This window comes from Coregonus lavaretus, assembly GCF_964263955.1.
Source record: "Coregonus lavaretus genome assembly, chromosome: 28".
NCBI classification, from domain to species: domain Eukaryota; kingdom Metazoa; phylum Chordata; class Actinopteri; order Salmoniformes; family Salmonidae; genus Coregonus; species Coregonus lavaretus.
In genome coordinates, this window is record NC_140015.1 from 26,818,585 (window position 1) to 26,890,673 (window position 72,089).

Here is a 72,089-nt window from a genome sequence, read left to right on the forward strand (position 1 = left end):
ACAGAGTTACGAACTCACTCAGCCAGCCTCTATGACTGTCCAGCCAGGTCAACCACTGACCATCTCCTGTAAGGTATCTTATTCTGTATCTGACACTTGGACAGCTTGGATCTGTCAACCTGCAGGGAATGAATTGGATTCACTGCAGAACAAGTTCAGCCTCTCAGTAGACTCTAGCAGTAATACCGTGTTAAATACATGGTGCAAGTGTTGTTGATGCACTAACAGACCAGTACCGATGAAGGCTCTGCTAATTCATTTTATTACAGGAAAAAATATATAATGTCTATGTTGATTAAAAATACTTTACAGTTTGTAAAAATGAAAGTAAAGTGTCTTAAATATGTTTCATCCACCACAAGTATTAACTAATACTTTAATGTAGTGTTTCATATCCCCCCACTTTACATTCAAAAATATAACCAAGTTTTCAGATACCCCCCCCCCCCCCGCCTGTAGTATAAAACTGCCTTTAACATAACTAGCTGGTAGAACTGATATATTGTAACTATGTTGTGTATTTATTGTTGTTCATTTTCTTACGCAGGTGTACAGAGTTATGAACTCACTCAGCCAGCCTCTATGACTGTCCAGCCAGGTCAACCACTGACCATCTCCTGTAAGGTCTCATATTCTGTTACTAACACTTGGACAGTTTGGATCTGACAACCTGCAAGGAAAGCACTGGAGTGGATTGGAAATGTATATTCTGGAGACGCAGAATACAAAGATTCACTGAAGAACAAGTTCAGCCTCTCAGCAGACTCTAGCGGTAATACCATGGTTTTAAAGGGGCAGAACCTGCAGACTGAAGACACAGCTGTGTATTAACCCTCTGTGTATTAACCCTCACAGTGATACAAGCCAGCACCAGAGCTTTATAAAACCCATCCTCTTGGTAGATACTGTACAGAATATGGAAGCTGAATAGCAGATGTAATGCTCCTCAGTTCCACGCATTTTATTGAAAAATAAATGTTTTATCCATAAAAAAGTCAACAAGAATGACAAGCCCATCTCCTTTGTTAATACATCAGAGGAGTTATAGTGAATATACCAAATGCCATGAAATAACAGGGGACAACGTATGCTAAATTGTTATACAAAATATTGACTAGCCTTGCCACTAGGTTCTAGAACAAAACATGGGGTAGCATACCACAATTACTGAAATGATACAACATTTTGACAAGCTGTACAACTCATCCATTCATCTTCCCTGGCCAAAATATGGTGCCATGACACCACAGGTCATCACCGCCATGACTGGAAGTAATTATTTACACATACGAAAGGTACATATGTATGTATGTATGTATTGTATTGTATTATATTGTATGTGCATATATTATGAGTGCATTATGCATACATAATGCATCCAGTGATGTATCAGACACCTGTCTTTGTAGGACAGACAGTATGCAAAATAAACCCCCTCCCTCAGCTATATCAATGACCTGTTCTGACACAACCTTCATCACTGCAACCACCCTGTCTGTCAGTAATCAGACAGACACCGTCTATACAACAGAGAAACATGTTTCTTACATCCCTCCTCCTCCTGGCATTCCTACCATGTAAGTGGGGTGGATTTTAGTCTCTTTGAATACAGGACACAAAGCATTGTGTTAGTCAGTTGTTTTGCTATTGTGTTAGTCAGTTGTTTTCCCATTGTGTTAGTTAGTTGTTTTCCCATTGTGTTAGTCAGTTGTTTTGCCATTGTGTTAGTCAGTTGTTTTCCCATTGTGTTAGTTAGTTGTTTTCCCATTGTGTTAGTCAGTTGTTTTGCCATTGTGTTAGTCAGTTGTTTTACCATTGTGTTAGTCAGTTGTTTTACCATTGTGTTAGTCAGTTGTTTTACCATTGTGTTAGTCAGTTGTTTTGCTATTGAGACAGTTGTTGATGAATTCCTCTCATCTCTCTCTCTCTTCTCACTGCTCTTATTCAGATATACACAGCATTAGTTTGACCTCCTCCCCTGCTCAACTCAAAGCTCCTAGAGAGTCAGTGACACTATCTTGCCAAGTCTCTGGCTATGCCCTGACAGACTATGGTACATCTTGGATACGACATCAGCCAGGGAAAACACTGGAGTGGATTGGGATCATCTGGGGTAGTGGATCTATTGACTCTGGAGCCTCTTTTAAGAGCAGATTCACCATCTCCAGAAACAGTAGTAATGTACTGTACTTAGACATCACCAGTCTGCAGGCTGAGGACACAGCTGTGTATTATTGTGCTCGGGGGTCACGGTGATGCAAAACAGCACCAGAGCTGTACAAAAACTCACCCACCCCATAAACGGTTGGAATTATATGTGGGCAATCTTATCCTTTACATGAAATAAATCCTACTATGATCTGATGACTGTATGAACTAGATGTACTATCAGTCACTAGTCATAACATCGGTCTACTGTAGGATAAGAACAGATATATCGGTATAACGCAATACCCTCACTATTAAACATGTATTCCAATTTTAATTGGGATTGATTCAGTGGTTGTTTCAGAAGTATTCCCTTTATCATACTAAGGTTGATACTTTGCTATGTTTTCATTTATATAGCCCTTTTACAAAAAATCCCACTGTATCTAACATCATTACTAAACTTTAGACATAGGAGTTACCACGCCCGGTCTCAGGGATGGCTAATTCTGAAAATTCCTTTGGTCTCTACTGAGTTAGGTAAATCAGCTTTTAGTTTTTTGCACCTTATTTGTAGAACAATCTTCAAAATGTTCTTAAATGTGATGTTCTGGTGCCTCGAGGCCAATTCAGAGAGCTGATTGAGGACCATATTACTGATTAATGTTTTTTTTTTTATGACAGTGATTTCTTTCTGCTTGCATTTTCTATTTATATTTTGATGTGTGTATTTTTTGTAATTTATGTAATTCGGGGCTCAACTGTAAAAGACACCTTGGTCTCAGTATGACTCCCTGATGAAATAAAGGTTAAATAAAAACTAAAAACAATTGTACAGTTATTCTGAAACTGTCCTGACAACTCTTTATCAGAGTGAGTGTTGCAAATGGGAAATGTATTCTCCATCAATCTACCTGATAAAAAAGATATACCATAAATAGGAAAACAAACGTCAATATCTTATCATAACAGAACATCTCAAAGTGGCCTACCAGCTGATCAGTGGGTATTTATAAACCCTCCTTTGATTGGTCCTCTCAGTGAGGAGGAGCTCATGCAAAACTCACCAGTCCTCCACCAGTCTTTATTAATGTCTCTGTTGAAGACTGTTTCTAATGAGGACTGTCTCAACTACCTTTACAGAACTACACAGATCACCATGTTTCCTACCACAGGAATACTCTTACTGACAGTCTATCTGACAGGTGAGGATATGCAGCCTAATTATACGTTTATGAAGGAAATAAATGGACACATTAGCTTTTAGCTTCAACAATATCTATACTCTCTATTTCCACAGGTATTCACGGTCAAACACTGATTGAGTCTGGACCAGTGGTTAAAAAGCCTGGAGAATCCCAAACATTGACCTGTACAACCTCTGGGTTCACTTTCAGAAGCTATGAGATGGCTTGGATCAGACAGGCTCCTGGGAAAGGAGTGTGTTGCTTTTATTAGCAAAGCTAGTACTCCGATCTCTTACTCCCAATCAGTCCAGGGTAGATTCACCATCTCCAGAGATTACTCAAGTATCACGTAATATTTCAGTTCATAAGAATCATCCTTCTATGCTTCAATGCTGAGTTTTGATGTGTGTTTCTCATTCCAGGTGTCTACTGTGATATTGAACTCATCCAGTCTGGTCCAGTGGTTATAAAACCAGGAGAGTCTTTCAGCATCTCCTGCAAATTCTCTGGTTTTTATATATCCTCTTATTGTCCTGGATGGATACGACAAGCTGAAGGCAAAGCCTTGGAGCATGTTGGTTATACATGCAGTAGTAGTACTTCAGTCGTAGACTCACTAAAGAGCATGATCAGTTCTAGACATGACAGCTCCAGCAGTACAGTGGTTCTACAAGGGAACAACTTCCAGACTGAAGACACAGCTGTTTATTACTGTGTCCGTGAGACACAGTGATACAAACCATAACCAGAGCTGTACAAAAACCCATCCTCCAGGGATTCATTATATAATAGGGACTCATTAAATAGAACAGAAATGTTTCTCCTCATCAAATGTGTAAACGAATACAAGCCCACCACTGGCGGTGATGGAAATGTATTTCTTAGTTGTTTGCCAATTATACTCCTGATATGACTTGATGGTATTCTAATTTATGTCTATCAAACATTCAATTAACTAGCCGGTGGGGATTCCGGTGGGGTACCCCCACCCAGGTAGTGGCAGTGCTGGCAACACTGGCTGCAGTAACGCATGGGGAGGGGTCACACTCGGACAATCAGAGAGGGGGCTTATTATTGTGGCCCAAGTGGCACAAAATAATCAAAGGTCTGACTGCACAGAGATGCTTGGGAAAATGGTTACAACGGGGGACCAGAGTGTTTGTGTCTCAGGTGAAGAGGGTGGATCTGATCTCCATCACTTAGGACTTGATCTCAATCACCTAGGACTTGACATAGATTAAATAGATTAATAAAATCTCACATTGTTGTCCATTTTTGCTCAATCTTGCATGCTATCTCAAACAGCTGTAACTGTATATGCATTTGTAAATCAGGTCCTTTATTGAGTTGGGCTCTGGGATGTAACAACCATTGAGCATCTGATCTTATGGTTGATTGTGAAGGAAAGGGGTTGAATGTGTAAGAGTGTGTGTGTGTGTGTGTGTGTGTGTGTGTGTGTATGTGTGTGTGTCCCACATCTGTTGCAGGGAGGAAAATAAGTTAAGGGAATATAGAATGAACCACAATAATTGTTTGCTAAAATAATAGTTGCTTGTTAAAAATGTAATATAATAAAATGACAATTCGGGTTATAGGTTAAAATCCTACGCATGAACTGCCGACATTATTACGCATATTAATTGAAAATGATGGAAAATAAGATATGCAAGATATTTGAATAGATATATATTTTTTAAATAGCTGTATATATATTGAGGTGAGAGCATTGGAAATGCTTTTGGCGGTTGACATGCTTCTCTTTTGTGGGCGGCATAGTGTGCTGTTTTCGATGGATGGGTCCTGGTCTCTCGGAGGCATAGGAATCCGCGGGGATGGGGGTGGTATGCTGATTACTGGGATGATGGCCCAACTTGGGATGGGGAGGGGCTTAAGCGGGGCAATTAGTGGAGAACAATTGGAGGGTTACTTAGTAGCAATGCAAATATCATGGTACAGCTAAAGTGAGGGAAAACATTTTTGATCCCCTGCTGATTTTGTACGTTTGCTCACTGACAAAGACATGATCAGTCTATAATTTTAATGGTAGGTTTATTTGAACAGTGAGAGACAGAATAACAGCAACAAAAAATCCAGAAAAACGCATGTCAAAAATTTTATAAATTGATTTGCATTTTAATGAGGGAAATAAGTATTTGACCCCCTCTCAATCAGAAAGATTTCTGGCTCCCAGGTGTCTTTTATACAGGTAACGAACTGAGATTAGGAGCACAATCTTAAAGGGAGTGCTCCTAATCTCAGCTTGTTACCTGTATAAAAGACATCTGTCCACAGAAGCAATCAATCAATCAGATTCCAAACTCTCCACCATGGCCAAGACCAAAGAGCTCTCCAAGGATGTCAGGGACAAGATTGTAGACCTACACAAGGCTGGAATGGGCTACAAGACCATCGCCAAGCAGCTTGGTGAGAAGGTGACAACAGTTGGTGCGATTATTCGCAAATGGAAGAAACACAAAAGAACTGTCAATCTCCCTCGGCCTGGGGCTCCATGCAAGATCTCACCTTGTGGAGTTGGAATGATCATGAGAACGGTGAGGAATCAGCCGTGAACTACATGGGAGGATCTTGTCAATGTTCTCAAGGCAGCTGGGACCATAGTCACCAAGAAAACAATTGGTAACACACTACGCCGTGAAGGACTGAATCCTGCAGCGCCCGCAAGGTCCCCCTGCTCAAGAAAGCACATATACAGGGCCGTCTGAAGTTTGCCAATGAACATCTGAATAATTCAGAGGAGAACTGGGTGAAAGTGTTGTGGTCAGATGAGACCAAAATGGAGCTCTTTGGCATCAACTCAACTCGCCGTGTTTGGAGGAGGAGGAATACTGCCTATGACCCCAAGAACACCATCCCCACCGTCAAACATGGAGGTGGAAACATTATGCTTTGGGGGTGTTTTTCTGCTAAGGGGACAGGACAACTTCACCGCATCAACGGGACGATGGACAGGGCCATGTACCGTCAAATATTGGGTGAGAACCTCCTTCCCTCAGACAGAGCTTTGAAAATGGGTTGTGGATGGGTATTCCAGCATGACAATGACCCAAAACACACGGCCAAGGCAACAAATGAGTGGCTCAAGAAGAGCACATTAAGGTCCTGGAGTGACCTAGCCAGTCTCCAGACCTTAATCCCATAGAAAATCTGTGGAGGGAGCTGAAGGTATGAGTTGCCAAACGTCAGCCTCGAAACCTTAATGACTTGGAGAAGATCTGCAAAGAGGAATGGGACAAAATCCCTCCTGAGATGTGTGCAAACCTGGTGGCCAACTACAAGAAACGTCTGACCTCTGTGATTGCCAACAAGGGTTTTGCCACCAAGTACTAAGTCCTGTTTTGGAGAGGGGTCAAATACTTATTTCCCTCATTAAAATGCAAATCAATTTATAACATTTTTGACATGCATTTTTCTGGATTGTATTGTTGTTATTCTGTCTCTCACTGTTCAAATGAACCTACCATTAAAATTATAGACTGATCATGTCTTTGTCAGTGGGCAAATATACAAAATCAGTAGGGGATCAAATACTTTTTTCCCTCACTGTATATGGACACTCAATCACTATGGTATTTCTTATTGGTAAATTTACAAACATTTATAATGATACATGGATTTGAAACTTGTATCTCATTATGGTATGTGGTGAAATAAGTATAGCCAGTTATAATTGTAATGGCTTAGCAGATAATAACAAAAGAATAATAATATTTACATGGCTCAAAGAGAAGGAATATAATATCTATTGTTTACAGGAAACTCATTCAACAATTCTAGATGAAGTTGCGTGGAAAAAGGAATGGGGGGGCGAAATATACTTCTCCCATGGGCTAAGAAATTTAAAAGGGGTGATGATATTAATTAAAAGTAATTTCGATCCGAATGTGCAAATTGTCCAAACAGATACGCAGGGTAGATACAATACTCTATTATTATGGTGGGAGATTATAATACAGTTTTAAATAGCTCAATGGACCGTAAAGGAAATCACACTACGAACAATCACCCTCATGCTCTTAAGGAAATCATGAATGTCATGGATACATTAGAACTAGTAGATATATGGAGGCTTAAATATCCTGATCAAGCGAGATATACATGGTGGAGACTCAATCAAGCTAGTCATCTTGACTTCGTTCTTATGTCATTCTCGTTGGCACCAATAGTTTAAAAAGTGTTAATAGGGGACAGAATGCGCTCAGACCATCATATAATTGGCATATACATTACTCTTACTGAATTTCCACGTGGGCGAGGATATTGGAAATTTAATCAAAGCCTATTGGATGATAAATTGTTTTTATAACTGACTTTTTCCGACATAACATAGGTACAGCAAATCCCCTTATTGTATGGGACACCTTTAAATGTGCCTTTAGAGGCCATGCAATTCAGTACTCATCTCGAAAACAAAGCAATTTAGTTCAAAAGAGTCCATATTAACAAAGGAAATAGAAGGTCTAACAGAACAGATAGATAGCAATAAAAACTGTAACAGAGACTCAGAATAAATTAGAGGAAAAACAAAAAGAAATGGAGAAACTTATTCAAGAAAGATAAAGTGTAATATATTAAGAAAATAAAGCAAACTGGATGGAATATGGGGGAAAATGCACCAAATTATTTTTAAATCTTCAACATAGGAATGCTACCAAAAATAATTTACTGAAACTGGTTACAAATGACGGAGTCACCCATGATTCACCAAATGATATTTTGAAGGAGGAAACAAAGTACTTTAAGCATATGTTTTCGTTTCAGTCGCCTCCATCTCCTCTAACTGAAGCAAACTGTAGATATTTTTGTTCTATTGATAATGTAGAATTAATAGCCATACAGAAGGACTCATGTGAAGGTGAAATTACAGATGAGGAACTTCTGGATGCAATTAAAGACTTTAAGTCCAGGAAAACTCCAGGGTTGGATGGCATACCAGTCGAGGTATACCAAACATTTCTTGATGTACTCAAAGGACCGTTATTAGCATGTTTTAACCACTCCTATGTAAATGGTAGATTATCAGATATTCAAGAAGAAGGTCTGATTTAATTATTACTGAAACAGGATACAAGTGGAAAATATAAAGATCCAGTCCATTAAAAAAATTGGAGGCCCCTTACACTTCAGTGTTGTGATGCAAAAATTCTAGCAAAATGTATAGCGCATAGAATTAAAAAGGTATTGTCACACATTATTCATTCAAATCAGACAGGTTTTTTACATGGGCGATACATTGGAGATAATATAAGCCAAGTACTGGAAACAATAGAACACTATGAAACATCTGGGAAACCAGGCCTGCTATTCATAGCAGACTTTGAAAAGGCATTTGATAAAGTACGACTGGAGTTTATATATAAATGCCTGGAGCATTTCAATTTTGGACAATCTCTTATAAATTGGGTTAAAATCATGTATAGTAACCCTAGGTGCAAAATAGTCAATAATAGCTATTTCTCAGAAAGTTTAAAACTGTCAAGAGGAGTGAAACAAGGTTGTCCACTATCAGCGTATCTTTTTATTATGGCCATCGAGATGTTAGTTATTAAAATCAGATCAAACAATAATATCAAGGGATTAGAAATCCAGGGCTTAAAAACAAAGGTGTCATTGTACGGTGATGATTCATGTTTTCTTTTAAACCCACAACTTGAATCCCTCCACAGCCTCATAGAGGATCTAGATACATTTTCTAACCTCTCTGGATTACAACCAAATTATGATAAATGTACTATATTATTTATTGGATCACTAAAAAATACAATTTTTACATTACCATGTAGTTTACTAATAAAATGGTCTGATGGTGATGTGGATATACTAGGAATACATATCCCAAATGAAATAAATGATCTCACTCCAATACATTTTAATAGAATGTTAGCAAAAATAGATAAGATCTTGCTACCATGGAAAGGAAAATACCTGTCAATTTGTGGAAAAATCACCCTGATTAACTCTTTAGTATTATCCCAGTTTACCTATTTGCTTATGGTCTTGCCTACGCCTAGCGAACAGTTTTCTAAATTATATGAGAAAAAAATATTAAATTTTATTTGGAACAGTAGGCCAGACAAAATTAAACGGGCCTATTTTTATAATGAATATGAATTCGGAGGACAGAAATTAATAAATATTAAAGCATTAGACCTATCACTAAAAGCTTCAGTCATACAAAAGTTATACTTAAATCTGATCTGGTTCTCTAGCAAATTAGTAAGATTGTCTCACCCAATGTTCAAGGGACTTTCTCCCTTTATTCGATTACAACCTCACACTTTCAGTTATTTGAAAAGGAAATAATCTCCCAAATATCACTATTTCTAAAACAAGCCATAGAAAGTTTGGTTGCAATTTCAATTTAATCCTCCAGAAATGACAGAACAAATATTGTAACAAATATTGTGGTTAAACTCAAATATACTAATGGATAAAAAACATTTTTTTTTAAATAAAATGTTGAGAAAAGGTATAATCTTCGTAAATAATATTATCGGTAAGACTGGTGGAGTATTGTCGCACAAAATTACAGCCAAATAATTGCAGCATTACCGCAAAAATGGAAGAGGAAAGTGGAAGGTGGAAAAAGTAAGGAACTTGTCTGTCGGCCTTGCATTAAAGAACATAATTGGTTAAAGAAAATTGTGATGAATAAAAAAGTATACCAGTTTCATTTAAGGACCAAAAGATTGACAGCCGTCCCATATAGATTGCAAAATAGTTGGGAAGAGATTTTTGACGTACCGATTCTATGGCATAGTGTTTATGAACTGATACGCAAAACGACGCCTGATTCAAAAATTTAATTTTTTCAATTTAAATTATTATATAAAATTCTTGCCACCAATAGAATGTTATTTGTATGGGGGATAAAATCTTCCCAGCTCTGCATATTTTGCTGCGAAGAGACAGAATTTTAGATAATTTGTTCTGGTACTGTCCATTTGTAGCTTGTTTCTGGACACAGGTCCAGGAATGGCTTAAGGATTGCAATATTTACATGGAGCTAACCCTACAGATAGCATTACTGGGTGATCTGAAAAGTCAGAGTCAATCGATCAATAATATAATAATACTTTTAGCAAAAATGTTTATTTTCAATTTATAATCTGTAGAAAGAATGAGAATAGAAAGGTTCAGAACTTTGTAAAACATCACAGGACAGTTGAAAAATATATGGCAAATAGAAATCCAATATGGATGGTGTTAAGAGATAGATGGGAGGTGTTGAATGGAGCTGAAGGATGGGACTAATAACAACAACTAATAACAAGATAACTAATGTAAAGCATACTGTGTCCATAATAAGTATATACAGTGGGGAGAACAAGTATTTGATACACTGCCGATTTAGCAGGTTTTCCTACTTACAAAGCATGTAGAGGTCTGTAATTTTTATCATAGGTACACATCAACTCTGAGAAACGGAATCTAAAACAAAAATCCAGAAAATCACATTGTATATATATATATACAGTGGGGAAAAAAAGTATTTAGTCAGCCACCAATTGTGCAAGTTCTCCCACTTAATAGTGGTCCTCTGTAGCTCAGCTGGTAGAGCACGGCGCTTGTAACGCCAAGGTAGTGGGTTCGATCCCCGGGACCACCCATACACAAAAATGTATGCACGCACGACTGTAAGTCGCTTTGGATAAAAGCGTCTGCTAAATGGCATATTATTATTATTTTTAAAAAGACGAGAGAGGCCTGTAATTTTCATCATAGGTACACGTCAACTATGACAGACAAATTGAGGAATAAAAATCCAGAAAATCACATTGTAGGATTTTTAATGAATTTATTTGCAAATTATGGTGGAAAATAAGTATTTGGTCACCTACAAACAAGCAAGATTTCTGGCTCTCACAGACCTGTAACTTTTTCTTTAAGAGGCTCATCTGTCCTCCACTAATTACCTGTATTAATGGCACCTGTTTGAACTTGTTATCAGTATAAAAGACACCTGTCCACAACCCCAGACAGTCACACTCCAAACTCCACTATGGTCAAGACCAAAGAGCTGTCAAAAGACACCAGAAACAAAATTGTAGACCTGCACCAGGCTGGGAAGACTGAATCTGCAATAGGTAAGCAGCTTGGTTTGAAGAAATCAACTGTGGGAGCAACTGTGGGGTCAAAATGATCACAAGAACGGTGAGCAAAAATCCCAGAACCACACGGGGGACCTAGTGAATGACCTGCAGAGAGCTGGGACCAAAGTAACAAAGCCTACCATCAGTAACACACTATGCCGCCATGGACTCAAATCCTGCAGTGCCAGACGTGTCCCCCTGCTTAAGCCAGTACATGTCCAGGCCCGTCTGAAGTTTGCTAGAGTGCATTTGGATGATCCAGAAGAGGATTGGGAGAATGTCATATGGTCAGATGAAACCAAAATATAACTTTTTGGTAAAAACTCAACTCGTCGTGTTTGGAGGACAAAGAATGCTGAGTTGCATCCAAAGAACACCATACCTACTGTGAAGCATGGGGGTGGAAACATCATGCTTTGGGGCTGTTTTTCTGCAAAGGGACCAGGACGACTGATCCGTGTAAAGGAAAGAATGAATGGGGCCATGTATCGTGAGATTTTGAGTGAAAACCTCCTTCCATCAGCAAGGGCATTGAAGATGAAACGTGGCTGGGTCTTTCAGCATGACAATGATCCCAAACACACCGCCCGGGCAACGAAGGAGTGGCTTCGTAAGAAGCATTTCAAGGTCCTGGAGTGGCCTAGCCAGTCTCCAGATCTCAACCCCATAGAAAATCTATGGAGGGAGTTGAAAGTCTGTGTTTCCCAGTGACAGCCCCAAAACATCACTGCTCTAGAAGAGATCTGCATGGAGGAATGGGCCAAAATACCAGCAACAGTGTGTGTAAACCTTGTGAAGACTTACAGAAAACGTTTGACCTGTGTCATTGCCAACAAAGGGTATATAACAAAGTATTGAGAAACTTTTGTTATTGACCAAATACTTATTTTCCACCATAATTTGCAAATAAATTCATAAAAAATCCTACAATGTGATTTTCTGGATTTGTTTTCCTCATTTTGTCTGTCATAGTTGACGTGTACCTATGATGAAAATTACAGGCCTCTCTCATCTTTTTAAGTGGGAGAACTTGCACAATTGGTGGCTGACTAAATACTTTTTTTTCCCACTGTATATATATATATATATGTATATATATATATATATATATATATATATATTGAGAGAAAAAACATATGGGGGATTGGAAGTGATGCAGACATTTACATTGATGGAAGTTACAATCTATCTGTAATATTAAAGCTGATCTACCCCCTAAAAAAAAAAAACATTCAATGAACTCAATCATGATCCATTACTTTAATGTTTTAATCATTCATATGATAAAGGTGGCCAATACCGGACAAGAAGATCTAAGCTCTGTACTTTCAAAACTATACAAAGTATTATGATATAAATACGAATTTATGCAACAATATAAAGACTGGGGACAATTGACACTAATGGGTTATGATACAAAAAATATTGGCAGAGTGTAATGCTCACTGTATCACTGTCCTGCCTAATATTATCCTCCAATATAAGTCTGGCTTTTTACATGGACAACACATTACAGGATTTATAGCTCGCACAGATATTACATATTTTTTTCCCTACTGATATTGCCATTAATTTGATATATCCTCTCTTTATGCAAATGTCACCTAGCCCCTCTTCCTTTCTCTCCCTCTACCTACTCCTATATAAAACCTCTCTGTATCTGAGTTCTAGTACGTCCCTCTGAGTCCTGGAGAGTAGAGAAGAATAGCTCCCGTCAGTTCAGCATCAACACAAACCATGTTCCCTGCATCTCTGCTGCTGCTGCTGGCAGCTGCCTCCTGTGAGTTCCTGACTGCAGTCTGATCAATATAACCTGTATGGCTGTCATACTGATGTGACTCCTTGATTGATTGATCTGATCTGTCATTCCTCTCCCTCCTCAGGTGTCCACTGTCAGGTTGTACTCACACAGGCTGAACTGTCAGTCCACGGGACCCCGCAGGATCCCTCAAACTCACATGTGTCTGTAGTGGATTTACTCTAAGCAGCACTAATATGTACTGGATCCACCAAGCACCTGGAAAAGGACTTGAATGGATCATTTACTATCATTCTGACACGTACAAGAGGAATGCCCCTGTAGTACGGGGCCGATTCACTGCATCAAAAGACAGCACTAATTTCTATGCACATGAGCCAGTTGAAGTCAGAGGACTCTGCAGTGTATTACTGTGCTACAGACTCACTATGGTTAAACTAATAAGAATAGCCGTACAAAAAACATCTGGTAGAGAAAGGAAAGGTAATGAACAAACACACAAACACACAGATGGTATGACCAGTAGACCATGACAAGTGGATACATGAGGATCAATTCTAATGATGTATCAAATAATAACACAATGATGCACCTGTTAAATAGATGGTAGTGTTGTTGATGCACCAACAGGGGGCACTCTCTCCATATGATTAAAATAAATGTAACTGTAACATGTTTCTATTTTGTGTATTTAATGTTGTTCATTATTTCCTTTCCCAGGTCTACAGAGTTACGAACTCACTCAGCCAGCCTCTATGACTGTCCAGCCAGGTCAACCACAGACCATCTCCTGTAAGGTCTCTTATTCTGTATCTGACATTTGGACAGCTTGGATCTGTCAACCTGCAGGAAATGAATTGGATTCACTGCAGAACAAGTTCAGCCTCTCAGTAGACTCTAGCAGTAATACCGTGTTTTTAAAAGGGCAGAGACTGCAGACTGAAGACACAGCTGTGTATTAATGTGCCTACCCTCACAGTGATACAAACCAGGACCAGAGCATTATAAAACCTATCCTCTTGGTAGATACTGTACAGAATATGGAAGCTGAATAGCAGATGTAATGCTCCTCAGTTCCACTAATTTTATTGAAAATAAATGTTTTATCCATAAAATACTCAAACGAAAATGTCTGAAATTGTACAACATTATGACAAGCTATAAGAAACAGCCGTTCATCTTCCCTGGCCAAAAGATGGTGCCATGACACCACAGGTCATCACTGCCATGACTGGAAGTAATTATTTACAGATACAAAATGTATGCATGTACATTTTGTATTGTATGTTTGTGCATATAGTTGAAGTCGGAAGTTTACATACACTTAGGTTGGAGTCATTAAAACAAATTTTTCAACCACTCCACAAATTTCTTGTTAACAAACTATAGTTTTGGCAGGTCGGTTAGGACATCTACATTGTGCATGACACAAGTAATTTTTCCAACAATTGTTTACAGACAGATTATTTCACTTATAATTCACTGTATCACAATTCCAGTGGGTCAGAAGTTTACATACACTAAGTTGACTGTGCCTTTAAACAGCTTGGAAAATTCCAGAAAATGATGTCATGGCTTTAGAAGCTTATGATAGGCTAATTGACATCATTTGAGTCAATTGGAGGTGTACCTGTGGATGTATTTCAAGGCCAACCTTCAAACTCAGTGCCTCTTTGCTTGACATCATGGGAAAATCAAAATAAATCATCCAAGACCTCAGAAAACAAATTGTAGACCTCCACAAGTCTGGTTCATCCTTGGGAGCAATTTCCAAATGCCTGAAGGTACCACATTCATCTGTACAAACAATAGTATGCAAGTATAAACACCATTGGACCACGCAGCCGTCATACCGCTCAGGAAGGAGACGTGTTCTCTCTCCTAGAGATGAACGTACTTTGGTGCAAAAGTGCAAATCAATCTTTGAACAACAGCAAAGGACCTTGTGAAGATGCTGGAGGAAAGTACAAAGTATCTATTTCCACAGTAAAACGAGTCCTCTATCGACATAACCTGAAAGGCCGCTCAGCAAGGAAGAAGCCACTGCTCCAAAACCGCCATAAAAAAGCCAGACACGGTTTGCAACTGCACATGGGGACAAATATCGTACTTTTTGGAGAAATATCCTCTGGTCTGATGAAACAAAAATAGAACCGTTTGGCCATAATGACCATCGTTATGTTTGGAGGAAAAAGGGGGTCACTTGCAAGCCGAAGAACACCACCCCAACCGTGAAGCACTGGGGTGGCAGCATCATGCTGTGGGGGTGCTTTGCTTCAGGAGGGACTAGTGCACTTCACAAAATAGATTATGTGGACATATTGAAGCAACATCTCAAGACATCAGTCAGGAAGTTAAAGCTTGGTCGCAAATGGGTCTTCCAAATGGACAATGACCCCAAGCATACTTCCAAAGTTGTGGCAAAATGGCTTAAGGACAACAAAGTCAAGGTTTTGGAGTGGCCATCACAAAGCCTTGACCTCAATCCTATAGAAAATGTGTGGGCAGAACTGAAAAAGCGTGTGCGAGCAAGGAGGCCTACAAACCTGACTCGGTTACACCAGCTCTGTCAGGAGGAATGGGCCAAAATTCACCCAACTTATTGTGGGAAGCTTGTGGAAGGCTACCTGAAATGTTTGACCCAAGTTAAACAATTTAAAGGCAATGCTACCAAATACTAACTGAGTGTATGTAAACTACTGACCCACTGGGAATGTGAAATAATAAATCATTCTCTCTACTATTATTCTGACATTTCACATTCTTAAAATAAAGTGGTGATCCTAACTGACCTAAGACAGGGTATTTTTACTAGGATGAAATGTCAGGAATTGTGAAAAACTGAGTTTAAATGTATTTGGCTAAGGTGTATGTAAACTTCCGACTTCAACTGTATATTATGAGTACATTATGCATACATGGTGCATCCAGTGACGTATCAGACACCTGTCTTTGTAGGACAGACAGTATGCAAAATAAACCCCCTCCCTCTGCTATATCAATGACCTGTTCTGACACAACCTTCATCACTGCAACCACCCTCTCTGTCAGTAATCAGACAGACACTGCCAGAGATCCAACAGAGAAACATGTTTCTTACATCCCTCCTCATCCTGGCATTCCTGCCATGTAAGTGGGGGGGATTTTAGTCTCTTTCAATACAGGACAGAAAACATTGTGTTAGTCAGTTGTTTTGCTATTGCGATAGTCAGTTTATTCCCCATTGTGTTAGTCAGTTGTTTGCTATTCTGTTAGTCAGTTGTTTTCCCATTGTGTTAGTCAGTTGTTTTCCCACTGTGTTAGTCAGTTGTTTTCCCATTGTGATAGTCAGTTGTTCTGCTATTGTGACATTGTTTTTGAAGAATGCCTCTCATCTCTCTTTCTCTCTTTTCCCATCTCTTTCAGATGTACACAGCATTAGTTTGACCTCCTCCCCTGCTCAACACAAACCTCCTGGAGAGTCAGTGAAACTATCTTGCCAAGTCTCTGGCTATGCCCTGACAGACTATGGTACAGGTTGGATACAACAGCAGCCAGGGAAAACACTGGAGTGGATTGGGATCATCTGGGGTGGTGGATCCATCAACTCTGGAGCCTCTTTTAAGAGCAGATTCACTATCTCCAGAGACAGTAGTAATGTACTGTACTTAGACATCACCAGTCTGCAGGCTGAGGACACAGCTGTGTATTATTGTGCAAAAACTAGAGGCACAGTGCATCCGCTCAATGGAAGACTTGTACAAAAACATAATTTTAACACACAGATTACTGTAAGAACAAGACTATGATGGAATGACAGCTTTAAGCGCTAAATGTTCAAAGCACAGCCTGTGAAATTCAATATTCAACAAATACACAGCAAATTGGGCATAGATTTTTTCAGTTTAAATGTTGCACATTGTTGATTACTAAACTATTTTACTCTAAATGGCACAATCCATGGTCATAAATGCAACACTCACATAGTTAATTTAGCACTGATGAATACACCATTTTTTGTTGATAAGGGTAAAATATTAGGATTTCAAAGACATAGTCCAATAGCTGTTTTTCTAAACATACTATAGTCCCATCCCATAAGTGAATCGTCAAAAGTCATTATGGTTCACAGAGGGTTTTCTGAAATTCCTATCCCTACCATACTGTACCTGCCTTCTTATGCAAATTACACATAGCTTTCTAACTTTTTAAATCTTTCATCTCACTCCCTCTACTTTATATAAAACAGGCTCTCTGTGTGAATTATAACTCTCTCTCTGAGTCGTGGAGAGTAAAGAAGGGCAACTTCCACCAGTTCAGCTTCAACACAAACCATGTTCCATGATTCTCTGATGCTGCTGTTGGCAGCTGTCTCCTGTCTCTCAGGATTTGGCTGTGTAACAGACGTATAACATATTTAAAGGAATATATTATGTAATTCATGCCTCTATTGCTTTAAAATAGCAGTACTTTGAGATTGTTGTATATGATACAATGATGTTTCTTAACAGGTGTACACTGGGGTCTTGAGCTTACCCAGCCAAGTTCAATGGTTATAAATTCTGGAGAGTCTTTGGTAATCACCTGTAAGGTCACTGGGTATTCTCTGACTGATAGCACCAACCTCTATGGAGTATCATGGGTCCAACTTGAAGGCATTATACCAGAATGGGTTGGGAATGTAGTGTCTAAACAGTTTAGGACTTTGTTGATGTTTGCAAATGGTGTGTTAGAGGAAGTCTGTTAGGTGGCCTCCTGGGATTGGTTTATGGGAAAACACCCATATTATGTTACATAGGGCATAGGATATAAATACTATGGTTTGGGACAAAGGAGGGGAGAACAACATATTAAGAGATTGGGACATTGTTCTCCAGATGTCTGCAGAAGTCTGTAAATTGGCGCTGAAATCTTCACTATAATAAAACTATTATAATCGAGGACAGTGTCCGCAGATTCCTTGTTCTCACAGCATAATTAGCATCATTATTTAGTTACCACAGAATGGCGATGAGGACCTTTGGGACGTGTTGCGTCTCTCCAGCGTTCCATTCATGAGCTACGAAGTGACTCCCGCTCAAGACGCCGGCACATAAGGTGAGATTTCTCACAATTTTGTGCGCTGGTCGGTTCGTTTGCTTATGTGGGTGTGTGCGCTGGGGAGATGTACCGTTTGAAAGACTTATGTGTGCATTTTGCTGTTATTTGCTGTGGGATAAGAGTCCGTTCTAAATTTCTAAATTTGTTTTTTGATCTGGAAGCAACGCAAACAGGGGGGAGTGTCTATAGGTATTGATAATACTGGACACAGGGATATTTTGCTTGAGGAAAATTGAAAAATAATAGAATGAAGGAATAACGCCAAGGAAACATTTATACAAATTAGGACGTCGCGGATCTATGGCAAGCCCTCAAACGAGGCGATCATTAGGATGGGCCGAAAATCCTGAAAACTCACTAGGTTGTTTTTAGGTCAGTTCCGGGGACTGGAGATTGTGGTAGATACATTCGGTTGCAAGTTACCGCTCAACTTATAGTTGACAAGGTATATGTTCGATGTAACCGCTCATTGAATATCTGCAAACCCGAGGTAGCATAAATGTAGGAACAATGAAAAAACGGCGCGATGGTGGTAGCATGCTGCCTTTGAGGTCCGTAGGAACGGATATAAGCCTCTTAAACTGTGTGTGTGTGTGTATGTGGGGGAGAAAAAATTATAAAATTAAGACGTCTCTGTTGTGTTTAAACTGTGTGTTGACTCATGTTAGGATAAGATTTATGTTAGAGATATATACATATATATGTTTTGGTTGAGAAAAGGGGTTTTTGTTTTTGTAAGGAAATATGTAAGTTAAGGTTAAAATCTTATGAGTCTCCGTTGGTGAGAACGTTAATAATTGTTAACTATATATCAGCCACCTGTAAGGACGTTAAGGTAAAAAATCTTATGAGTCTCTATAAAAAGAGAACGTTTACTAACTATTAGAAAATCATGAGCCTACAGGGAGGAGTTTTTAAGAGTGTATAGAGATGTTTTGTAATTGATAAGAAAATAACTATACATCTGCAGATTAGGATAAGTGAAGTTAAGAAACTTCAAAGTAGGATTTGTGTTCTATGTTTTGTGTTGGTTTGTGAGTTCTGTTAAGTGTTACTGTTTGTCTGTTGGGGGAAATAACGGAGGGACAGCTGGTCTGTCTACTTTCTGTTGGTTAGCTTGGAGAGAGCTGTTTGGGAGCTCTTCTCACTCTGAAATCGCACTGGTGAATGGACTACGCATGCGTGGGATTTTATGAGTTTAGAGTTACGTAGAGCAAATATGCCACTCCCCTGCCTGCATTGAGCTGCTGGGAGACGCAGACTCAGAGCAGACAGAGAAGAAGGGGGAGACTTACAAACTAATAAAGTATTCTGTTTGTTAAATCAGCTGTTGCTTAACGATGAAACTATTTGATTGAGATCTATTGAATTGATAAATGAGAGATATGTTGACGGATTAAAAACAAAAAATAATTAAATAAATAAATAAAATGAAAGGTTATTGAGCTATCTATAATATTCCTGAGTTAAGCTGTCTGCTTATTTATTAGCGCGAATGTGAACAGAGGAGTATTGCATGGTTGAAATAACCCAGTGAGTGCATGAAATACTACATTCTTGTCTGTTCCTTTGTTCTTCTGTGATATGAGAGACGATAAGGAGGAGACAGAGAGAGAGAGAGAGGAGGTGCTGACAAGTACATCACGCGACATTGTGGGCTGCAACAGATCAAGTCAAATTAAGGCCAGTACTGTTCTATTCACAAAACGTACCTTCCCATACAGGATATTTTGTGTGCCTAGCATATTTCATGTTGTGACAATTTGACAGGGACTTGGCAACATACTGATCAATTGATGTAATTTATGTAATTGCATATTGGAGTTTTTTGTGCATGAGTTGGTTTGATTAGAGTTGTGTTGGAAATCAAGCACTGACATTATTCTGTAAAATTAAGGTAATTGGGTGCTTATTAAGCTATTGGTTTGTGAGTGCTGTAGTGTTGCTGGAGTAGAGGTCTTTCTTTTTTGGATTGCTCTGAAGTTGACTACTTCCTTTACTTTTCCTGATCGGATGTGGTAAGATTGCCACTAATTAATAATTTGGTAAAATAAATAAATTGATAAAAATAAATATATTGATTAATTGATTAATTAATTAATTGGTTAATTCATTTGGGGGAAGAAAAAAGGGAGGGAACCATTAGCTACATAGTCTAAAATAATAAAATAATTCACAATAAAGGAATATAGAAGAGTTGTTACAATGGGGAAAAAGGACATCAAAACTATGAAAGTAATTACTCCTGTTGATGTAGTAGAAAAGAGTAATCCTCTAGTTAATGGTATTGCAAGGTTATCTGGAAAAGGGAATTAACGTTGGCCTGACATTGAACAACCATGGCCAGTGGAAGGGACTCCTAACCCAGACGTCATCAACATAATGAAAGTGCTTGAATAATAGAGAGAGGACAAGCAGAAACAACCATAAAGATGAATCCAAACTCCAAAAGTAAGAAGAAAACGAGATGTCTGGAAACTAAGGGTGGAGTGAGGTTCAGGAGGATGGAACTTGAAGATGATGATAATGATGATCAGAGTGATTCAGAAGAGATCATGGGTGGATATGAACCTGTGATCAGACGGAGGTTGGCCAGAGCGGAAAGAAGGGGTGATGGAAGTTGAAGGAAGAAGAAAGATACAAGAGATTCGATCTCTGATGAAAGTGAAGATGGAGAAAGCGATGAAGATTTGGAGATTAAAGGTGCTTTATGTTCAAGAGGATTTTATTCTACAATGATTAGCACAGAAGAAATAGAAAGAGATATAGATCATATAGCCCATCAAGTGGATCTGTACAGGAAAAAGGAACACAACCAGAAAGAATAGGACCAAGAAACTCTCAGAAAACTCAATCAAATACAACTGGGGGAGAATAAGAAGGAGAAGAAATAAGCTTTGGTTATGAAGAATCAGTGTGCACCAAATCAACAATCACTGCCACAACTTCAATCGGACCAGTTCCAACCGCAATTGTACCAGTCACCAATAGCGGTACCAGTTGTTTCATATCCACAGCCAGTCTCTGGACAGACACAGAATTGGAGAGGAAGAGGACGAGAAGGCTTAGAAAGAGGAAGAGGAGGAAGATTTAAGCCATACTTCCAACAATCTTCAGAAGTGTGTTATAATTGTGGACAGGTTGGTCACTTTGCCCGTGAGTGCAATGGGCCAGGAGGGAACATCAGAGGGAATTTCAGAGGAAGATACAGGGGCAAGTCAAGATCATCTGGAGGACCGGTGAACCCCTATAGGGGCCCGGAGCAAGGATTCTAGGGGTGCCCAGAAGATCCGAAAGGGGGGTGTGAGCTGGTAGCATCAGGACCGGAAAAAGATCCAACAATTGAGGTGAAAATAAACAACCGACCATTGGAAGTGATGGTGGATAGCAGAACTGCTTTTATCTGTGTTCAGCCTGAAGAGGTTACACATCTCACTATGTCCAATCAACTAATTAGGACAAAGGGATTTGAGGGAGTGAAACAGTTGATTCCTCTTACGGAACCAATGGAGCTCTGCTATAAAAATATACACCTATTGCATTGTTGGGAAGAGATGCTTTGTGTAAGTTGAACTGTACAATAAAATGTACACCAGACGGCTGTCTGGTTGAAGTGCCAAAGGAAAAGGTTTACCAATTGTTGATGATGACAGAGATGGATTCGTCTACAGTATTCTGGATTGGAAATCTCAGTGAAGATTTTTTGAAGCAGGCTAAGATATGGGAGAAATTTATTGGGGGAAAATATGCCATATGCGAGGCTTTGGGAATATCCATTTCATTGTACGCTCATGTATTTCAAGAATGCTGCCCAATCGAACTCAGGGGAATGGTTGAGTCATCAACCAAAGAAAGTTCAACTCAGCTCATGTTGCATAATTTTAGGACCACAAGGAGCAGCTATGAAGATAAACACAGACGATTATCTGGATAAGGAATTTGAGATTGAGAAGAGTGTGCCACATGTGACCTTGTTGGTTTCTGAAGGCTATGAGCAGAAGCAAATAGGAGAAATGATGACAGAAGCAGAGCAAGCTTGCTTGCTGATTTGGAGGAGTGAAGATCAGCGATTTCTCAAAATAATGATTTTGGCTCAAGGACAAGGAGAGCCACAAGCTGTACGGATGACACATGAATCTATTTGCAGTGTGAAGATGGATTAAGACCCTATGAAAAAGGAGATGTTGCAACAAGTTTAAGAATGTTTGTGGTTTCAAAGTAGTATCGATATTGGACTTGTGAAATCAGCCCAATTGAGGTGAAAGTTGAACTTCAACCAGGAGCCAGACCTCCTTGGAAGAATCAGTATCCATTGAAATATGAAGCAATCCAAGGGATTGAACCATAAATTGAAGGACTTTTGAAAGCAGGTGTTTTGAGGACAATGGGAAAAATCCTCAGAGTAAGAATGTTTATTGTCTGTGGAGAAACCATGAGGGGTTGATAGTAGCGCCTCTAGACCTATTAGGTCTGATGATTTAGGAAGCTATGGGTTAGCTCATGTTGCAAGGGGGGAGGTTAGGAGAAAGATCACAAAGGAGTATGGTTTTTGGGGAACCATATTTGCTTGAACAGGTTGACTATGTCATAGGCAGGTGCAAAATCTGTTTGAAAAATAATATTTGCAGGGGTGTGACATTTATTCTTGGTTACATTCCTACACCAAGAGGTGCATAATATGTCCAACTAAGCTAAAAGATGCTCAATCGTTTGCCAAGTTATTGTGTAAAGAAGTCATAAGCAAGTGGGGACTACCCTATCGAAATATCCTCAAAGTAGTGGGAAAGGATTTTGTGGAAAAATCAGTGAAATGGTTTTTGAAAAATTAGTGGGAAAGGATTTTGTGGATAAATCAGTGAAATGGTTTTTGAAAAATTGGAGAAAAAGTCAGACTAAAAAAGTTATGAAAACTAGGGTTGAGGGAACTCTAGGACAGTCAGCTCAGCTTCAATGTAAGTGCACAAGAGAGAGAACAGTGGTGAAGGGAAATTTAGAGTTCAGTGGAGAGATAATTATGGAGAAGAAGTGTTGTTATCAGGACCAGAAGTAGAAGCTGTGCCCCCTAGTCAAAGGAAGTATATTTTGTACAACGATATGAAGTGGAAGAGGGTTATGAGTGATTGCTCACTTATTTTGCGTAATGTTACATGGAAAGATCAGGGAGAATATATGTGTACTTATTTAGTGCAAGCATTAAAATTTGTTCCGGTTAAGAATGATTGGTTAAAAGGCTATGTAACTCGTAAGGTGACGCTTATGATGGAAGATTTAAAGTCTGTTGAAGCTTCCACAGTCACCAAAGGAGTTCAGGAGCAGTATATTACAGTAGCCACTCCAACAGTAAATAATACACAGAATATATCTGTCACTTTGCCACTGGAAATAATTAAGAGTGTTAATACATCAACTAAAGCAACTATTTCAACAGTAACTTTGAAAGAGATTAATGTTACGACGTCAATAACAAATGTAGGAAATGTGACACAGACACCAACAACAACTTTTCTGAAACTAAAGGATGTAGTAAGAGTGACTCAGGAGTTTATGATACGAATGGAGAGTGCTGTGAATGGTAGTAAGGATAGTGTTGAAATAGGAGAGCAGATGGTAGTAGAGAATGATGTAGACTCATCTGAAATAGTGCAGAATACTATCATGGAGGTACAGGATGAGTTCTTTGATTTTGATGGAAGACAAGAAGATATATCTGATCAATATCGCTCGTTAGGGAAGAGAGAAACTAAATGGAAGGCATATGGATTTGATTCTTCTGTTTTGCAAATTAAAGATGGGTGGGCAGGTAGGAATCTTTGGTTCCAGCAGTTAACTCATTCTGTAAGATCAGTGAGGAATCTTGAGGGTCCATGTCTGTTGAGAATTCCAGTGCCAGGCACATGGGGTTCAATCTTAGAGACGGTGCCTCAACCTCTATCAAGTACGTGTCAATCTTATGCTTTATCATGGCTGTTGTATCAGCAACAATCATTAACAGATATAATAATGTCGTTGTCGAAGCATTTGTTTAGGCCTAGGTTTAAGTGTTCTTGGTTAAATGAATTACCCTATGTGAATTTGTTAGATCGGAAGGAAAATCAGTTAACAGCGCTTCATGAAGCATTGGAGGTGAAACCTGTGAGGGCTAAAAGCTGTTTTTGTTCAAATAAAACATATGATGGAAAGAGTAATGTTTATGGAAATATCAGATTGTGATGATTATATGATGACTTTGGGTAAGCATGAACATAGGGTTAGTAATGAGAAATATAATGTTACTCTTTATGTTCCAGTTAGTAAGAAGAGCAGGACTTTGATGGTGAAAGATCAGCTTTTGCATGGCAATGTGACTATTGGGAATTAGAGAAACATTTGGGGTTTGTGGTGATAAAGAATATATATTCTTACCCTATGGATGGAAAGGATGTTGTTACATGTCGATGTTGAAACTTCCATATGAGGTTTTTACCATTAAAAGAGGGGAAGCACCGGACACAGATACATCTGATTCTAGGTTTGGAAATAGGGTGAAAAGGGACATGGCGAAATGTCATAGTCTGGAAGCCTACCATTGGAGGATAAGTGTCACGGTTTCGGCCGAGACTGCTCCTCCTCCTGGTTCGGGCACTATGGGGTCCCCGAGGATATAGTGTCTGACCGAGGTCCCCAGTTCACCTCCAGAGTTTGGGGGGCGTTCATGGAACGGTTGGGGGTCTCGGTAAGCCTTACCTCGGGGTACCACCCAGAGAGCAATGGGCAGGTGGAACGTGTCAACCAGGATGTGGGTAGGTTTTTGAGGTCCTATTGCCGGGACCGGCCGGAGGAGTGGTCTAGGTTCATCCCCTGGGCAGAGATGGCCCAGAACTCTCTCCGTCACTCCTACACCAATTTAACACCTTTCCAGTGTGTTTTAGGCTATCAGCCGGTCCTGGCACCATGGCACGAGAGCCAGATCGAGGCTCCTGCGGTGGACGAGTGGATTCGGCGCTCGGAGGAGAGGTGGGACGCTGCCCATGTCCATCTGCAGCGTGCCATCCGTCAACAAAAGGCGAGCGCCGACCACCACCGCAGTGAGGGACCGGTGTACGCACCGGGAGATCGAGTCTGGCTCTCGACTCGAAACCTGCCCCTCCGCCTGCCCTGCCGGAAGCTGGGTCGGCGGTTTGTGGGGCCCTTCAAAGTCCTGAGAAGATTGAACGAGGTGTGTTACAGGTTACAACTGCCTATAGAGTATAAAAATATTAACCCCTCGTTCCATGTGTCTCTTCTCAGGCCGGTGGTAGCTGGCCCACTCCAAGAAGATGAGATAGGAGAGACCCCTCCGCCCCCTTTGGACACCGAGGGGGCCCCGGCGTACAGGGTCCGGACCATCTTGGACTCGAGGCGCCGGATGAGTGGTCTCCAGTATCTCGTGGAGTGGGAGGGGTACGGTCCGGAGGAACGGTGCTGGGTGCCCATGAGGGACATACTCGATCCATCCCTCCTGACTGAGTTTCACCATGGGCATCCCACGTGCCCGGGTCCGCGTCCTCCTGGCCGTCCCCGAGGCCGGGGTCGGCGCACGGCTGGAGCCGCGCGTCAAGGGGGGGTACTGTCACGGTTTCGGCCGAGACTGCTCCTCCTCCTGGTTCGGGCAGGCTTCGGCGAGCGCCGTCCCCGGAGTACTAGCTGCCACCGCTCTATGTTTCGTCAGTCGATTGCTTTTGTCTGGCTGTATCACCTGTGTCCATTTGTGTGTTGATTGCGTGCCCTATAAGTTCCTTGTTTTGTGCTAGTATTATTGTGTGTTGTTATTTTTACTGCCACAGTGTCGGAGCTACGTCTTTGCTCCCTGTTTGTTTTGTGTTTAGTGTTTACGCGTGTGCGTAATTCTCCCTCGCCTCTTTGTGTTTTTGAGGTCAGAGGTTTTCCAGTTATTCTTTGGACTATTAAATATACTGTTGGACTTAACCTCAGTGTCCTGCGCCTGACTCCTCCACCACATCTACATCGGTATCGTGACAATAAGTCTAGGAGAGAAGTGGGGACTTGGACTTTTTCCATGGTATGGTGTAACATTTTTGGCAGATCACATTGATAATATTACCTATACTTTGCAGGGTTTTGCAAATGAAACGATAAGAGGGTTTAACCTTTTGTCAAATACTCAAAGGAGTATTGATGGATAGATATCCATTTTGAATATCCAATCATTTTTCACATGTTTTAAATATTATTGTGATTTTAGTATTTTGTGATGAATCAAAGGGGGGAAATGGAATGTGATTCATTTTATATATCATTTTTATTGATGTGTTAATTTGAATGTGTTGTTTTGCAAAAGATACTGGTTGGTCTTTTCTTTTCTTCCAGAAGCATATGGGGGGATGTGTAGAGGGGATTCAAATACTCAAACATGGACAATATGAATGGACAATATGAATGGACTGGAGGAAGTGGAACAAGGAAGGTGTGGAAATGTTCAGATTCCATCATCGACGTTTCATTGAAAGTCGACACTGCTGAGGAGATGAAGTGTAGTGGACTACATTCCAGTGTCTGCAATGATATATAGACATATTTGAATGTGTAATACATAATTTGTGTCATATTCTTTCTGTATTAATTTTTGAAGAATGAGATTTGCTGTAGTTGGGTACATGTGGGGATCTCAGATGTTTTTGTTTATTTCGTTGATGCTTAGGGATATTGGGTCTAGGCAGGGACAGGGAGAATCCACAGGAGGGTCCGATGGGTCGACCAGCCTGAATGTGGACAAGTTTGATTGTATTTTGTTTGCTGAGGCTTTCATGTGTATTCAATTGCATCATAGTTTAAAATGCATTGATAAAGATGTATGAATTGATCTGGAGTACTTAGGTGGTTGCCTGGGGCAGAGGGGCCATGAGATAATTTTACTGTCTTGATTGATTGATGGATATTTGGAAAGAAAGCTGCCAGTCAGGTTTTTCGCTCTCACACTCCATAAAGATTTGTTCATATTTCATAGAAATGTATTTACACTCCATAGAAAAATGTGTTTTTGGTTTATTGCTAAAGTTACTCAATAAGAGAAATTGTTATTTGTCATAATCCTATTCTTTTTGTTTTCGAGACTTAGTTAGTCTCGAAGGGGGGAAACATATAGTGTCTAAACAGTTTAGGACTTTGTTGATGTTTGCAAATGGTGTGTTAGAGGAAGTCTGTTAGGTGGCCTCCTGGGATTGGTTTATGGGAAAACACCCATATTATGTTACATAAGGCATAGGCTATAAATACTATGGTTTGGGACAAAGGAGGGGAGAACAACATATTAAGAGATTGGGCCATTGTTCTCCAGATGTCTGCAGAAGTCTGTAAATTGGCGCTGAAATCTTCACTACAATAAAACTATTATAATCGAGGACAGTCTCCGCGGATTCCTTGTTCTCACAGCATAATTAGCATCATTATTTAGTTACTACAGGAACATCTACTGTATCACGATGCAGGCACAGCTTACAAAGATTAACTGAAACACAAGTTCAGCTTGACCATAGAACCTTTGAGAGGCACAGTGACTTTAATAGGACAGAGTCTGCAGACTGAAGACACAGCTGTTTATTACTGTTCTCGATACCACAGTGATACAAACAAGCCCCAAACCTGTACAAATATCCCAACAGCAGTGAGTAGAAAACTAACTTAAACATATTATATTTCCCTGACCAGAAATACTGGTGTACCATTCATAATAGTAAATTAAGTGTGAAAAGACACAAAAGTAACGCTCAAATCATTCCTCTGTACATTTCACTCTACATGGTATGTTGTATCTTATTTGCTCTATAAGAGGTGTCAATGTTCAAGGAATTTCAGAGTTCATACTAGCTATCTATAGATAACCATCGTCATTTCACTGCAAATATCATCAGCAAACAGAATAAATGCTGAAAGTAATAATCAAAGAAAATGTTAATATAAAGTAAAAAAAGAGTACTGGACCAAGTATTTATCCTTGGACACCAATCATTACATTCTGATACTGATTCTCTGTATAACATGTCACTATGATACAAGTCACTTCCTCCTTTTTATAACTCTTTCACTCTATGCAAAGCAACTCTCCTGTCTTGTGTATAAAGAGGAATATGTCTCTCACTTTCATTCAGTTATCAAGTGCTGTTACCATCAGTTCAGCTTAAACACAAACCATGTCTGCCACGCTGAACCTCAACACAGGGGCCCCTCGGGGGGGGGGGGGGGGGGGGGGGGGGTGCTCAGTCCCCTCCTGTACTCCCTGTTCACCCATGACTGCATGGCCAGGTACAACTCCAACACCATCATTAAGTTTGCCGACGACACAACAGTTGTAGGCCTGATCACCGACAACGATGAGAAAGCCTATAGGGAGGAGGTCAGAGACCTGGCCGTGTGGTGCCAGGATAACAACCTCTCCCTCAACGTGATCAAGACAAAGGAGATGATTGTGGACTACAGGAAAAAAAAGAGGATTGATCACACCCCCATTCTCATCAACGGGGCTGTAGTGGAACAGGTTGAGAGCTTCAAGTTCCTTGGTGTCCACATCACCAACAAGCTATCATGGTCCAAACACACCAAGACAGTCGTGAAGAGGGTACGACAAAGCATATTCCCCCTCAGGAGACTGAAAAGATTTGGCATGGGTCTTCAGATCCTCAAAATGTTCTACAGCTGCACCATCGAGAACATGCTGACTGGTTGCATCAAAGCCTGGTATGGCAACTGCTCGGCCTCCGACCACAAGGCACTACAGAGGGTAGTGCGTACGGCCCAGTACATCACTGGGGCCAAGCTTCCTGCCTTCCAGGACATCTATACCAGGCGGTGTCAGAGGAAGGTCCTAAAAATTGTCAAAGACTCCAGCCACCCTAGTCATAGACTGTTCTCTCTGCTACTGCACGGCAAGCGGTCTAGGTCCAAAAGGCTTCTTAACAGCTTCTACCCCCAAGCAATAAGACTCCTGAACAGCTAATCATGGCTACCCGGACTGCTGCTCTTTAATTATTTGTAAGTTGTTATTTTTGTTACTTATCAATTCTTTACTTTTTTTCTTAGAACTGCATTGTTGGTTAAGGGCTTGTAAGTAAGCATTTCACTGTCTACACCTGTTGTATTCGGCGCATGTGGCAAATTAAATTTGATTTGATTTGATTTGTTCCCTGCATCTCTGCTGTTGCTGCTGGCAACTGTATCCTGTGAGTTTTGGGGGACTGATACATCAATATTGGTGTAATAGGGAGTAATAGAGTTTTGGAAATGTAATGATCAAAATGTTCTTTTTTGTTTGTTTTGTTTGTAATTAAAACATTTTTTTTGTTTTGTTTTACAGGTGTGTTCTGTCAGACTGAACTCACACAGCCAGGCTCTATGACCCTGCAGCCTGGACAGCCTCTGACCCTCTCCTGTAAGGTATCTGGGTATTCTTTTACCTCTACGGGACCTTTGATTCCTACTTCACATGTTTTTATGTTTGTATTATCTTTTACCTTTTCTAATGTGTTATATTCTCCTACATTAATTTCACATTTCCACAAAATTCAAAATGTTTCCTTTCAATAGATACCAAGAATATGCATATCCTTACTTCAGGTCCTGAGCTACAGGTAGTTAGATTTGGGTATGTCATTTTAGGCAAAAATTGAAAACCAGCACCAGCTACTGTATAGGTTGGGTACGACAGCCTGCAGGAAAAGCACTGGAGTGGGTTGGAGAAATACGTAGCAGTGGTAGCACATATTATAGTGATAATCTGAAAAAAAGTTCAGCATCACCAGAGACACTTCCAGCAGACAGTAACTTTAACAGGACAGAGTCTGCAGACCGAAGACACAGCTGTTTATTATTGTGCTCGAAGACCACAGTGATACAAACCAGGACAGGAACTGTACAAAAAATGCATATGCATGTGAATCATGTGCAAGTGCAACATATGGCCCTCAGTGATTCAATATAATATAATAATATCAATCGAAGAACTGATCTATGACATAAAACTTCTTATTGATACACTGGATACAGTGGCTATGTCACTATTACATGAACACCTTGAGTCTTCACCAAAACATTTCTCATCAGTACCAAGATATGTAATATTTATACCACTATAGCTACAGGGAGAAACATTTAACACATGGATATGCAAATGTGTTCTGTGCACATAGACCCAATGTCTCCTCCCATTTCATTAGTGTCTCAGATATCTGCCCTTCACAGACCATCTACATCAGTCACGAAAAGTAGTCCCAGTCTATGTGCCTCCTTTTACAGAATTCTAGAACCGTCCCACAATGAGAGTTCTAGAATGTGTGTTCCCCCTGACTCTCATCTCAGGTGAGTTAACTGGAGTTTTTTCTGTCCAGTGTAGGAGAGAGGAGAGGAGCTATGCTACTTGGCTTGAGGGTCACAGTCATCAAAACTCACTGTCTGTTTTTCAGCTGTTCAGGGGCAGTCACTCACCTCCTCTGAGCCAGTGGTGAAGAAACCTGGAGAGCCAGTGACCTTGTCCTGTAAAGTGTCTGGAATCTCCATGGGTAGCTACCGGATGCACTGGATCCATCAGAAACCAGGGAAAGGACTTGAGTTGATTGGATACATTGACACGGGAACCGCTGCTTATTATGCCCAGTCCATCCAAGGCCAGTTCACCATCACCAATGACAACTCCAAAAACCAGCTGTGCATAAAACAGCCTGAAGATGGAAGTGGAGCCGCTGACCGGAGCTGGACTGGGCACCGGTGGAGCGGACTGCTCTGGCTCCGGAGTGGAGCCGCTGACCGGAGCTGAACTGGACACCGGTGGAGCGGACTGCCCTGGCTCCGGAGTGGAGCCGCTGACCGGAGCTGGACTGGGCACCGTTGGAGCGGACTGCTCTGGCCCTGGAGTGGAGCCGCTGACCGGAGCTGGACTGGGCACCGGTGGAGCGGACTACTCTGGCTCCGGAGTGGAGCAGGTGACCGGAGCTGGACTGGGCACCAGTGGAGTGGACTGCTCTGACTCCGAAATGGCGCAAATTTCCGGACCCGTATCCATCCCCATCTCTGGAGCAGGACTGAACGCCGTGCCCAGCCTGGGCACCGACGCAGAGGAAAATTCCAGCCCTGTAGTAGGACTGGTTGCCGGCCCCAGACTGGGCACCGACACGTTTAGGAGCTCCTGCTCCAAAACGGGGCTGTACGTCGTGCCCACCCTGGGCACCGACGCAGAGGTGGTTTCCAACCCTGTAGTTGGGCTGGTTGCCGGCCCCAGACTGGGCACCGACACGCTAAGGTGCTCCCTGCAGGGGACCGTTGCTGGAGGTCGGGTGAGTTGTGTGGTTGGAGGAGGTGTAAAAACGCCACCTCTCTCCCATCGCTCCAATGTACTCACCACGCGCTCCATTGCGCTGCCGAGAGCCTGGATCCTGCTCGCCTGCCATTGGATACGTTCCTCCAATACGTACCGGCTGGCGACACGTACCACTGGCTTGGTGCGAGGAGCAGGCACGGGCCATTCCGGACTGGGAACACGCACCACTGGCTTGGTGCGATGAGCAGGCACGGGCCATGCCGGACTGGGAACACGTACCACTGGCTTGGTGCGAGGAGCAGGCACGGGCCGTTCCAGACTGGGAACACGCACCACTGGCTTGGTGCGAGGAGTAGGCACGGGCCGTACCGGGCTGACGACACGCACCATCTGTCTGGTGCGAGGAGCTGGCACAGGCCGTACCTGGCTGTGGAGGCACACTGGAGGTCTGGAGCGTGGAGCTGGCACAATCCGTCCTGGCTGGATGCCCACTTCCGCACGGTACGTGCGTGGCGCTAGCACAGGGCGCACTGGGCTGTGAATGCGCACTGGCGACACAGTGCGTATCTCCGCATAACCTGGTTCCTCAATGACCACACGCTCCTTACAGCGAGTGTGGGTAGTTGGCTCTGGTCTGCCCCCTGGTTCCGCCAACCACCCCGTGTGCCCACCCAATTTTTTTTATTGGGGCTGTCTCTCGGGCTTCCATCGTCGTCGCCGTTTATCCTTCCTCACTGTCTCCGTCTGCTCCCAAGGAAGGCGATCCATCCCTGCCTGGATCACCTCCCAAGTCCAGGATCCCTTACCGTCCAAAATATCCTCCCATGTCCATGTTGTCTGCTCTTTCTGTTCACGCTGCTTGGTCCGTTGGTGGTGGGATGTCACGGTCGTTGAGAGACGGGTCAGACCAAGGTGCAGCGTGGTATGCAAACATGTTTATTAAAACGAATAAACACTTGACAAAATAACGAAACGTGAAGTCCTATGGGCTATACATAAAACAAGCCAAACAGGTACAACAATATCCCACAACTAAGGTAGGCAACCAGGCTACCTAAGTATGATCCCCAATCAGAGACAACGAGCGACAGCTGCCTCTGATTGAGAATCAGACCCTGCCAAACATAGATTCCCCAACAATAGTTAGATTCTCACCATCTGTGCCTTTTGTGCAGTTCTCCAAAGCATCAATGATAATGATTATAATAACATACTGTAAGCAATGAGCAGAACAGAACCATTCATAATGCAAGTCATTGCATCCCATAATAGATCATTGTATTATTATTAATAGTATTATGATACATAATTGTTCTACTCAACATGTCACTGTGATTCTAGTAATTTTACTGTAGTTCTCCTTTAATCCTAAATCTCTGACTTTGATGCAAATCAATTATCCTATTTGTATTAAAGAAGAGTCTGTTTCTCTTTCACTCAGTTGGAGTAAATAAGTATTATTCCCATCAGTTCAGCTTCCTCACAAACCATGTTCCCTGCATTTCTCCTGCTGCTGCTGGCAGCTGCCTCCTGTTTCTTTTTTTAATACATTTTACTATAACATAATCAAACTGTATAAATGTATCATGTACCTAATGTTAGACCATTTTCAAATATCTAGATTTTTCCCCTGACAGGTATGCATGGTATTGTTGACCCAGAACTCAGCAGCCAAGCTCAATGGTTGTAAAGCCAAGATAATCTTTGAGCATCACTTGTAAGGTCTCTGGGTATTCTATCAGTGATGATATGTGACACTCTGGCTCCGGGACTTTTGTATTTGAGCCAGGGTGTATTTGTTTTGTTGGGTTTTGTTGTGGGGTTTGTTGTATAGGGTGTATTCGGTTGGTGGTGTTTTGGGTGAGTTAATTGTGGTGTCGTGTGACTCCCAATCGGAGGTAACGAGTGTCAGCTGTCGGCTCGTTATCTCTGATTGGGAGCCATATTTAAACTATTTGTGTTCTCTTGAGGGTTGTGGGTTTTTGTTCCGTTTCGGTTAGTTAACCGTGGACTTCATGAGTCGTCTTTTGTTTTGTATTTTGTGCGTCATCTATTAAAGTCATGTTCGCCACAAACGCTGCGCTTTGGTCCGCTTCCTTTCAAGACGGCCGTGACAGAAAAACCCACCATAAAAGGACCAAGCAGCGTGTCAAGCGGCAACAGGATTTATGGACGCCTATAAAGGATTCATGGACATGGGAGGAGATACTGGATGGAAAGGGTCCTTGGGCACAACCGGGAGAATATCGCCGCCCTCGTGAAGAGCTGGAGGCAGCTAAAGCCGAGAGGAGGTGGTATGAGGAGGCAGCACGGAGTCGAGGCTGGAAGCCCGTGGGTACTACCCAAAAATTTCTTGGGGGGGGGCTAAAAGGGAGTGTGGCGAAGTCAGGTAGGAGACCTGCGCCTACTCCCTGGACTGACCGTGGAGAGCGAGAGTACGGGCAGACACCGTGTTACGCAGTAGAGCGCATGGTGTCTCCTGTACGCAGGCATAGCCCGGTTCGGTACATTCCAGCTCCACGTATCGGCCGGGTTAGAGTGAGCATTGAGCCAGATGTCATGAAGCCGGCCCAACGCATCCGGCTACCAGTGCGTCTTCTCGGGCCGGCGTACATGGCACCAGCCTTACGCATGGTGTTCCCGGTTCGCCCACATAGGCCGGTGCGGGTTATTCCACCTCCCCGTACTGGTCGGGCGACGGGGAGCATCAACCCGGGTAAGGTTGGGCAGGCTCAGTGCTCAAGGGGGCCAGTAAGCCTGCACGGTCCGGTATTTCCGGCGCCACCTCCCCGCTCCAGCCCAGTACCACCAGTGCCTACACCACGCACCAAGCCTCCTGTGTGTTCCCCGAGTCCTGTGCGTCCTGTTGCTGCTCTCCGCACTAGCCCTTATGTGCGTCCCCAGGGTCCAGCATGCCCTGTTGCTTCTCTCCGCACTAGGCCTTATGTGCGTCCCCAGGGTCCAGCATGCCCTGTTCCTGCTCTCCGCACTAGGCCTTATGTGCGTCCCCAGGGTCCAGCATGCCCTGTTGCTTCTCCCCGCACTAGCCCTGAGATGCGTGTCCTCAGCCCGGTACCTCCAGTTCCGGCACCACGCACCAGGCCTACGGTGCGCCTCAGACGGCCAGAGTCTGCCGTCTGCCCAACGGGGTCTGAACTGCCCGTCTGCCCTAAGGCGCTTGAACTGGCCATCTGTACTGAGCCTGCTAAGCCGCCCGTCTGCCATGAGCCTTCAGAGCCGTCCGCCAGACCGGAGCCGCTAGAGCCTTCCGCCAGACAGGATCAGCCAGAGCCTTCCGCCAGACAGGATCAGCCAGAGCCTTCCGCCAGACAGGATCAGCCAGAGCCTTCCGCCAGCCATGAGCAGCCAGATCCGTCAGCCAGCCATGAGCAGCCAGATCCGTCAGCCAGCCATGAGCAGCCAGATCCGTCAGCCAGCCATGAGCAGCCAGATCCGTCAGCCAGCCATGAGCAGCCAGATCCGTCAGCCAGCCATGAGCAGCCAGATCCGTCAGCCAGCCATGAGCAGCCAGATCCGTCAGCCAGCCATGAGCAGCCAGATCCGTCAGCCAGCCATGAGCAGCCAGATCCGTCAGCCAGCCATGAGCAGCCAGATCCGTCAGCCAGCCATGAGCAGCCAGATCCGTCAGCCAGCCAGGATCCGCCAGAGCCGTCCAGCCAGGATCCGCCAGAGCCAGCCAGCCAGGATCCGCCATTGAGTCCGGGGCTGTCCCTTAGCCCGATGCTGTCCCTTAGCCCGGTGCTGCCCCTTATCCTGGTGCTGCCTCTTAGTCCGGTGCTGCCCCTTAGCCAGGTGCTGTCCCTTAGCCCGGTGCTGCCCCTAAATCCAGGTGGGGTAAGTTGGAGGGTGGTCATGTGGAGGAGGCTAGGGAAGCGGGTGGTGACTAAGGTGGGGTGGGGACCACGACCAGGGCCAGAACCGCCACCGTGGACAGACGCCCACCCAGACCCTCCCCTAGACTGTATGCTGGTGCGCCCGGAGTGCGCACCTTTAGGGGGGGGGTACTGTGACACTCTGGCTCCGGGACTTTTGTATTTGAGCCAGGGTGTATTTGTTTTGTTGGGTTTTGTTGTGGGGTTTGTTGTATAGGGTGTATTCGGTTGGTGGTGTTTTGGGTGAGTTAATTGTGGTGTCGTGTGACTCCCAATCGGAGGTAACGAGTGTCAGCTGTCGGCTCGTTATCTCTGATTGGGAGCCATATTTAAACTATTTGTGTTCTCTTGAGGGTTGTGGGTTTTTGTTCCGTTTCGGTTAGTTAACCGTGGACTTCATGAGTCGTCTTTTGTTTTGTATTTTGTGCGTCATCTATTAAAGTCATGTTCGCCACAAACGCTGCGCTTTGGTCCGCTTCCTTTCAAGACGGCCGTGACATGATAGCTATACCACAGCCTGGATTAGATATCCTGTAGATAAAGCTATGGAATGGTTCAGATGGAAATTGCAAATATTCTTTCAAAAGCAGGTTCAGCATCTCCAAAGATGTTTCCAACAACATAGTCACTTTAGAAGGGCAGAGAAGTTAAACTGAAGACACAACTGTCTATCACTGTGTCAGATATAATTACACACAGTGGTGTGAAGCAAAGCATGACCTGTACAAAAACAACAAAAATGTATATTGCAGGAAACCATCGTTCCCTAAGGACAACACAGTTCATATTGTCACAGTCAAAATTGACACTTCCTGGGAATGTGAGATAAACTGTCTAAAAAGCTATATACATAATTAATACATGTATCTGCAGTCATATTCAAACCATGAATAACAGACTTGTACATGTAAGTTCAAAACTGGTTAATGTTTATAAGCAGGTTATAAGCAGGTTTTTCTTATAAAGTGATACTATGTGTTTTCTTCGTTATTTTAGTGATAGAAATAATGAACATCCAAATGCACCAAAGGGGCTGGAGTGCCTAGTATTAAACAGAAAGGTTAAACCATTCATTCATAATGATGCTGACTAAATAACAACTATTAATGGTTAAACCATTCATAATGATGCTGACTAAATAACAACTATTAAAGATTAAACCATTCATAATGATGCTGACTAAATAACTATTAAAGGTTAAACCATTCATAATGATGCTGAATAAATAACAACTATTAAATCTTAAACCATTCATGATGACGCTGACTAAATAACAACTATTAATGGTTAAACCATTCATAACGATGCTGACAAAATAACAACTATTATAGGTTAAACCATTCATGATGATGCTGACTAAATAACAACTGTTAAAGGTTGAACCATTCATAATAATGCTGACTAAATAACAACTATTAAAGGTTAAACCATTCGTAATTATGCTGACTAAATTACAACTATTAAATGTAAAACAGTTCATAATGATGACGATTAAATATCAATTATTAAAGGTTAAACCATTCATAATGATAATGACTAAATAACAACTATTAATGGATAAACATTCATAATGATGCTGACTGAATAACAACTATTAATGGTTAAACCATTCATAATGATGCTGACTAAATAACAACTATTAAAGTTAAACCATTCATAATGATTCTGACTAAATAACAACTATTAATGGTTAAACCTTTAATAGTGATGCTGACTAAATAACAACTATTAAAGGTTAAACCATTCATAATGATGGTGACTGAATTACAACTATTAAATGTTAAACCGTTCATAATGATGCTGACTAAATAACAACTATTAAATGTTAAACCATTCATAATGATGCTGACTAAATAACAACTATTAAAGGTTAAATCATTCATATTGATGCTGACTTTGTAACAAATATTAATAAAGGTTAAACCATTCATACAAATTCTGACTAAATTATTTTGAGTGAGTTGAAAATTAAAATATTATAAAGCTCACTAATAAAAAGTCTCATAGATGTTTATAACAGTTGTAAAGCATTGTACCTGCAGGATTTAGGTAAAATGTTCTAATTTTAAAGAATACTTAAATCATGTTATAATATATAATATTTTAAAATATTCAAAATATTTGAAGAAATAATAGATATGTGTGTTATTACCTATCCACAACCATCTGAATGTGTTGCTATCCTCATAGAGCAGGTGTGTGGTACTGGTGGGAGGTTTTTGTTATGGTGTGTATCACTGTGACTATACGGGGGCCACAGTGATATTACACCGTACAAAAACCCCTTTGCTCCTGTATGGACACATCAACACTGAACAGGTCAAATAAACACCCCCCACGACAATGGTACCAATGTAAACCTAATGAAACCTCACCATAAACATGATTTGGCCATAGCCATGATATTGGATTTTGTACTGTGACATAAATCCATACATTTGCAAACAACTGTCACAAACTGACAATGGATACACCTTTAGTCACAAACAATAATAACAAACATTGAAGATTAATCCACCAACTCATAGAGAATATAATACTTAAAGAATCTGTAATAATGCTACAATGTATAGTTTTAGCCATGGTTTTATGTTTCTTATACCTGACTGAGAGCAGACAGTCATATGGAATCCCTATGGAGTAGTGAATTAGGTGTTTTTGTGCTGGGGTATATCACTGTGATATGGGGTGGGGTACACAGTGAAATGAGGCTGTACAAAAACCTCAGAGACAGAACTTGCATTATATCTGCCTGAGGATAGGGAAAATGGGGAGAAACCATACAATATTCTTCAAATGATCGTCTGATATTGATATAACCCCATTGTAAATTGTTTTACATTTTTTAAAGTATGTTTTGATGGAGTAAGTGATGTCATGACATGGACCTGAGCATCAGTTTTTAAAAGGTATACAAAACTGAATTCACAACGTATGTCCTTAAGAAATCAGGTGTATAATAATATTACGATATTGCGTTATATCTTCATGTCTGTTGGATTCAGTGTCATGACTTTAAAGCTGCCTATTGAGGTGCAGGGTTTTTGTACAGGCAGTGAATGGAGACATAGCACTGTGGTGTTTTTGACTACTGGGGTAAAGGGACACAAGTCACCGTCTCAACAGGTAAGCAAACTTACATTTATTACATCCATCAAATGTTTAATTTTCCCATTCTATTTTCTGTGTAGAAATAACATATGCTGTCTTGTGCGTTTTTCAGATGCAAAACGTCATTGAATAGACCTGTTCATGGTCCACTAAAGAAATGGTTTACTTATTTCCTTGAAAGTCAAATATTTCCTCAATTTCTAGGTTCTGCTGTTGTAGAATAATGCAGAAGTTTGTTTCCTTAAGTCTTATAAATAGAAAACCCTTCGTTCCTCAGAAAAAAATGACCATATTGTGGAAATATATTGTTGACCAAGTGTGACTATGTTAGAATGTAGTATCTATTTAGATTTTTTTTTACAAACCAAATTACTATGGTTTAGTGAGGAAGTTATCAAGATTAGTTGAAACTAATTGCTGTAAAGAGGGTAGTTTTTGTATTGCTTGGCATACGCCCTTGTCACACTGTGTTCATCTACTTTGACTATTGGGGGAAAGGGACAATGGTAACAGTCTCATCAGGTAAGCCATTGTTTTTGTGTATTTTTTATGCAGTTAAATTGCTATAGTTTGTAGATAAATCATTGTTTTATGGACGAAAGTTAAAATTATGACTTGGATACTGTTGTTAGTGTAGTACACCTAAGTAAGGCAGTATATTGTTTGGTCATCTCCTCACATACTTCTTTCACTGTTTGCGATTGGTGTTTAATTGGTTAATTATGTAGGCTTTGCTTTAAGTCAAAAATGACCCTATGAAAATGAAAATGTAGGAGTCAAACACATAAACCAAATGAAGGGTATGATAATATGAGCAGAGTTCATCTTAGCCCATATTGAATTGAGTGTTAATTGGCATCACCTTAATCCATATAAATCATTAATTGAAAATGATTTCAATTAATTGGTATTAGAGGAACAGCATGTTTTATGTTATGGTTGTTTTCACTGGTAAATGTGTCTGCAATTGAATGTGTTAATGTGTACTTATTTGGGCCTTCCTGTATTATACCTTTTCTAAAATGTTTATTCTATTCTACTGAGATAGTTACTGTATGTTCGTATTCTTGTCTTTTATTATTTCTTATTGTTGTTGCATTGTTGAGAAGGAACCTGCAAGTAAGCATTACGTTAGACGGTGCACACCATGTGTATCCTGTACATACGACTAATAAAATATTAAACTTAGTGGTAGTTATATCTCAAAGAATACAAGACAACCAACTACATAGAACTAAATGGTGCCTTATAGTGCAAGATTAAATGAACAAGTAGTTCTTAGGTTATAACTGTGTAATGACCATAGTTACCTGGTCATTCCTGTACATTCAAATAAAGTGTTACATTTCTTTCTTTCTTTCTTTCTTTCTTTCTTTCTTTCTTTCTTTCTTTCTTTCTTTCTTTCTTTCTTTCTTTCTTTCTTTCTTTCTTTCTTTCTTTCTTTCTTTCTTTCTTTCTTTCTTTCTTTCTTTCTTTCTTTCTTTCTTTCTTTCTTTATTGCAGCAACCACAGCCCCCTCTTCTCTGCTCACTCTTATGAACTGTGGAACCCCTACTAACAATGTCTACAGCATCGGTTGTGTCGCTACCGGGTTTTCTCCTTCCTCACTCACCTTCAAATGGACAGACGCCAGCGGGAGCGCGCTGACGGACTTCATCCAGTACCCGGCGGTCCAGAGCGGGGAAACCTACACAGGAGTCAGTCAGCTCCGCATGAATGAGAATGTCTGGAAAAACTCAACGACTTTCAATTGTTCTGTGGAACATCCTGGAGGTGAAAAGACAGCAGTCATCAAAAAACCAGGTAAGATGTGGTCATTATATTATATTGAAGTTGGCTCTATTTTTCTAAAGATTGCATTTTAATGTTTGTGATGTAAACTATTTATGTTTAGAAAACCTGATTATAGAATGATGCTTGTTGTTTACCCTGTATGAAAATATCAATATAATTTCAATAACATGAGCACTTTTCTTTTACCTCCCGCTATTCAGTCTCAAAGATTCCAACAGTGTCTTTGCTGTCGGCGCCCAATGGCACCACCCAGTACCTGATGTGTATGATTGAAGATTTCGCCCCGGAGAAAGTCACTGTCACCTGGAAGAAGAATGACAAGGTGGTGGAGGGCCCGAAACCTACTGTAGGCCAACAGCAGTCAGGCCTCTTCTCAGCCAGCAGTCTGCTGAAGGTCATCAACACTGACTGGAACAACAAGGTCAAGTACAGCTGTGTGGTGCAGCACCAGGCACAAACCATCACCGAGACGATCTCCAAAACAGGTCTGTACATAGGAGTAGACTGCACTACAATTAATGTCATGCTCACATACAGGATCTCTATTATTTAGTGTAGTTCCATCCTCATCGGTAACATGAACATGTCATGATTTTCCACTGCTTCCTCCCCTTTCAGAACCACTGACGGTGACTCTAAACCCACCGAGTGTGAAAGAGGTGTTCTTGGACAACCAAGCAGTGCTGGACTGTGTCATCACTGGTACAGACAAGGACACAGTGTCTGGTACCACTATCACCTGGCAGGTCAATGGACAGGCCACGACGGATTACATCCTTCTGAAACCTATTGAATCAAAGGGCAACCTGAACAGCAGGGTCAGTACTCTGACCATAGACATGAAGGAGTGGACCAAAGTGAACAAAGTCCAGTGTTCTGCCATGAAGAGTGGTGAAGTCACACCGGTCATTCAGGACCTCAGCTTCACCAAAGGATGTAGGTCACTGAGACATCTCAATGTGGTTGTGATAAGTGGTCACATACTCCAGGTTCTGGAGAGGAAGCCACAGGACGTGCAGACTTTTGCTCCAGCCCAGCGCTAACACACCTGAGTCAGCAAATCAACTAATCATTAACTAATCATCACCTTTGCTTAGTTGAATCAGGTGTGTCAGTGCTGGGCTAGAACAGAAACCTGCACACCCCTGTGGTGCTCCAGAACTAGGGTTAAGGACCACTAGGTTGGATTTTAAACTTATATTCACTTACTGCTTTTCATATGTGCCTACACGTACATGAGTGTAACGTTTCTCCTTAAAATCAATCCTCTTGCAGGTCGAGCCCCTTCAGTGTTCGTCCACCTTCTCCCGGAGGAAGACACCAAGAAGGAGGAGAAAGTGACTCTGGTGTGCCTGGTGGTCAGTCCGTCTCTCTGTGACGTCTACATCATGTGGAAGGTGGGCAGCGGCGAGTACCAGGAGGGGTTCACCAGCCGTCCTCAGACAACCCCGGAAGGCAACGACTCTATTACCAGCGTCTTCACCACCACCAAGAATGAGTGGCAGAGAAACGTGCTTTTCACATGCGCCGTCAAGTACGCCGGCTCGGACAACAACACCGCACCTAAGGAGAGTAGTGTGTCGAAGTCCATGGGTAACTCATGTGAAGAGAAGTGATTTTAATCTGTGTGTGTTTTGTTTTATTGTGTCTCCTTATTGACTCCTCTGTGGGTCAGAATAGCCAATTACTAGGTGTGTCCCCTGTTGTCCTCTTTGTTGTCCTGAGTTAAAGTTAACATGTTAGTGTTGTCATTGTTTTGTTGACTGTAGACATGTATATTGTTTAATGTGATATTGTCCAGTCTATTGTGTTGTAAGATGTCAGTCCTATTGCACAGTCTTGTGTTGCCATTGTTGTCCTTTGTCATTGTTCAATGTGCCTTCCTAATGTGGAGGCTGGCTAATAAACAATATCGCATATGAGATCACATGGTTCCATGTTCCTATATCAATTACTTCAAGTCTTAGAAAATATACTGGTCTATTGTACATATAAAAACAGAATGAAGACAATTGTTTTGGCATGAAAAGACACAACAGTACTGAATAGCCTACATAGTAGTACTGTGCTTCCAGTAAGGTGGTCATGGATGTACTATTTAGTGTATAGGTGTAGTTTGACATAAATGTGAGTGGATGTGCATGTTAACATTAGGCCAAGATAGAAGTCTGCACAGCTCAGTTTCATGTGTTCTTTGTGTGTTGATGTGTGTGTCTGTGTGTGTCCATATAATTTGAACTCATGTAGCTGTATTTGTTAGAATATGATAAAGACTAATACAGCTGTACAATACACATACACACATGAACACACACACACACACACACGCAAACACGCAGACACACATGAACACACACACATACGCAGATACACATGAACACGCAAACACACGCAAACACGCAGACACACATGAACACACACACACACGCACACACAAGCGTATGTCCGTTCTTCACCACCTGTCTCTCTCCCTGTTCTCAGAGAACATCCTACTGACTGAGCCTGAGGCGGGCTTCGCTCTGAGCTGCACGGACAACGATGAGGATGAGTTCAGCAGCCTGTGGTCCACCACCTCCTCCTTCATCATCCTCTTCCTTCTCTCCCTCACCTACAGCACAGTGCTCAGCCTGGTCAAGGTACTGACACCGCTTATTTCGTGTGATTGTAGACTTCTGACGAAGGCCATTGGCAGCTGAAACGTCACGATTTTAAATGAAAAATAAGGTATCAAGTGTTTAATTGAACACAAGCATTTCGCTACACCCTTAATAACATCTGCTAAATATGTGTATGTGACCAATAACATTTTATTTTATTTTATTTTATTGTGAGCGAGGGTTGCTCCTTTCTCTTCCAAATATGATTATATACACGGAGGAGAGGTGAGAAACTCTTTGTGGGCCAAAGGTAACCTGCGTTTTTCCACTTCGCTGTCTGTTTATTGTAATAACCTGTGTCTGTCTCTGCCTCTTTTCAGATGAAGCAGTGAAGAACACATGATGGACTGCAGAGATAGATGTGTCTAGTTTAGAAAGGAAATGGTCTAGAATGGTTATGGCATAGTGTTCTTTAGTAATAATGTTATGTATATATCCAATACGTTATTGATTATGATTGATTAGTATTGTTGTTCTCAATATTATACAAGCATTGTGGTGATATGTTATTTTTCATTCATTGATTTATATTGTATCCTGGGTATCCTGTGATGTTTGTGTGTCCTTTTTCACTTTAATAAAGTCTAACTTTTAGTTGTTGTCTTTTTACTGAGACATCCACTGGATTATAATACAAGGACACATCCTATATCCAAAGACATTACTTATTTGAGTGTTTCTGCTTGGCAGAGTTATCTATGGAGCCAATTTCCAGCTGTATTCCCTCCCAGGGCAGATGAAAACAACGTTGGGCTATATCTGTAATACTCAACTAAGACTTAAACATTCTATTATCAGTTGATCTGAGGTGGTTTCTTGGTTCTCTAACTTGTCTAATAATAGTGTCATGCAAAAGCAGCTTCCTCTCTCTCTATCCCCTTGATACCACACCTGTGGCACTGAAACTGTCCAGCAACTGCCAGGAACACAAATACACTTCCTTGAAAGAGGATAAACACTGCATGTACGAAAGCAACGCATGCACGCACACACCCACACAAGCACACACCCATATACAGTATATAAATATATATATTAACAAAACCCTAAGTATTTTAGTGCTTTTCCTATGTATGTCGTATGGTCGTGTGAACATGGGTTTGTTGCTTTGTATTTCTATAATTGGGCTACCACGCACACAGTATATATACAAATGTATATATACAAATGTAGGTTTCTTTTCTAAGTTGTTGATTATTTGGTAACTTAGCTCAGTGGTTCCCAATCGATGTGCCGCCACACACTGGTGTGGGTTGAGGAACTCTCAGGTATGCTTAGAAACTTTTCCTAATCTTTTTTTTTTTTTTAAATGGAACACTCAATAAATGAATAAACACAGAATTTTGACTTAGGAGCACTAGTGGCGGTCAGATAATACATTAAATGGCACATGGTTACATCTGTATCGTTGTTTCAAGTCCAGTGCCCTCAGGCTGTTGAGGGGCAACCAACAAGGGCAAAGTCATTTGTATAATTTCACTTTGTCTGTGAAAACCATTTAAGCACAGGAAAGTATGATTAGGTTTAGCCAGAGTATTTTATTTCTATATGGCTCTGGGCTTAACTATACCACAGCCTCTGCCATAGATACAAATGGAGCATGGCTTTGTGTCCATGGTTGTGCCTTTACAATGCAGAAAACCGCTTGTCTCTAGCTCAAACCATTCAAAACCTATTTTACTGGAGCTAAAAACATATATTTCTGGAGCAGATTCGTGGACTCTCTTCACCCTAAAAGTTTAAGCCTTGGGGGGGGGGTGGGGGGGGGGGGGGGGGGGGGGGGGGGGTGTGTGTGTGTGTGGGGGGGGGGGGGGGGGGGTTCCACTAACATATGGAATTGTTTTAAGATGGTCATAACATGGATCATTTATCTATTTGATTTTGAATTATTTTAAGACCCCTTTAGGTCTCAACAAAAACATATAAACAAATACAGTATTTGATAAAATAGTGAACTTGGCCTTTACTGCTATATAGTCCACAGAAATGCATTCATTGAATAACACATTTATAAATGGCAAAAAAGACTCTCTACACATTCGTACATTGTAATATTGTTGGATGGTGGTATTATACATTTTGTATTGTAGATATATAGTGGTGTAATAATGCTATATGATGTACTGCTTTATCTTTTGTTTTATATGTAATGTAAGTGTCACGATCGTCGTAGAGTAGACCAATGCGCAGCGTTAGTTGCGAACGTACTTAACTTTATAATCTTAAGTGATAATATAACAACAGAACAATAAACGAAACGTGCAGTCCTACGGTTAACACAGAAACAACCAAACGGAAACAAGATCCCACAAACACTAAGGGAAAAACAGACTGTTTAAATATGGCTCCCAATCAGAGACAACCAGCAACAGCTGACACTCGTTGCCTCTGATTGGGAGCCACTCGGGCCAACATAGAAATACCACAACTAGAACTCCCAAACAGAACATAAACACATAGAATTTACACACCCTGGCTCAACATATAGAGTCCCCAGAGCCAGTGTGTGACAGTAAGTGCCTTAAAGTGTTTGGACGCCAGGAAAAGTAGCTGCTGCCTTGGCAGGAACTAATGGGGATCCTTAATAAATACAAATACAAATACATCCGTTTTTGTAATGGTGTGAGTCACTGTGTACCTGAGTGGCCACTGTGATAAACATCAATACAAAAACCTCTCCATGGACATGAGGGTTGACAGGATTGTACTGTCTGCACACTGCACACTGACTGCACTCTGGACCCATATGGGAGATAATTTTACTGCTATGAATCTGAATGGTCATATTCTCATCTCAATTCCATTATTGGTTGCTATTCTGCTATTGTGTCCTATGTTTCTGATGTCATACTGATTTCTACTGTGCTGTTTTTAGCCAAATTATTGAATGACAATCATGTTTATTTTTCTGACATTCCTGTCAACATAAATATTTAGTCTAGCACCCTTTCAAGGTGGTCTATCCTGACATTAAAGATGTAACAATCAAGGTTATCATGTTGCCCAGACATATAGCTTCATTTACAGGAGGTATTGACATTTTGAAACAAAACCCATGCCCTGTTAAGTAGAACCAATGAATTGTGAACATGTAGAGACTTGTCAACTAAACTTAAGGCCCAGTCTATCCTGTCTCAGTTGCCAGATTTATTATGGACAGAGCACTCCATCTTCAGTGGACTGTTACTTTTCAAAACGTTATTATGCTTTAAGACATGCAAATATACAGAAAGGATGAAAATGCAGATGGTTTCAGCTACAGTTGTGGTTTGTAGCACCACCAAGGACTATTCTCTGATGACGTAGACCCTCTGAGAAAACTGAATCAGGAGAACTTTACCTCGTAAGAATCTGATTTTCTGGGCCTGAGATATTGAAACTGTAATGTCATATTTAAGAGGTAAAATGTACAAGTAGCCAAATAGTCACAGATTCTGACCAAATTGACTGAACATATCAAAATAAACAGACTATTTAGTCGTACATACTTAGAGTATGGAATAAACATATTTATAGTTACTTATGTCGTAATTATTATGCTTTAAGTCTGTCACGATCGTTGTATGAACCGGACCAAGGCGCAGCGTGATAGGCGTACATCTTTTAATGAGTACTTTAACAATAACAACAAAACAACAAAACGATACGTGAAGTCTAAAGGTTAAACACCACAAACCTATACAGATCAAGATCCAACAATTAACTGTGCCAAACAGGCTGCCTAAGTATGGTTCCCAATCAGAGACAACGAGAATCAGCTGCCTCTGATTGGGAACCAACCTGGCCAACATAGATCCACACGATCTAGAACATAAACCTAGAAAACTAAACATAGAAACTAACACCCTGGCTCAACATTAAAGAGTCCCCAGAGCCAGGGCGTGACAGTACCCCCCCCCAAAGGCGCGGACTGTGACCGCGCCAACCAAACACCACAGGGGAGGGGCCGGGTGGGCATTCCGCCTCGGAGGCGGATCCGGCTGCGGGCGCGACCAACACTCTCTCTCTCGCCCTCGTGGTCTGGCCCTGCTGGCCGGAGCTGGACTGAACACCGGTGGAGCGGATTGCTCTGGCTCCGGCGTGGAGCAGCTGACCGGTGCCGGACCAGGCACAGGTGGAACAGAAACGGACCGTGCCGGACTGACGAAGCGCACCACTGGCTTTTTGCGGGGAGCGAAACGGGCCGGACCGGGCTGGCGACACGCACCACAGGCTTGGTGCGGGGAGCAGGAACGGGCCGGACCGGGCTGACGACGTGCACCACTGGCTTGGTGCGGGGAGCAGGAACGGGCCGGGCCGGGCTGGCGACACGCACCACAGGCTTGGTGCGGGGAGCAGGAACAGGCCGGACCGGGCTGGTGACGCGCACCACAGGCTTGGTGCGGGGAGCAGGAACGGGCCGGACCGGGCTGATGACGCGCACCACTGGCTTGGTGCGGGGAGCAGGAACGGGCCGGGCCGGGCTGGCGACGCGCCCCACAGGCTTGGTGCGGGGAGCAGGAACAGGCCGGACCGGGCTGACGACGCGCACCACTGGCTTGGTGCGGGGAGCAGGAACAGGCCGAACCGGGCTGGCGACGCACCACTGGCTTGGTGCGGGGAGCAGGAACGGGCCGGGCAGGGCTGGCGACGCGCACCACAGGCTTGGTGCGACGGGCAGGAACAGGCCGGGCCGGGCTGGCGACGCGCACCACAGGCTTGGTGCGAGGGGCAGGAACAGGCCGGGCCGGGCTGGCGACGCACACCACAGGCTTGGTACGAGGGGCAGGAACAGGCCGGGCCGGGCTGGCGACGCGCACCACTGGCTTGGTGCGAGAGGCAGGAACAGGCCGGGCCGGGCTGGTGACGCGCACCACAGGCTTGGTGCGAGGGGCAGGAACGGGCCGGGCCGGGCTGGCGACGCGCACCACAGGCTTGGTGCGGGGAGCAGGAACAGGCCGGACCGGGCTGGTGACGCGCACCACAGGCTTGGTGCGGGGAGCAGGAACGGGCCGGACCGGGCTGATGACGCGCACCACTGGCTTGGTGCGGGGAGCAGGAACGGGCCGGGCCGGGCTGGCGATGCGCACCACAGGCTTGGTGCGGGGAGCAGGAACAGGCCGGACCGGGCTGACGACGCGCACCACTGGCTTGGTGCGGGGAGCAGGAACAGGCCGAACCGGGCTGGCGACGCACCACTGGCTTGGTGCGGGGAGCAGGCACGGGCCGGGCAGGGCTGGCGACGCGCACCACAGGCTTGGTGCGACGGGCAGGAACAGGCCGGGCCGGGCTGGCGACGCGCACCACAGGCTTGGTGCGAGGGGCAGGAACAGGCCGGGCCGGGCTGGCGACGCGCACCACAGGCTTGGTACGAGGGGCAGGAACAGGCCGGGCCGGGCTGGCGACGCGCACCACTGGCTTGGTGCGAGAGGCAGGAACAGGCCGGGCCGGGCTGGCGACGCGCACCACAGGCTTGGTGTGAGGGGCAGGAACAGGCCGGGCCGGGCTGGCGACGCGCACCACAGGCTTGGTGCGAGGAGCAGGAACAGGCCGGACCGGGCTGGTGACGCGCACCACAGGCTTTGTGCGGGGAGCAGGAACAGGCCGGACCGGGCTGGCGACGCGCACCACAGGCTTGGTGCGGGGAGCAGGAACAGGCCGGACCGGGCTGGCGACGGGCACCACAGGCTTGGTGCGAGGGACAGGAACATGCCGGACCGTACTGGGAACACACTCCACTGGCCTTGTGCGGGGATCAGGAACGGGCCGGACCGGACTGGTAACACACCCCAGTACCTCTCGCCGTGCCTCTACATTCTCCTTCCCCCTCATGACCAATGGCCCCCGTAACCTGGTGGCCTCCTCTCCTAGTCCACAAACTCGCCCTGTAGCTGCCTCCAGCAGCCCCGTCGTCCATGCCGTGTGCCCCCCCCCAAAAAAATTATTGGGGTTGCCTCTCGCCTGTCCGACGACGGCACGGTTGGCGCCGTACCTCCTCTCTCGCCAGGGCTTTAACTTTTGCCCATGGCCCTTTGCCCGCGAACATGTCCTCCCAAGACCACCATTCGCCCACCTGGGACATCGCCAACTTCTCCAGTTCCTTTCCCGGTGTTTGCTCCTGAACACGCTGCTTGGTCCTTATTTGGTGGGATTTCTGTCACGATCGTTGTAAGAACCGGACCAAGGCGCAGCATGATAGGCGTACATCTTTTAATGAGTACTTTAACAATAACAACAAAACGATATGTGAAGTCTAAAGGTTAAACACCACAAACCTATACAGATCAATATCCCACAATTAACTGTGCCAAACAGGCTGCCTAAGTATGGTTCCCAATCAGAGACAACGAGAATCAGCTGCCTCTGATTGGGAACCACCCTGGCCAACATAGATCCACACGATCTAGAACATAAACCTAGAAAACTAAACATAGAAACTAACACCCTGGCTCAACATTAAAGAGTCCCCAGAGCCAGGGCGTGACAAAGTCACAGAAACAGCATATTTTCCATCATTTTGGTCAAACTGTATGAGAAGTAACTATTAATGCATCCATTCCATAGTCTAGGGGTTTATGTTTGATAATCCATTCCTTTCCACACAGGCCCTGCTCTCCTTTTATCAGTTGTGTCTGTTTCTCTCACACACCCCACACCTCTCTCTTCCCCTCTGTGACCCTCACAGCTGTGTGGCACCACGCCTGGTGAACTCCAATCTTTCACCTGAGCATTTCAGGGACCCAGTTTAGAATCTCTGATGATTCAGGTAGACAATTAAAGCAGTTAAGTAGCCCAGGGACTGCAGGGACTGTCCCTATAAACTTTCAAGATTAGACTAATTCTCACTACCTTGTTTCAGCTGAGGAGAAACAGCCTTTTGCATAAACCAGCTGGTGGCTGGTAACCATACAATGTTTCAACCACATGAACACGATTTGCATTTGGTTTGAATAAATGGTGAGATGGATAATTTAATCACTATTTCATTTATATTATAGGCCATTGTCAACAGTTGTATTAATTATATTATTTAATATTCTCAGTCATTCACCGCTACTCATCACACACAACTTTATTGACAGACCATATTCATGGTTTGTGTTTGTAATAAATATAACACACTTTTCAAGAATTGCATTAAACAATGAGTACTTATCTATAATAACAAATTGCTCTATGTGGTTTCTCGTAGCTGTCCTGCGCACCTCCCCCTAAATACTTTAGTATGTCTTGATTATAATTGTTTATAGGGGAGAGAGTTTAAGAATGTGTTTTTATAAGGCATCTATCAAAATGAGTGTTGGGCGCAGTAGTTCAAAGCTACCCAAGCATGACTTCTACCCCATGATGCACCTGTACTCTGATAAATCAATTTCCCTGATACAGTATATTGATTAACCCTAAACATGGACCAATGTATCATTGTAAAAGTGCAGTAACACATTTAAAAACTAAATAGATTCACTGTTGCTATCGAACTCATTCCAAATGGTAGGTTTAACAGAGCAAATGAAATGTGACCATACTATCTCTTAGAGAGCCTATCTCTTAGAAACATATATAAATCATTGGAACCAAGATTTAAAAATAACAGATATTGGCACAAGATGGAGGGAATGTTGGAACATAACTAACGAGATTACAGTTAACTCAAATGTAGGCTTAATCAAGTATACATTAATGTATAGAATGTATTATACAAAAGACAAAATTCACTAATTTTACAGCACAAGGGCAGAGTCATGTCTGAAGTGTAAAACTAATTATTCATGCCTTTTAGGAATGTTAAAAAGTCCAAAAGTTATGGGCAGAGTTGGAAAGATGGCTGTCAGAAGTATTACACTCTAAATGTAATTAAGTCTACTTATTTCAAGACATGGAAAATGAGGGTGCAGTGAGAGACCCGATGGGTTGGACAATACTTTACCCATCAATCACCTTAAAACAACTGTATACTTAAAAACTGGAAATCAACCAATTGTCCGTCGTTCACGCAATGGAAAGGTAAAATGCTTTACAATCATAAAATTGAAAGTGCGTGGGAGCGACGGGGAGAAACAGAATCGTGAAGTTTGAGGCCCTGTGGCAGAAAGTGATCCGGGAGCTGGAGATAGCGGTGAGGGCTAGTGGGTCTGAGCAGGTGTGACGTTGTTTGTATGTGTATGATTTGTATTTTTGATAAGAGATAACATGCATAAGCCATCTGCAGGTCTGTGGAGATCTTCACAATTGCACCAGCATTGATCACTTGCACCATGTATTTTTAATGTAATCTCAACTGCAATCCAGGCCATTTGGTTCTGATATTAGATGAAGCACAGTAATATCACATTAATCTGTTGTATAAATAAGCAAAATATCTGACATTGTATTCCCATTTGAACTTCGCTATGCTTTTAGATGGTTGAAAGCATAGTGATTACACATTGGAAATTCAACTAACTTTTGGCTGTCTTTTTCAGAGGGTGAATATATGATGTAATCTCATTGATCAACGTCTCAACCAAATATTACCCAATTCTGCACGTTGAAATGACGTAGTGCGCCCAGTCGGTTCAGTTTAGCCATCTAAGACAAGTAGTTTGGTGACAGTTGCTGACCATGTGACGTTGAAACAATAGGAACACATTTCAGGGGACATTGCATCAGGATGTAAATTGTACTTTTTTTTTGTCTTGTTTTATGTGTTTAATAAAAAGTTTAAACATTTTCAGGTATTTTCTGACTATTGAATAGATAGAGAGAGAGAATGACAGTGATAAAAGACAGAGAGAGGTTGTGTCAAAGGGCAGTAGGCCGGATTCAAACCTATGCTGATAACGTGACAAGATACCGCAATTTCTTTAAGGCACCACTTGTATGAATGTGTTTGTGATATTGTTGTGATAATATCAAAGTGCAATATGATTAAATATAAATTATTTAATGACTGTTCTTGATGTTAATTGTTGAAAAATACACAAAAAAACTACGACTTTACTGTCTGAGCAATACAGAAAATGTTTGCTGATTGACAGTGAACGCTGATGTCTGGCGTTGTCTTAGAATTGAATATTTACTTTGAAACCTCTTTTATATGCATGTGACATAATACCACCCAACCACGGTTGTCATGCAAATTATGTCTCCCAAGTCTGTGTACTTATATGATGTTTTCTACAATGGGTGAATTGTCTTCCAACCTGAAAAGATGACAGGCAAACTATACCTCCTCCTGGTCTTGCTGGGCCTCTGTAGTATGTACTCAATAATCTAGCAATTTATTGAAACAAAGTATTTTACGTATAGAGATAATGATCATATCCATTGAGTTAACAAATTAGTGATCTATTGTCTTCATTCTCTTTTCTCTATTAGGGGTGTATGGTCAGAGTCTGGAGGCCATTCCCTCCAGTCCAGTCCTGAAAAAGCCTGCAGAACCTCTCAGCCTCTCCTGTAAGGGATCTGGATTTACATTTAGTAGCTACAACATGGCCTGGATACGTCAACCTGCAGGAGGAGGACTTGAATGGATAGGCTTGTCTTGTATTTATCTCAACTTGCACATTATTTCCCCTTGCTTCCAGCCTAGCATTTAGTTTGGTATAGTTAATATAAGCCTAACTTTCTGCCTATCAGACCTCAGAAGATTTGTTTTACTTTTGAAATGCAAACTCCCCTGTAGAGAGAATGGTCGCGTTCCCCTGCTCAGACGTTGCATGCATCAACCAATGGTTGCGTGCCACATCATTGACTGTGTCATCGACTGACAGATTGCCATAGAGATTCTATCACATTTCTAATTCCTAGTTCTATGCAGATTGCAATAACACACAATGTGGTTAGCTGATAGGTAAAATACCTATCCAGGTGTTGTAAGATTTGGTAGGCGTCAGCAACGCCTGGGCTATCGCTTCGGGCCGAACAACGCCATTTAACTGTGACTGAAGGTAGCACATAGCACAGACAACAAGTCCCTTACTGCTTCATTACATCATCTATACACATGTATGCAGAAACAAAACAAAGGACAGGCTATGTGAGGTGATGCATCTTATTAAGCTGTGTTCATTCATGACATAATGTATAAATGTAAAACATAATCTTTTTTTGTAATGATTGATTTTGCTTAACTGCCTCCTTGGAGACATGTCGTGTGAATACTAGTGTACTGTTTTTGTCACCCATGCCTTTTATGTATATGATTTTCAATACTTTAATTATTTCCTTGACAAATGGATGTTTATACAGTATATGCCATTTAATTGAACCCGCAATAAATTGAAATCATGAAGGTTCTCAATATTTAGAAAATTATCATGTTCCCCACAGTTCCTCTAGTCCTTGAGTCAGTTATGTGTGTGGTGAGTAGGCCCTGGAGGTTTTTCTGACTAAGTGACCTGACCAGGAAAAACTCCTGGCACTACTGATGAGCCATAAATTTACCTCTGACCTCAGAGTAATCAGCCCCTCCCCCATGACATCATGATGTAAATCCAGATCCCTCAGAGTTCATATATACTTATGTTCTGCTGCTGACTTGTTGTCTTGTTGTCTTGTGTGGAGCAGCTGAGTTCATATCTCCACCCTCAGTATGACGGGCAAACTCCACCTTCTGCTGCTCTCTCTCTGTCTGCCCTGTGAGTTCTGCAGTCACCTACTCCTTTATCAACTACTTTTACTATGAGGAATGACTGAACATTGACATTATTTTGTTATAACCTCAATTTCTTTAATATCTCTTTCTCTCCATCAGGTTTAAATGGCCAGAGTCTGGAGTCCATTCCCTCTGGTCCAGTCCTAAAAAAGCCTGGATAAATTGTCAGTATCTCTTGTAAAGGATCTGGGTATACCTTTAGTGGCCATGGCATGCGCTGGATAAGACAACCAGCAGGAAAAGCTCTAGAATGGATTGGCGCTATATGGAGTGGTGCTAGTAGAACTGCATATGCAAAAAGTGTTGAAGGACGGATAGAAGTCACCAAAGATCATTCTAACGGCATGACACACTTGAAGCTGTCTGGTCTGAGAGCAGAGGACTCTGCTGTGTATTACTGTGCGAGAGACCCAGTGGTGTGAGTGAGTGGAGGATCTGTACAAAACCCCTCAGAGAAGTAGAGCCAACAGAGGGTAGTAGAGGATCAGTGTGTTCCATCCCCCCTCCACACACAAACTGCACACCTTCCCCTGAGACCCACAACAACCAGTACACTACACCATCAACTGAACAACATCAACACAAGGAGTACATTTTCCTGGAGAGTTGTTGTAAAGAGAGGGACATAAGTGGAATCGGTCATCAGACCCAAAACACGTTTTCATGGTACTTCAAGCTAGATGAAACGTGTCAGTGAGCAACTATTAACCTGGTGATTGGTGGGCACAAGGGGTTCCTCCCCCATGACATCATGTAAATCTAGATCTCTCAGAGTTCATATATACTTATGTTCTGCTGCCTTGTTGTCTTGTTGTCTTGTGTGGAGCAGCTGAGTTCATATCTCCAGCTCTCTCTCTGTCTGCCCTGTGAGTTCTGTTTGGTTTTACTCCTTTCTTAACTGTTCTTATGCTGAGCAAAGACTGAAGACAATTTTCCATTGTAACCTCTATCTCCTTCATGCTTTTCCTCCATATTCCACCCTCTCTCCTTTCTCCTCTCCCTCTGTTTCCTCTTTCTCTTTCTCTCCTTCAGGTTTAAATGATCAGACTATGGAGTCCATTCCCTCCAGTCCACTCCAGAACAAGCCTGGAGAAACTCTCAATCCCTCCGGCAGAGGAACTGGGTATACAAATCAGCTGCCCATAAGGACCTTGACTGTCCAAATCAGATTTGTAAAAGCCTGCACACCCAGTAGCTCTCCTGGAAGAGGGTTGGCCAACCTTGACTTAACAGGATGGAACCCAGTGACAACCTCTGAATTGTGAAAATCAATTTTATTTAATAACAAAATGACATTTGACAACATTCCTATCTGAAGATAATGTAAGACTTTTTCATAATTAGTTGTGATACTCGAATTGAAAGAAGAGTGCTACAATTCTATAAAATCACACAGAAGTATTTGCTGAGCATGGATTCTACAGAAAGGTTTTTAACAGGGTGATCCTGAAAACAGTAAAAACAGTGGGGGATTCCAAACTCAGAGACCACCAAGCAGGGTTCTACCAAGATCTCTCTTGGAAATAACCTTCAGACAGAAGACACAGCTGTGTTTTATTGTGCTGGTGGCCACAGTGATACAATGCAGCACCAGACCTGTACAAAAACCCATTATCTGGGGATAAACTGTATAAGAAGCTGTTTATAACCACACAAACTTAAAAACACACATATTTTACGTACACTACCTACTCATTCAAGGGTTTTTCTTAATTTTTACTATTTTCTACATTGCAGAATAATAGTGAAGACATTAAAACTATGAAATAACACATATGGAATCACTTAGTAAACAAAAAGTGTTTAAAAAATCTAAATATATTATATTTTTGAGATTCTTCAAATAGCCACCCTTTGCCTTGATGACAGCTTTGCACACTCTTGGCATTCTCTCAACCAGCTTCACCTGGAATGCTTTTCCAACAGTCTTGAAGGAGTTCCCACACATGCTGAGCACTTGTTTGGCTGCTTTTCCTTCACTATGCGGTCCAACTCATCCCAAACCATCTCAATTGGGTTGAGGTTGGGGGGTTGTGGAGGCCAAGTCATCTGATGCAGCACTCCATCACTATCAATTCCACTCATTTTCTTGAAAAATAAATGTTTTATCCATAACATACTAAATAAGAATATCTAGCCTATCTTCTTTGTTAATAAATCAGAGGAGAAATAGTCAATATATCAAATACACCTCAAATAACAGCGGACAACTTATACTAAATTGTGTTGCAAAATATTGACTGGCCTTGTCATCAGGTTCTGTAACAATACATGGAGTAGAATACCACAATTACTGAAATTATACATGTGACAAGCTATAGGACACAGCCATTCATCTTCCCTGGCCAAAAGACGGTGCCATTACAACACAGTTACTTACTGCCACAACTGGCACTCATTATTTACATATACAAAATGTATGCATGTATGTATGTATGTATATATGTTTACTTGTTTATTTTGTTTGTTTATTTAGATCACCATTACCTTTTACAGAGGCAGCAGCTATTCTTCCTGGGGTCCACAAAAAAACACAAAACATTAGAAGTAACAAAACATTGATAGACAAGGCCATTCACACAAATGTAAAATAAAACGATGTACAGCAATACAATAAATACAAATGTACGTACGGATGGATAGATGTGTATATATTATGAGTACATTATGCATATAGAATGCATCCAGTGACGTGTCAAACACCTGTCTTTGTAGCACAGATAGTACACACCCTCCCTCTGCTATATCAATGACCTGTTCTGACACAACCTTCATCACCACAACCACCCTGTCTGTTAGTACCCAGACAGACACCGTCTGCCATACAACAGTGAAACATGCTTCTTACATCCCTCCTCCTCCTGGCATTCCTGCAATATAAGTGGGGGGGGGGGGGGATTTTAGTCTCTTTGAATACAGAACACAAAACATTGTGTTAGTCAGATGTTTTGTGATTGTGTTAGTCAGTTGTTTTACCATTGTGTTAGTCAGTTGTTTTACCGTTGTGTTAGTCAGTTGTTTTACCATTGTGTTAGTCAGTTGTTTTGCTATTGTGATATCGTTTTTGATGAAGGCCTCTCATCTCTCTTTCTCTACACTCCCATCTCTTTCAGATATACATTTACATTTTACATTTACGTCATTTAGCAGACGCTCTTATCCAGAGTGACTTACAAATTGGTGCATTCACCTTATAGCCAGTGGGATAACCACTTTACAATATGTTTTTTATTTTTTATTTCTTTGGGGTGGGGTAAGGGGGGGTAGAAGGATTACTTTATCCTATCCCAGGTATTCCTTAAAGAGGTGGGGTTTCAAGTGTCTCCGGAAGATGGTGAGTGACTCCGCTGTCCTGGCGTCGTGAGGGAGCTTGTTCCACCATTGGGGTGCCAGAGCAGCGAACAGTTTTGACTGGGCTGAGCGGTAACTGTGCTTCCGCAGAGGTAGGGGGGCCAGCAGGCCAGAGGTGGATGAACGCAATGCCCTCGTTTGGGTGTAGGGACTGATCAGAGCCTGAAGGTACGGAGGTGCCGTTCCCCTCACAGCTCCGTAGGCAAGCACCATGGTCTTGTAGCAGATGCGAGCTTCAACTGGAAGCCAGTGGAGTGTGCGGAGGAGCGGGGTGACGTGAGAGAACTTGGGAAGGTTGAACACCAGACGGGCTGCGGCATTCTGGATGAGTTGTAGGGGTTTAATGGCACAGGCAGGGATCCCAGCCAACAGCGAGTTGCAGTAATCCAGACGGGAGATGACAAGTGCCTGGATTAGGACCTGTGCCACTTCCTGTGTAAGGCAGGGTCGTACTCTCCGAATGTTGTAGAGCATGAACCTACAGGATCGGGTCACCGCCTTGATGTTAGCGGAGAACGACAGGGTGTTGTCCAGGGTCACGCCAAGGCTCTTCGCACTCTGGGAGGAGGACACAACAGAGTTGTCAACCGTGATGGCGAGATCATGGAACAGGCAGTCCTTCCCCGGGAGGAAGAGCAGCTCCATCTTGTCGAGGTTCAGCTTGAGGTGGTGATCCGTCATCCACACTGATATGTCTGCCAGACATGCAGAGATGCGATTCGCCACCTGGTTATCAGAAGAGGGAAAGGAGAAGATTAGTTGTGTGTTGTCTGCGTAGCAATGATAGGAGAGGCCGTGTGAGGATATGACAGAGCCAAGTGACTTGGTGTATAGCGAGAATAGGAGAGGGCCTAGAACTGAGCCCTGGGGGACACCAGTGGTGAGAGCACGTGGTGCGGAGACAGATTCTCGCCACGCCACTTGGTAGGAGCGACCGGTCAGGTAGGACGCATTAATTATACACAGCATTAGTTTGACCTCCTCCCCTGCTCAACTCAAACCTCCTGGACAGTCAGTGAAACTATCTTGGCAAGTCTCTGGCTATGCCCTGACGGACTATGGTACAGGTTGGATATGACAGCAGCCATGGAAAACACTGGAGTGGATTGGGATCATCTGGGGTGGTGGATCCATCAACTCTGGAGCCTCTTTTAAGAGCAGATTCACCATCTCCAGAGACAGTAGTAATGTACTGTACTTAGACATCACCAGTCTGCAGGCTGAGGACACAGCTGTGTATTATTGTGCAAAAACTGGAGGCACAGTGCAACAGCTCAATGGAAGACCTGTACAAAAACATCATACTAACATACAGCCTACTGTAAGAACAACAGAGTATGATAGAATGACAGCTTTAAGAGCTAAATGTTCAAAATCACAAACAGTGAAATTCAATATACAACAAATACACAGTAAATTGTTCTGTCGATTTTTCAGTGTGAAAGTTGCACAGTGTTGATTTCTAAACTATTTGACTCTAAATGGAACACTCTATGGTCATAAATGCACCACTCCCAGAGTTAAGTTAACCCTCATTAATGAAATAAGCCATTATTTTAATTTTATTTAAAGGGTAAACATTATGAGTCCTATGGCTGTTTTTGTAAACATTCTATAGAGTCCCTTCCCTATAATTGATATAATTGAAGTGTCAAAAGTCAATATGGTTCACAGAGTTTTCTGAAATGTTTTATTGAGAGGGCTAAGTTATTATGATATACTATTTAAATGTCCTATGGCTGTTTTTCTAAACATTCTATAGTATAGAGTTCCATCCCATAAGTGAAGCGTCAAAAGTCAATATGGTTCCCAGAGATTTCTGAAATTCCCAACCCTGTCATACTGTACCTGCCTTCTTATGCAAATTACCTATAGCTCCTCTCTTTCATCTCTCTTCCTCTGCCTTATATAAACAGTCTCTCTGTGTGAATCACATCTCTCTCTCTGAGTCCTGGAGAGTAAAGAAGGTAAACTTCAGCTTCAACACAAACCATGTTCCATGCATCCCTGCTGCTGCTGGCAGCTGCCTCATGTGAGTCTCTCTGGATTTAAAGCAAGTTTATGATTAATAAATTGGCCCATTAGGTTAATGATTTTGTTTTGACAACATGTGTGCTTTCTTTCAACAGGTGTTCAGGGTCAGACATTGACTGAGTCTGGACCAGTAGTTAAAACGCCTGGAGAATCACACAAACTGACCTGTACAGCTTCTGGGTTCACATTCAAGGACTACTGGATGGGTTGGATAAAACTGGCTCCTGGGCAAGGACTAAAATGGATTGGTTGTATACATGGTACTACTGCTTACTACTCCCAGTCAGTCCAGGGTAGATTCACCCTCTCCAGAGACGACTCCAGCAGTAAGCTGTACCTTCAGATGAACAGCCTGAAGAGTGAGGACACAGCAGTGTATTACTGTGCCCGATGCACACAGTGAGAGAGAGCGGTGGGAGAGCTGTACAAAATCCACTTCCCCATTCAGCACAAGCGATCTCAGTTCAAAAGTTTTGAGCACAAAATGGTCAGCCATGGATATACACTTTCCATAATCCCTTGTTGGATATTAGGAATAGAAAAATGCAAGCACATATCCATATCATGTTATTCCCATAGGGTGTTTTTCCTAACCGTATTAAAGAGTTCCTTCTCCTATAAGAGTAGGTTCACTACATACAGATCCTATTAAATCACTAGAGGGGTTATATCAGATATCCTAAAAGTTCCATAATGGGGAGAAAATGGCAACCTTCTTGGTCAGGGAGAAATCCAAAACCAGTCTAATTGGAATGAATGGCAGTAGAGCCATAGGTGATGCATTTTCTGCTTTTACTTATGCAGGAAAATAAAAGTAAGGCATGTGATGTATCATAAATTGTGTAATGGAATTATAGTCAACCTAAAATATTGTCATATTATCATAAATACAGTTTATATGGGGTTTATACCAACTGTCTGTATAAATAGCCTCTAAAAATATATATAAACAGAACATAAATGTCTCAGTTTTTGTTTTCTTGGAAAGCTGTGAGTGCTATTATATGATACAACAGTGGCGGCTGGCCGATAGAGGGCGCTAGGGCGCCGCCCCCTTAAATAAAATTATTTTAAAAAATAAAATAAAAAATAAATAAAAATAATAATAATAATAATAAAAACATCAGTATGTCAATATTTGTGTGTTTGAAATATGGAATGCACACAGTAATATGTGTAAGATATGATAGAAAATCATATTCGCAACCTTTCCTCTGCCTGTCAAACGCCTCGTCAGCTCTGGGCGATACAGAAAGTGCCCCGAGGAGGCGGGTCTACGTAGCAGTTAAGCCAATTGCTAATTTAAGATATGAATGTATGACATAAAATGTAGCTAATCAGCGATTTTAATTCGAATCCAAGGAGGGCGATTATTTTATCGCCCCAAGCTCGCCCCTGATAAAATAAGGACCGGGCTCCAGTGGCGCCATTTTTACTAGACGACAATGGCGAGCGCAAACGTTACTCCTCCAAGACCCAACCCTAACTCGGTGAAATCTCTCCTCCAAGATCCGTTTGAGAGGAGAACTTTGTCAGAGAAAGTTCGGGTGAAAGAGCTGGGCCCAGATCAACCTGACCTCTCAATCAGACAGCAGGCTAGCGAGAAAGGGAAGCAGTATATGCGCGGCTTCTCCCGTAGCTGGTACACCAGGAAGGCTTGGCTAGCTGGGTGCACTGATGCTAATGCTTTATTTTGCTTTCCGTGCTTGCTTTTTAAAACGACGGGGTCAGATTCAGCATGGACAGGTACCGGAGTGAGGGATATGAAGCACCTGTCAGAGAAGGTAAAGAAACATGAGAACACCAGGGCACACATGGACAACTCTGTAAAGCTAGCTGTATTAGGAAGGGTGAACATTGCTACGCAGCTGGATGACGGCCACAGGATTGCGGTGAGGAAACACAATGAGGAGGTGGATAAAAACAGGCACATTCTATCCAAAATTATCGATTGTGTGAAGTTCTGTGGGGCTTTTGAGTTGGCCTTGCGTGGGCACGAGGAGACTGACTCCTCGGACAACCCCGGCATTTTCCGGGGCTTAGTGGATTTTGTTGCCTCCCTCGACAGTGTGCTGGAGGAGCACCTGAAGACAGCTACCGTTTTTAAGGGCACGTCAAAGACGATACAGAACGAGCTGTTGGACTGTATGCTGTCAGTGCTTAAGGATTACATCCTGGAGGAAGTAAAGAGTGCTGATTTTATCGCCATTCAAGCTGACGAGACGACTGACGTTTCCACCCACTGCCAGTTGGTGCTTGTGATACGCTACATCGATGCTAAAAGTAACGTCCAAGAGCGTTTTTTCGAGTTCATTTTGATCGAGAACGCAACCGCCGACACCATCGCTACAGCGCTGCTGGAGAGGCTCAGCACCATACTCTCACATGGACAAAAGGCCAAACTTATTGCCCAGGCTTACGACGGAGCAAGTGTGATGAGGGGAGCCACCGGCGGAGTGCAGCGTAAAATAGTGGATGTGTACGAAAATGCGCACTACGTCCACTGCTATGCACATCAGCTGAACCTCATCATGCAGCAGGCTACTTCACGCATCCCCAGGATCGGCACTTTCTTTTCCGACCTTGCAGGATTTTCTGCTTTCTTCTCCAGGTCTCCCAAGCGAACCACCGTGCTTGACGAAGTGGTTGCGCATAGACTCCCCAGAGCCTCTACAACACGGTGGAACTTCCACAGTCGCGCTGTAAACACTGTGTACGAGTACAGGGATGACCTCCTAACGTGTTTCCAGACCATCAGAGACTCTGGGAACTTTGATGCCCCGACTGTCAGAGAGGCGGGGGGCTTTGTGAGGATGCTCGAAGACGAGGCTTTCTGTTTTTTCCTGGCACTGTTCCACAAGATCATGCCAAATGTGGACATGCTTTTCAGCCAGCTGCAGAAGAGGAACATCGACCCTGTCTTCATTAAAGCACTTGTCCAGAGGTTCACAGACAGCATGCTAACAATCAGGTAAATAACTATATTTACTATTGGCTGATAAAGATGTTGTTAGAAAGATGAATAGTTCACTTACAACAGTTTAAAAGCCTAAATGTGTCTGGTCATCAAAGTGAGTGATTATCATAGAGCCGTCACAATTATATTTGTTTTAGTATTTTAAAAGGAAAGAGAAGACACAATCAGACGTTGATAATAATGCAGGAAAGTACTACACAGTTTGTAATAATTATTCAGGTGTCCACCAGGTCAATTTCTAGAAGAGGCCTAGTTGTTATTGAAGATTAACTTTATTGCTAAGTGCACAGCAGAACAAAATGATGTTGCATCCCTCTCACAAATGTAATAGAAAAAGGCTTTAAAACGTAATAACATCAGTTAATTATGTACATCACAGGTTAAAAGCAGTTACTAGACATAGTTTGTGTGTATATACACACTATCTGTCTGTCTGTCTGTCTGTCTGTCTGTCTGTCTGTCTGTCTGTCTGTCTGTCTATATATATATATATATATATATATATATATATATATATATATATATATATATATATATACAGTGGGGAAAAAAAGTATTTAGTCAGCCACCAATTGTGCAAGTTCTCCCACTTAAAAAGATGAGAGAGGCCTGTAATTTTCATCATAGGTACACGTCAACTATGACAGACAAAATTTGAAAAAAAAATCCAGAAAATCACATTGTAGGATTTTTAATGAATTTATTTGCAAATGATGGTGGAAAATAAGTATTTGGTCAATAACAAAAGTTTCTCAATACTTTGTTATATACCCTTTGTTGGCAATGACACAGGTCAAACGTTTACTGTAAGTCTTCACAAGGTTTTCACACACTGTTGCTGGTATTTTGGCCCATTCCTCCATGCAGATCTCCTCTAGAGCAGTGATGTTTTGGGGCTGTCGCTGGGCAACACGGACTTTCAACTCCCTCCAAAGATTTTCTATGGGGTTGAGATCTGGAGACTGGCTAGGCCACTCCAGGACCTTGAAATGCTTCTTACGAAGCCACTCCTTCGTTGCCCGGGCGGTGTGTTTGGGATCATTGTAATGCTGAAAGAACCAGCCACGTTTCATCTTCAATGCCCTTGCTGATGGAAGGAGGTTTTCACTCAAAATCTCACGATACATGGCCCCATTCATTCTTTCCTTTACACGGATCAGCCGTCCTGGTCCCTTTGCAGAAAAACAGCCCCAAAGCATGATGTTTCCACCCCCATGCTTCACAGTAGGTATGGTGTTCTTTGGATGCAACTCAGCATTCTTTGTCCTCCAAACACGACGAGTTGAGATTTTACCAAAAAGTTATATTTTGGTTTCATCTGACCATATGACATTCTCCCAATCCTCTTCTGGATCATCCAAATGCACTCTAGCAAACTTCAGACGGGCCTGGACATGTACTGGCTTAAGCAGGGGGACACGTCTAGCACTGCAGGATTTGAGTCCCTGGCGGCGTAGTGTGTTACTGATGGTAGGCTTTGTTACTTTGGTCCCAGCTCTCTGCAGGTCATTCACTAGGTCCCCCCGTGTGGTTCTGGGATTTTTGCTCACCATTCTTGTGATAATTTTGACCCCACGGGGTGAGATCTTGCGTGGAGCCCCAGCTCGAGGGAGATTATCAGTGGTCTTGTATGTCTTCCATTTCCTAATAATTGCTGCCACAGTTGATTTCTTCAAACCAAGCTGCTTACCTATTGCAGATTCAGTCTTCCCAGCCTGGTGCAGGTCTACAATTTTGTTTCTGGTGTCCTTTGACAGCTCTTTGGTCTTGGCCATAGTGGAGTTTGGAGTGTGACTGTTTGAGGTTGTGGACAGTTGTCTTTTATACTGATAACAAGTTCAAACAGGTGCCATTAATACAGGTAACGAGTGGAGGACAGAGGAGCCTCTTAAAGAAGAAGTTACAGGTCTGTGAGAGCCAGAAATCTTGCTTGTTTGTAGGTGACCAAATACTTATTTTCCACCATAATTTGCAAATAAATTCATAAAAAATCCTACAATGTGATTTTCTGGATTTTTTTCTCTCAATTTGTCTGTCATAGTTGACGTGTACCTATGATGAAAATGACAGCCCTCTCTCATCTTTTTAAGTGGGAGAACTTGCACAGTTGGTGGCTGACTAAATACTTTTTTCCCCCACTGTATATATATATAAAAGTCACTGGTTGTGTGTTGAGGGGGAATTACAGTGAGTTAAGAAGTCTGATTGCAAGTTATCAAATTAAACTTTATTTTTTGGACCCAGGGCCTCAATTCCCTCTTTGTGTGGGGACAGCGCATCTGACGAGCAGCAACAGCCCATCAAGCGACGGAGGATGCTGGGACCAGGAGAACAACAGAGGTTGGCTATAGAGGTAAGTTGTGATGTAATTGTCAGTGTTTCCCCCTAGAACTTGTTTCAGGCCTGGTAGTATGTAGCCAAAACCCTGAACAATCAGCACCTTGGTAATCATATACTTGAGTTGGACATAGGCATGTGTCAGTCAGGATCACTTGCATCAAAATAGCTTAATTGCAAATTAAAGCTGATGATGTATCTTTTACAGGTATGTGATACCATCCTGAGTCATGCCAAAGAGAGGTTCTCCTTCACCCAGCACCTCATCAGCGCAACACTATTGCACGGAGAGTTGTTCCCACAACACAGTGTGAAGTTCCCCGATACAGCGCTTGAAACAACCGTGGAGGCGTACCCCATGTTGAACAAGGCCAAGCTCAAAACCGAACTGTCCCTCATCTAAGAGAACAGTGAGTTCAAGGCTTGTAGTGGTGCAGTGCCCCTGTACCAGTTCTTCATGGAGAACAACCTTCAGAGCACTTTCACAGAGACTGCCAGCCTCCTCAAGATCCTCATCACCACACCCATGACAACTGCTGAGTCAGAAAGGTGCTTCTCTACACTGAAAAGGATCAAGACCTTCCTGAGAAACAGCATGACACAGGATCGCCTGAACGCTCTGGCCATGCTCTCCATGGAGAAGAAACTTGTCAGGGACATTCCTGACTTTAATCAAAGGGTCATTGAGAGGTTTGCCACTCAGAAGGACAGACGGGCAAAATTCCTGTACAAATAAGATGACAGACACACACACACAGAGCAGCTCTGGCCGCATGTTTCTTTGTATATAGTTGACCTTAGCATAAAAAATCCAGTTATATATGGTACTCTAGAAAGTCTTAATAGTGTCTTTGCTAATATTACTGTATATATGTTGTTTTGTATCAATTAATTGTTGCAGTTCTGGAGCACATTAACAATTAGTCACATTTAGTATGATCATAAAATACTGTATGCTATTCTTCCAGTCAAAGGTTTGAGTTCATCCACTTGATATCCATTTCTATATTATACATCCTTTTATACAGTGTAAGATTTCCTATAAACTTTATAATAATTTCATGTTATTGTCCACTTTCCACTCTGTTCTGACAGCATGCCTGTTGCGTTGCCTGTTTACTACCAATGGTGAAAAGTTCACTTTAAATGCAAATGAAAGGCTTGGGTTTGTGTAATATGTTTTTGTGTAAGAATGCCTCAACTTTTTAATATTGGCATTAAATAATTACTGAATGTTTCACTGAGCACTGCTGTCCTGCAGTTTGTGTTAAAATATATCGCGATGGTTACAGGGAAAAAAAAGTATGGCACAGCCCCACCGAGAATATTTTTCACCAGCCGCCACTGTGATACAATATCAGTAGTTGTTGCATTTCCAACTTGTCTAAATCCTATCATTAACTGATTTGAGCCAGTGTATGGCTGTGGATTGACAGCAATGTTTGAATGGAATGTTGGCATATTGGCAGTTAATTTGAAAAATTAATGAAATCCTTCCTCTAAAACTGTCTGGTTCCAAGCTAACACACATACAGTGCAGATAAATTATTCACATTCATTGTTTTACAAAATATCTTATCACAGCACTGGCAAAACAAAGTTGACAAAGTCCTTGACCAACATGGCTAACCTGTGGCCCATCATCAGAAGGTCAATGTCCATTCAAGTATTCTAAATCCTAATGCTATGCTATGGTTCACTACCTCTCTGTATAGTTCTCTGTATAACAAAATATACAGGGGCCTTCTCACAATTCATTGTTGTGATACATATTGGAAAACTGTATGAAACATAGTATCAGCCAAAAGCCTCTAATCTAATATTATCCACCACCAATCATTTACAAGAGTAATATATTCAAGTGTTACTGTCAAAGCTTTTTTATTATAATTTGTTTATTCCCACTTTCATACCGTATGTGTTTCCTTTCCTTATGCAAATGTTCACCTCTATTCCTTTCACTCCCTCTCCCTCATAAACAGCCTCACTCTGTCTGTTGGTCCTAGTAAGTGACGTCTATGGAGAGTAGAGAAGAGCAGCTCCCTCCAGTTCAGCTTCAACATAAACCATGTTCCCTGCATCTCTGCTGCTGCTGCTGGCTGCTGCCTCCTGTGAGTCTCTGAATTTGGGGGGAACAACAAAATAATTAGTGATGGCTTTAGTTTTGTTAAAACTCTATGATGCTATTGGGCGGCGCACAATTGGCCTAGCGTCGTCCAGGGTAGGGGAGGGAATGGCCGGCAGGGATGTAGCTCAGTTGATAGAGCATGGTGTTTGCAACGCCAGGGTTGTGGGTTCAATTCCCACGGGGGACCAGTATGAAAAAAAATAAAAATATTATTCACTAACTGTAAGTCGCTCTGGATAAGAGCGGCTGCTAAATGACTAAAATGTAAATGTCTATTGCAATGGGTAATGTTTTAAATGCTTTGTCCACAGGTGTTCACTGTGAAGAGCTCACTCAGCCAGCCTCTATAACTGTCCAGCCAGGTAAACCACTGACAATCTCCTGTAAGGTTTCGTACTCTGTAGGTAGCTATTACACAGCTTGGATTCGACAACCTGCAGGGAAAACACTGGAGTGGATTGGAAGCATATATACTGGAGACACTTCCTACAAAGACTCCCTGAAGAACAAGTTCAGCCTCACTTTAGACTCCTCCAGCAATACAGTGACTATAACAGGACAGAACCTGCAGACTGAAGACACAGCTGTGTATTATTGTGCCCGAGACTCACAGTGATACAAACCAGGGCCAGACATGTACAAAAACTCACTCATCCCTTAATCAGCTGGAGTTATATGTATCAATCAGGAGGGGGCGATATTAACCTTCTTAATAAACACAAGTCAAATCATTCCTTATTGGATTACTTTTAAATTTAAAAAGGATGTTTACAAAACAATACATTGTGGCACCTTTCTGTTTTCTCAATGACATTCAATTAATGATTGAAAAAAACACGCAAGTTGAAGTTTGTTCCACCTGAGTGAGTCTAACCACAAGTCAGAGACCACTATGATGACACACCAAATGTGTTTGATGGATCCTTTTTGTCTTCTTCTAATACCTCTTAAGGGGAAAGTAATGCTTAAGTAACTGAAAGTAATCAGATTACGTTACTGAGTTTGGGTAATGCAAAAGTTACATTACTGATTACAATTTTGGGCAGGTGACTCGTAACTGTAACGGATTCCATTTAGAAAGTAACCTACCCAACCTTGTCTGTCATTGTAAAGCTCCAACCTGTTATTTCTCCATAATATAATATATATTGAAAAGTTCCAAACTGTGGACATGGACCCTCTCATTAAGACATGATACGAGCTTCAGTATGCCCAACTCTACAGTATACTCCCTCTCCTCTCCCCCTCCATCTCTCTACCTCAATGCAAACCCTCCCTTCTTTCCCTACTTAAACAGTGTCTGTCTGTCCTAGTTGGAGAGTAGAGAAGAGCAGCTTCAACACAAACCATGCTCCCTGCATCTCTGATGCTGCTGGGGGGTCGGGGGGGACTGTACTTAGTTACTGGCACTTGGACAGCTTGGATTCGACAGTATGGAGGGAAAACACTGGAGTGGATTGGAATTAAATATACTGGAGGCACGCACCACAAAGACTTCAGCCTCACAGTAGACTCCTCCAGCAATACAGTGATTTTAACAGGGCAGAGTCTGCAGACTGAAGACACAGCTGTGTATTACTGTGCTCGTCTCCAGAGTGATACAAACCAACACTAGACCTGTACTAAAACTCCCTCCTAACTTGTACAGTTGAAGTGAAATGTATCTACACAGGAGGGGGCGATCTGAGTCTGAATCTCAAACCTCCCATGACTACATGAAGTTTGTTCATGAGATAACATACGATAAGCATGGTATATAAAACAAGAAAACAAGAAACACAAACCTCCACTTCATTATCATATAACCTCAGAAACAGTCACAGCGGAAAACAGCTTATTGAAGGTGATTGTCAACTTACATTTACTGTAACTGAAATAAACTTATCCACATGAAAGGTATATATCCTGAACAAAAATATAAACGCAACATACAACAATTTCAAAGATTTTACTGAGTTACAGTTCATATAAAGAAATCAGTCAATTTCAATAAATTCATTAGGCAATAACGTATGGATTTCACATGACTGGGAATACAGACATGCATCTGTTGGTCACAGATACTGTACCTTACAAAAAAGGTAGCGGCGTGAATCAGATAACCAGTCAGTATCTGGTGTGACCACCATTTGCCTCATGCAGCATGTCACATCTCCTTCTTGATTAAGCTGTTGATTGTGGCCTGTGGAATGTTGTCCCACTCCTCTTCAATGGCTGTGAGAATTTGCTGGATATTGGGCGGAACTGGAACACGCTGTCGTACACGTAGATCCAGAGCATCTCAAACATGCTCAACGGCTGACATATCTGGGGAGTATGCAGGCCATTGAAGAACTGGGACATTTTCAGCAAAGATTTGTTTCATTGCTCTATCTGTATTTTCAGCTTGCAGGAATTCTGTACAGATTGGGCCGTGCATTATCATTCTGAAACATGAGGTGATGGCGGCGGATGAATGGTACGACAATGGGCCACAGGATCTCGTCACGGAATCTCTGTGCATTCAAATTGCCGTCGATAAAGTGCAATTGTGTTCGTTGTCAGTAGATTACTACATCATTCCAAATGTGTTATTTCATAGTTTTGATGTCTTCACTATTATTCTACAATGTAAAAAATAGTAAAAATAAAGAAAAACCCTTGAATCAGTAGGTGTGTCCAAACTTTTGACTTGTAGTGTATGTACACATTAAAATACAAAAACACAGACATGGGAAGCACAAATAAAACATCACAAATCACCCAGAAAAACAGTTACATTCCTCAACCAATAAGTCCCTAATTAATTATTTCAATTGCCCAAAAGTACACCAGAACATCAAGACGAAATCTATTTTGAAATTTGTTCCAGCAATACGTTGCATTAATACTAAAACAGAATACATCCTCCCGAGTGGCGTAGCGTTCTAAGGCACTGCATCGCAGTGCTAGAGGCGTCACTACAGACCTGGGTTCGATCCCAGGCTGTATCACAACCGGCCGTGATCGGGAATCCCATAGGGCAGTGCACAATTGGCCCAGCGTCATCCGGGTTAGGGGAGGCTTTGGCCGGGGGGGCTTTACTTGGCTCATCGCGCTCTAGCAACTCCTTGTGGCGGGCCGGGTGACTGCAGGCTGTCGTCAGTTGAATGGTGTTTCCTCCGACACATTGGTGTGGCTGGCCTCATGGTTAAGCTGGCGGGTGTTAAGAAGCGTGGTTTGACGGGTCATGTTTCGGAGGATGCATTACTCAACCTTTGCCTGTGGTGGAGTTGCAGCGATGAGACAACATCGAAATTGTGGAGAAAAAGGGGGTTAAAAAAATTTAAGTAGAATACATAACTCATTACTGCTGTTTCAGTACCTCCCTATCAGGTCTCCATATATTCTCCTCCCACCATCTCTCTACGTCAATGCAAACCCACCCTCTGGTTCTTTCACTACTTAAATAGTGTCTGTCTGTCCTGAGAGGCCCTCTGAGTCCTGGAGAGTCGAGAAGAGCAGCTCTCACCATTTCAGCTTCAACACAAACTGCATCTCTGCAGCTGCCTCCTATGAGTCTTTTTGGATTTTTTAAACAAATCAACCCATTCGTTTTAGATTCTGTTTCACCAACATCTGTAATTTGTTTCAACAGGTGTTCATGGTAAGACACTGACTGAGTCTGGACCAGTGGTTAAAAAGCCTGGAGAATCCCACCAACTGACCTGTACAGCTTCTGGGTTCACATTTGGTAGCTTTGAGATGAGCTGGATCAGACAAGCTCCTGTAAAAGAACTGGAGTGGATTGCATATATTAGCACACAGAGTAATCCAATCTCTTACTCCCAGTCAGTCCAGGGTAGATTCACCATCTCCAGAGATGACTCCAGCAGTAAGCTGTACCTACAGATGAACAACCTGAAGAGTGAGGACACAGCAGTGTATTACTGTGCTAGAGAGTTACAGTGGTAAAACTAATGGGAGTAGCTGTACAAAAACCACTCCCACATTCAACACAGACAACTTCATTTGTTCACTATCACCGATATACAGTGGGGAGAACAAGTATTTGATACACTGCCGATTTTGCAGGTTTTCCTACTTACAAAGCATGTAGAGGTCTGTAATTTTTATCAAAGGTACACTTCAACTGTGAGAGACGGAATCTAAAACAAAAATCCAGAAAATCACATTGTATGATTTTTAAGTAATTCATTTGCATTTTATTGCATGACATAAGTATTTGATCACCTACCAACCAGTAAGAATTCCGGCTCTCACAGACCTGTTAGTTTTTCTTTAAGAAGCCCTCCTGTTCTCCACTCATTACCTGTATTAACTGTACCTGTTTGAACTCGTTACCTGTATAAAAGACACCTGTCCACACACTCAATCAAACAGACTCCAACCTCTCCACAATGGCCAAGACCAGAGAGCTGTGTAAGGACATCAGGGATAAAATTGTAGACCTGCACAAGGCTGGGATGGGCTACAGGACAATAGGCAAGCAGCTTGGTGAGAAGGCAACAACTGTTGGCGCAATTATTAGAAAATGGAAGAAGTTCAAGATGACGGTCAATCACCCTCGGTCTGGGGCTCCATGCAAGATCTCACCTCGTGGGGCATCAATGATCATGAGGAAGGTGAGGGATCAGCCCAGAACTAAACGGCAGGACCTGGTCAATGACCTGAAGAGAGCTGGGACCACAGTCTCAAAGAAAACCATTAGTAACACACTACGCCGTCATTGATTAAAATCCAGGAGCGCACACAAGGTCCCCCTGCTCAAGCCAGCGCATGTCCAGGCCCGTCTGAAGTTTGCCAATGACCATCTGGATGATCCAGAGGAGGAATGGGAGAAGGTCATGTGGTCTGATGAGACAAAAATAGAGCATTTTGGTCTAAACTCCACCCGCCGTGTTTGGAGGAAGAAGAAGGATGAGTACAACCCCAAGAACACCATCCCAACCGTGAAGCATGGAGGTGGAAACATCATTCTTTGGGGATGCTTTTCTGCAAAGGGGACAGGACGACTGCACCGTATTGAGGGGAGGATGGATGGGGCCATGTATCGCGAGATCTTGGCCAACAACCTCCTTCCCTCAGTAAGAGCATTGAAGATAAATCGTGGCTGGGTCTTCCAGCATGACAACGACCCGAAACACACAGCCAGGGCAACTAAGGAGTGGCTCCATAAGAAGCATCTCAAGGTCCTGGAGTGGCCTAGCCAGTCTCCAGACCTGAACCCAATAGAACATCTTTGGAGGGAGCTGAAAGTCCGTATTGCCCAGCGACAGCCCCGAAACCTGAAGGATCTGGAGAAGGTCTGTATGGAGGAGTGGGCCAAAATCCCTGCTGCAGTGTGTGCAAACCTGGTCAAGACCTACAGGAAACGTATGATCTCTGTAATGACTTGGAGAAGATCTGCAAAGAGGAGTGGGACAAAATCCCTCCTGAGATGTGTGCAAACCTGGTGGCCAACTACAAGAAACATCTGACCTCTGTGATTGTCAACAAGGGTTTTGCCACCAAGTACTAAGTCATGATTTGCAGAGGGGTCAAACACTTATTTCCCTCATTAAAATGCAAATCAATTTATAATTTTTTTTACATGCGTTTTCCTGGATTTTTGTTTTGTTTTTCTGTCTCTCACTGTTCAAATAAA

General features: G+C 42.4%; 1 gene segment (V, D, J or C); it reads left to right on the plus strand.

The window, feature by feature from the left end:
- Window positions 1-13,183: 13,183 nt before the first annotated feature.
- Window positions 13,184-43,402, plus strand: LOC311103817 (immunoglobulin heavy constant mu-like). The segment is given in 12 exons: window positions 13,184-13,226; window positions 13,926-13,997; window positions 16,611-16,715; window positions 29,611-29,685; window positions 30,716-30,982; window positions 31,329-31,577; window positions 40,074-40,373; window positions 40,565-40,849; window positions 40,983-41,300; window positions 41,640-41,957; window positions 42,846-43,000; window positions 43,342-43,402.
- Window positions 43,403-72,089: the final 28,687 nt, after the last annotated feature.